General features: G+C 44.6%; 2 protein-coding genes across 3 annotated transcripts in view; both read left to right on the forward strand.

Moving 5' to 3' along the window:
* C5H5orf34 (chromosome 5 C5orf34 homolog) overlaps nt 1–10758 on the forward strand; it is a 31293-nt gene extending 20535 nt beyond the window's left edge. For both annotated transcript variants that reach the window (XM_066602746.1, XM_066602747.1), the window contains 6 exons: nt 810–879; nt 1708–1878; nt 3856–3986; nt 5334–5438; nt 7728–7768; nt 10421–10758. In XM_066602746.1, the coding sequence (XP_066458843.1) occupies nt 810–879; nt 1708–1878; nt 3856–3986; nt 5334–5438; nt 7728–7768; nt 10421–10596 (694 nt within the window). In that variant the 3' untranslated portion in view covers nt 10597–10758. The remainder of the gene's footprint in view (nt 1–809; nt 880–1707; nt 1879–3855; nt 3987–5333; nt 5439–7727; nt 7769–10420) is intronic.
* A 15046-nt stretch (nt 10759–25804) lies between these two features.
* Nucleotides 25805–55489, forward strand: TMEM267 (transmembrane protein 267). Its single transcript, XM_066602748.1, has 3 exons — nt 25805–25942; nt 32293–32665; nt 51835–55489. The coding sequence occupies exons 2-3, from the start codon at nt 32354–32356 to the stop codon at nt 52168–52170; spliced, it is 648 nt and encodes a 215-aa protein (XP_066458845.1). The 5' UTR covers nt 25805–25942; nt 32293–32353; the 3' UTR covers nt 52171–55489.
* Nucleotides 55490–72089: the final 16600 nt, after the last annotated feature.

Here is a 72089-nt window from a genome sequence, read left to right on the forward strand (position 1 = left end):
ACCCTAAACTTGTGCGTATGCTCCAATATACACTTTTCCTATGTAGAGTGAGGGTGTATAGTGCATGTAGAGAGGATTGTCACTGTCAGTCTGATAATAAAGGTGTCTAGTGTCCCTGTAAAGATAGATCAGCCTACTAAATAGATCCTTCCTAATCAGCATTCTATCTTGATCTGACAGCCATGCACCACGGCTGTTCGGTTAAGGCCCTTTTACACACAACGTTTATCGCTCAAAATTCGTTCAAATGATGTCTTTTGAGTGATAATTGTTGTGTGTAAATGCTACCATCGATAGCTTTTCGGCCGAACGATGATTTTTAGTTCAGCATTAAAACCATCCTTCGGCCAGCCAGCTGATGATGGGTATCGCACACTGTGATTCTCCATGGGAGCGCTGATAACATTGTTTTCAGCTGCTGTCCCACTGGAGAACAATAGAGCTGTATGAAGATAACAGACCATTTGCTGCAATCTGCATACAGCAAAGGGAGGCTCATTTGCATGTAAATGAAGCTACTAATAAGCATTAGTGCCCATTAGTAGCTATGCAAAATGATCCCTTAAAACTGTCACTCAATTATCTTTGCATGTAAATGGGGCTTACCTGCAAGGCAAATTAGACTCTCAGATAGTTCAATGGGCATTTTGCTGTTCCTATCAGTTTAGACAGCCAGCATTTAGGTTATGGCCATTGTTATTAGATGGCTACTGGCCTTTTCCTACTTTTACCTTGGGGGTTGTTGTTGGTGTTTACGGTCATAGACCGGGCTTGTGTGCCAATGTCTTCTTACTTTTTTTTTCTTGCAGGTTTTTGGAGTTTTGCTGTAAGCACAAGCTCTCCATAAATCCTCTCTCTCATACCTGTTGCTGGAAGACGGTACGGACCGCAGTGCATCATTTATTTATATATTTGAATAAGCAAATTTCCTGCTGCCATGCAAAACACTGGATCGAAAAGGCTAAATTTATTCTCAGCCTGAAGGTTATGGAAATATCCGAGGCGCTTGTATTTCAGCCTTGCAAACCTTCTAGGAGATGAATTGTATGAATGTGTGTATAAAGGATTGTGGCCAAACATGGCTCTCGGGCAGTGTTGTTTTTAATGCCACTTTTTCTAAAGCTCAAGTTTATGAACTGAGAATAATGTACTAAAGGGGTCTCCATAAAGGGTATATGCTTACAGTGGGCCAGCGGACCTCCTTAGGCTACGTATAATTTAATACAGTTGTTCTGCAATTAAAGGGGTTTCCCCATCAAAATAGGTTATCCCTCACTTACGGGAAAGGAACAACTTGCTGATCGGTGGCAGTCCAACCTCTAAAACCCACACCATCTCAAGAATGGCCTCCAGAGCGGCGGTCACACACGTGCACTGCCGCTTCATTTATTTCAGTTTTTTATAAACCAAATTAGCAGTGTTTGGCCGTGTGAGGTTTCTTCTGGTAATAGATCTTCTTTCAGAGGGCGAGGCAGTACATTGGAGGATTTCTCGATGATGACACTGGAGGTATTGGTGTACATCATATAGTGGAGGTGTAAAGGGATGCCCGTGTATCTCCTCACGTTTAGGGATATGCTCAGCACTCCATGTCCTCGAAGTTTCTACTTCAGTTCTCCACATCTATCATACTATACATAGCACTCTATGATTAATGGATGGAAATGCCGGCTGCCATGACACCTTCTGTGCCTTTTCTTCTTCTAGGGATCTGGGCCTGACTCCAGAGCTGTCGTTCCAGTGCTGCTTGAGCAATCTTTCATCCCAAGCCAGGGCAGATTTGCAGTCTATTCTAATAACACGGTGCTCGCGAGCTATCTGGATGGTGTCATTTTATACATGATTTGGAATTTCTCCAACTTTAATAGAAATGAAGAGGTAATGTGCGCGGTCCGGGCGTTCTTACATTGTAGATGGAGAGAAGCAATTTCTATTATCAGAATGCCTTTATGACTGGCGCAGTTTGGTAACGGGACAGGACAGCCTGCGGTAATTCAGGAGGAGGGTTCTGAAATGAAGGGCATGTTCACATGTAGTAGAATCAATGTGGATTTTCTGCCGTGGAAAATTTGTGTCGAATTACGCATCAATATTTGCACCTCTGGTGTGGTGTTTGATGTGGATCCACAGCAGACTTCACCCCTTCAGTTGAAAAAGTGAAATAAACTGCAAATCCATGGCAAAATCCACAATGTGTGAATGTAGCCTAAAACAAAAACTCTTTGCCCTTGGCAACCAATCGCAGCACAGCTTTCATTTCATATGTTCTTGAAGAATGAAAGCTGCTCAGTGTGTGGTTGTTCTGCTCCTATATCATCCATTGGGTCTCTTACTATGCTAGAACCAAGTGTTGGACTGTCGGGTTAAAGTAATTTTCCTGTACCATCATAGTTGACAAGGCGTCCTACAGTTTGTGCATCGGTCTAGCGGAGACCTCTTCCACATATGACCTCCTGTTTTATAGATCTTTCCAATCTAGGATTATAATCCTGGTAAATAAAGTCGGGTCGTTTTAACATACGGGGAAGTCATGAAGAACTTCTTCTTAGGCTAGATTCACATTGATGTATTGCAAGTTGTGCTCAAGAAACTGGCGCAACTCACATTGGACAGCATAGTGACACCTGTCTGTGTGCCATCCGATTGGTATGGACGCCGCACGTTGAATGTCCTAGTCTTGTCTGACAGCGAATGAGAACAGGACTTGCGCCAGTTGTTCCTATGAAAAATTGCTCATGGGTATAGACCCGCTGTTATAGGGGCCAGGGGATGATGATGGAATAAATGGATAGAACACCGCCCCAAAACACAGCTGTGTCAATTGGCACTTGGGCTATGTTCACACGGGGCAGAATAGCTGAGGGTCCGCATAGTAGCAGCAAAGTGGATGAGGTCTTCAAAATCTTGTCCTCGTGCTGTAGAAATTGACCTGCGGATTGTACTGTGGAGCCATCTCTTCAAATGAGGGGATGATTTCCACCCCAAATTCTGGTTGTGGTTTGTTGTGGATTTAGGGCTTCGCCTTTACTGCGGCATGTGTGCTGCAGACACCCTGCGACATATTCCAGCCCGTGTGAAGATGGCCTTTGATTGCTATTACTTATCTGTATCAATCATAAGTTATCTTAACTACTTCCTGACTGGAGGACGTATTACCTCACCTCCCCTTTCTTATCATGGGATACCTTGATGCTTATAGTCTATGGACAACTAGTTAAAATTTTATAATGGTGGTATTTATCTGTATTGTAAATTGTATCCTTCTATTAACTACTTCCTGACCAAAGGAAATACACCCCATTCCTTATCAAGCATGGAACGCTTCGATGTTTAGTCTATGGGCAGTCATGAACTGGCTAAAGTGACTCAAAAGGGTGCGTTTTATGTGTGGTACGTTTTCTGCAACAAATCTGCAACGTCACGGATTTCACCCCTTCAATTGACTGTTTTAGTGCAGATTTTGAAGTTGATTTTGGTGCAGGTTTGCTGTTGAAAATCTGCAGCAAATCTGCCATGTGTGCATGCATCCTAAGGCCTTATGCAGATGGCTGTGCTTTCTCTATATAGTCTATGAGGCTGTAAGTGAGTGTTTTTTCATACAGATGGTTCGTGTAAGCAAACAACTGCTGCATGTCCTATTCTCATCCGTTTCCTAGGTAAGGATAATGCTTGCAGTGTTCACTGTCGCTTCAGATCAGGCGGGTGTTGATGCGCTGTCTGATGTAAGTTGCGCCTGAGATCCTCACGTACAACCTGCATACGGCAGTCTGCCCTAATGTTAGATATATGTATAACTGTTCCATGTATTCTACAGCTGTCTCTTAGAATAGCAGCCATTGTTGTTTCTTCCTTCAGTGCCCAGACGGCACCAGTTTACAGAAGTCGTCCCGTACTGCAGAACATGAACAGTTTGGTTGGTGCTGTTTGCGCTTTCCAGATGGATCCTCAAAACTGCTAGAAATGGAGGATCCTGGAGACTATGCGAGGTGTGACTATTTAATGATATGTTTGTTAGTCCTTTTCTTGCATAGGTTCATTGAAAACCGTGATGGGAATAAGCTTGTGTATTTTGGCACACTGTGAAACGTTTGAACCTCTGAAGGACCAGGCTGTCTTGTACCTTAAGGACCAGAGCCTTTTTAGGGATTTTACCCATGTGGTGGTTTAACTGCCCTAAATTATTTTCCTTCAGCCACCAAAATTACTTTTGCTGCGTTTTTTTTTCTTTCGTGACACAGGGCTATTTTTTGTTTTGTTTTGTTTTGTTTTTACTGACTTTTTTTCCCGTGTTTTTTAGTTTTATTGGTGGCAAAAAGCTAAGAAAATGTATTTTTTAAATTAGTATATATATGCTGAAATAAAGTATGGGAATGGGTTCCTCGTTTTGATATATCAGGGGATCCCGGCAGTCATGTGACTTCTGCGTAGCATAGTGGAAGTTATGCTTCCACTTTCACTTCTTAGTACATAGCACTCATTGAGTGTTGTGTACTCGGTAAAGAAGGCAGAAGGGGTTAAACACTCCTGTCTTCACCTTCGGGTTCTAAGCTGTGACTAACAGCTGACAACCCGACCTGCTTCTGATTGATTGCAGAAGCAGGGGCTTTAATCCCCCCCCCCCCCCCGCCGTATTTTTACGATCGGCTGGGATTATAGCCCAGGACTAAGCACCATAAAGTTACTGTGCTTGGTCCTTTAATGGGTTAAAGAGCTTCTAGGTGCTTATAATGCATAGGTCTTGTTCATCCAGAACAACTCCTCCCTGTTTGTAGATTGTAGTATTAGAGAAGGGGACCTGACAAGGCACATGGATGTGGATAATCCTGAGTGGCTGACCCCTTTTAACCCTTTCCAATCCAATTTCTATCCTGGTTTTCCTAGGGGGCTTACTCTTTTTCCGCCATTATACAACAGAGCTATTTGCTGGCTAAAGCCAGTACTGCATGAGGTGACACGTTGGATAGGCTCCGACAAGAGAGGCTGGCAATATACAGTAAGAGAACCCTGACGGACATCTTCCAACATCAGAGCTGTACAGTCTTAAATCATAATGTCTTCAGAGGTCAGACAGTGGATTGGAAAGGGTTAAACAATAACTGCAAGTCCTTTTACGATTTGATCAACAGGAAAAAAGTGAACTTCTGCTTGGACCACTTTATAAATACCTTCTTATAGGGTTACATTATCTACCTTCCCCATCATAGTGGTATGTAAACTCCTGCTCTCATTTCTGATCATACTAATAACAGGTCAACTTTGACTGTTTGTTTTACTTTTATTGTATGCTTATCACTACTGTAATCACTGTGTCCTCTCTCTCTCTCTCTCTGTAGCTATATCAGAACTGCAGTGGCCTGGTGTAGATGGCTGGATGAGAAGTCTTTGGGAAAAATGCTGACCCCCATTACTACCGAAACTGACATCCTGAAGGGATTTGGGTGGGTGGCTTTTTTTTTCCTTCCTCCCCTACTCCTCTCTCCATGTGTCAGACTTCCTCTTCCATGACTCAACAAGTTTTCTCAAACCTAACAGGTTCTCCTTACTAACTTGCTGCTGTTTGCACCCTGTTACATGTTTTTAAGTTCTAATTTTTCAGGTGGTTTTCCCCATTTTTCTGCTGCCCTGTTTTCATTTCAATTTCAGGCACAGGGCATGCAGCAAGCCTAGAATTCTGCCTGTAGTTCACTTCCCTGTATTCCCTTTCCCTCACTTCCCATGCTGCATTGCGCTCTCTGTGGTCCAATCAGCAGGGAGGCAGTATCGTAAAGTCCACCCCTATTCTTTCAAAGGATGATTCAGAGACATTCTGGCCAAATGGTGAGTAAGCCCAATATAATGTGCAGGAGAGGCAAAGACTGTGGAGATTGCAGGCACTGTGTCTGCAGATATGTCAGCCTGTGAAGTTAGCCCCTCCCCCACACCCTAGCCTCTCAGTACGTATAGAAGCTCGGTACCTAACAGACTGGATAGCAGAGATGCTGGCAGGGAAACTCCTAGTGACAGCCACTTAAAACTTGATTTACAGTGGCAAAGCAACAAAATTTTAATGCAAGTTTATTACAAGATTGATGAGACATACAGACTGTTAGATAATTTGTCTGAAAAGTTAGTGCCCCTTTAAGAGATAACTGATAAGTGTCAGTTCACGGGGGTCCCACAGTTGGCCGCTGTTGAGTAGAGCAGTGGTCAAATATGTGCTGTGCGACTCGCGAAGAAACGTCTGTGGATAGGTGTTTAAGTCGGGATTTTGGGACAACCCTTTTAATTCATATATTTCTCTAGAAACAAGGAACCATCCATTTTTTATTATACTTTGGTTCTAAACTCTTACACTTTCCTTATACCAGTACATAGACTCCTGTCTGCGTAGTAGAATGGTATAGCCTAAATATTGGTAATGCATCCCTGAGTTAACCCAGTAGCTCTTTAACATGGTGACCCACATGGTGTATGGGGAAAAAAATCACAGAAAGAGAAACATAAAAAGCAGACAAAAAATCACTGTAAGTGGCCATATACTTACGGATACAAGAGGGCAGGCATATACACCACATCCCCAAAGATGCAGACAGTCATACTGCTAAATGGAGGAGCAAATTACACATGTGAGGACACTGATGAGCAGCCACTCACAAACCCTCCTTATACTGAGGGGGCGGCTGCAGGCTGTCAGACCACATGATACGTGTAGTGCACCACGCAGGCTTACAACCTCTTAATGACGTCATATTTGAATCCAGCGGGTTGCACTTGCACCCTGGGCTCCCCCAACATTCAAAACCGCACTGCATGTTTCTTGTAAATCCTGATAGATACGAGGTATTACTTAATATTTTGGCCAAAATAGGTGAGCTCAGAAGCCATCGACAAGGGTCCTTGTTTTATTGTAGTTCCCTAAACTAACATAAGTTAAACTATAGGTGTAAAGAATTAGATTTTTTTTTCTGTTCTTCTATTTTATGATCTTCCTTGTGTGTACCAGTTTCCACTGTATTCTATATGTATGGTAGAAATGATCACTTCAACTGGCTGAGCAGAATGTTTAACAAGTTGGCAGAAGAGACCGACTGCAGGACTTGTAGTTAGTGGTGTTTTTTTAATTGCCTCTTAAAATTCTGGAAAGAGGATTGATGAGTGTTAATGTGAGTTTTAGGGCATGTTCACACGGGGTAGTGGATTTTCTGTGCGAATTAGAGTAGCAGCAAAGTGGAGGAGGTCTTTAAAATCTCTACCACATGCTGCGGAAAAGTCAGCATAAAAACCCTGTGGAAATTGACATGCGGTGCAGAATTTAAATCCGTAGCATGTCCCTTTTTAGCACCAGCTTCTCAATGAGGGGGTGAATTCCACACCAAAATCTTGTGATGTGGACTGTGATTGCTTTTTTGTTCTTGTGTGGTTAGCAATATATGAGTTGGTTTGTTGCTCTGTGGAGATAGATTTTTTTATTTTATACATTTATATAGCGCATACATATTCTGCGGCGCTGTACATCACTTGATTTCCCCATTGGGGCTTACAGTCTAAGTTCACCTATTAGTATTTTTCTTTTGGAGTGTAGGAAAAAACCCACACAAACACATGGGGAGGGGGGGCGACATATACCTCCATGCAGATGTTGTCCCTGGTGGGATTTGAACTCAGGAGGCAACAGTGCTAACCGCTTAGTCACCGTGCTGTCCTGTATATGAATCATGTACATCCAGTTCTTCTTTTCCCTTCTGTAGGACGGTGGCACGCGAACTTGAAAAGATTCAGAGGTTTAACTGTATCCTTTAAAGCGGCTTTTTTACCTATCGGTGTGGAAATGCATGGTGTCCTTGTTCAGGGGCAATACCTTGTGAATATGGGACAAACCTGGAGTTCTGTGACCAGATAAGTTACCGGCAGGTAGTAGAACTGTGAGATGACTACTGATAATGTAGTACATTATTCCTGGTGCAGAACACATCTATGAAGTGGAAGGGGAAGTTCTAGGTTAACCATTGATTCACAAATGGAGTTCCCTGCTCTTCTTTGTATAAAGGGCATCTGCTGCAGCTACTATGCACATAAGAAGATATTGAACAATATAATGTATCACACACTGCCACTGCTGCAGAACCTCAAAAAAAGGAAAGTGTCAAGCCAATCAGTGATTCACGTGAAGCTCTCTTTCCCCTTGTAGGAAGATCCTGCCACAACTAGGATCTGGAATGCAGAACGGCTCTATAATAATTCACCACTCTGACCTTGCCAATAATACCAGCAGCCACCAAGCACCTGCTCATAACATAGCAGCAGTCACACTATGGGAACTGCAGTAACATAAAGAATGAGTTGCTGTACATGTGGAATTTACTGCAGAGTTCACCCTTTGCATTGCTATAGGTGAGGTCCACTGCGAAATCCCGTGGTATATTAGTAGGGCTCCAGCCTAAAGCTAAAGGGCCACAATACAGAAGAGCACTGAGGGTTCTCCGAGACCAATGAATAGTGAGCCTGACTGTTGAAAATGTTAGTCACTTTGGGTAAACTTTTTATTTTCCCAGCGTGCATTTGCCATACAGAGCCCGCTCCACCGCACCAGTAGCCCCCCATGCTGTGATCACATGGTGCCAATGATTACCAGGGCTTAATTTGGGAATATGAAGTACCGTATATACTCGAGTATTAGCCGACCCGAGTATAAGCCGAGACAATAAGTTTCACCACTAAAAACTGGGAAAACTTATTGACTCGAGTATAAGCTGAGCTATACTCGAGTATATACTAGGCTAAAAAAAACCCCTCCATACTCCCCTCCCAGACGGCGTCCGTGTGACAAGCTGCTTTAATTCTCCCCGCTGTCATCCCCCGACGTTCTCTCTGCTTGGCTCTGTCAATGCTGTGAAAGTAAGCGCTGTGATTGGATTGAGCGCCAGCCAATCACAGCTGGCGCTCAATCTAATCACGGCGCTTATTTACACAGCACTGACGGCAGGGGATATTAAAGCCGAGCAGGGAGATGACAGCGGGGAGAATTCTAAAGTAGCTTGATTGGCTGTGAATGATCGAGCACCGGCTGTGATTGGCTGATGCTCGATCCAATCACAGCTCTTACTTACACAGCGCTAACGGTGGGGGATGACAGAGTGCTGAGCAAAGAAGACGGCGGGGAATGACAGTGGAGAGAATTCAAGCAGCCTACCGCACTGCCGCCGGAGACACAGACGCCGGCTGGGAGGTGAGTATGGAGTTGTTTTGGTTTTTTTTTGCTTTTTTTTTAAAGCCTTCCCTGACTCGCGTATAAGCCGAGCGGGGGCTTTTTCAGCATAAAAAAGTGTGCTGAAAAACTAGGCTCATACTCGAGTATATACAGTATAGCATATACTGCAATGTTGAAATATTGGAAAAGCTGTGAAATGATTGCAAGTTCAAGTTTTCCATGGAGACTGAAAAAAAAATTGTAAAATTGAAATAAAAAAACCCCCATAAATTTATCAAAAAGTCACGTGTACTCAAAAATGTTAGCAATAAAAACTAGAGCTCGCCCCACAAAAAAAGCCCTTACACCCCCATTATCGTAAGAATACAAAGTTATGAAGATCTAAATATGACAAAAAGCATTTTTCTTTTTAATAAATGATTTTTATTTATTTTTCAGTAGTAAAACATTTTAAAAATGTGCCGTATTGGTGCAGACTCATAGAACAAAGTTAACATGTTCTATTTACCACATGATGCCTGCTGCATTTTTTTTCCCATTTCAAGCCACTTAAAAATGTACCATTTTATAATGCATCACATGGTTCATTAGATGGCACCATTGGGAAAAAAAAAATACAACTTGTCCCTCAAAAAAAAACCTCATGGCTATGTCATAGGAAAAATGAATGTTATAGCTCTTGAAACCTGGGAATGAAAAACCAAAAAACAGCTGCCAATTTAAGGGTTAATATACTTATTTGTTGATGAGAGACTTGTTTCTGTTCACCCCCTACATTATTTCCACTGAGTCTAGCTGAATTGTACAGGGTCTTCTGTTTGGACTGTAAGTCCCTTTCTCTATTCATTCTTTTGAGAGCCGCCATGTGAGTCACATAGAAATGACTAGAGACTGTGACTTCCCAGGGTGGAAGGATTCCGCTCGGTACGGCAGAGGTTGCATGAAGCATTTGGGGACTCGACCACAATGGGTCTCGTCAATGAAGCAGTGGATAAGTACATCATCTGCCCTAGTAGGCACTATATGGTAATTGTACCCTTGGGAAATGTAAATGTTTCCCCCACCCCACTAATGGCTTCAGAAACTGCCATAGCTGATACATGTGGACAAATTATGTCCAGGCTCCACACGTAGGCTGTGCCCAACAGCCATGGAGTTGTCCTTTTTTGTTTGTTTTTTCACTTACTAGATCATTACGGCATCTTCAGTTTTATCCTTAATGCAAACCTTCAGTTCTTACGGCGAACGTCAGCCAACAAAGTCCCAGAAAAGATATTAAACTTCCCAGCGGGCTGGATAGCGCTGATGATGTGACAGACGGAATCGGGGACATGGATATACAGTCTGTTCTGGAGAAGACATCAAAAGCCATACAAGATATTGACTTACTGCTTTCCTCCAGAAAGTAATAACTGCAGAAGAGGAGTCCTGTGGAGAAGCAGATTTATATACATGTAGCAGAGGCAGTGGTATAAATCACATCCGCCGCGTCTCAGCCCCTCTGACAGCGTATTTCATTCCTGCGTCTAATCATGACATGAGCTAATTAAATGCAGATTTTCAGAGTACAAGGTGAAGCTTTGCCGTATTCTTATTCCACAAGATGAGTATTTGTAGTACACTGCCTAACAAGATAGCTGCATACACCACATCATCCTTGTACATCCGCTGGATGCATGGCTAGAATGGAGACTTGTTCACACTTGGCAAGTTTCATAGTTTCTGAATGTGGTTAATATCAGAAATCTATGATCTATTCTGGAAATCCTATTAGAGAATGCAACCCTACCCCAATCATCTCTAAAGACCTGCACCATCAACAACTGTTGGATGAACATTTGTTTGCCCAGCTCCCTTATACCCATGAATATTCAGCTCTTTTCCCTGACGTCCTCCATCGGGGGGGGGGGGGGGGGGGGATTTGAGTTGCCTCCATACACATTAGCTCTGCTGTTAAAGGGGTTGTCAATAGTAGGAAAACATGGCTGCTCTTGTCCACAGAGTGCCACCCTTGTCCATAGGGTTGTGCACTACCAGATACAACCCACAGACAAAGGTACAACAGTGTTTCGAAGAAAGCAGCCATGCTTTAACAACCCTGGAAAACCAATTTAAAGACTAGTTTGGGAAAACTAAACTCTGGGGGGTCTTAAAATGACCCTCCAGTTTTAGGACAAAGTTCTGTTCCAGAATAGGAGGGTATTACCTCGCCCATCCCCCCTCTCCACCAGTTTTTGGTTTGGGGCAGCCAAGATGGCTGCTGCCATGCTTAGCCCACCTATAATGTTAGGATTAGCAATGCATTTTAACTGTTCAGTGATTTGGCTTGCCCTGGTCATGTGATCAACGCTGGCCAATCACAGAGCAGTGCACAGTGTAGTTGGAAAATGGTAGTAGGCCATCTTTGCCACCCGGGAACCAGAGCAACAGCCAAGAATGTCAAGAGAACAGGTAATTAACCCCCTTCACCCTCCGATCCTGGTACAAAAATTTGTCCTGAAACAGGAGGGTCGCTTTAAGTTTTTTCTACTGTGGTTTAAAGGAGTCCTGACACAAGCGCATCCTACTTCATGTTTTTGACATTTTAGAGACTCCTAGCAGCTTCCGAAAGTGCCCACCAAAGGATTAAAAAGTGCCTGCTTTAGGCTTCCTTCAGTTTTTTGTGTTTTGTTTTTTTTTTTCCTGGCAATTTTATGATAGGAAAAACAAGATGTCATTTTGGGTTTGTGACAGTGTTTGTGTTTTTCAGTTGTTTTTTTAAAATTTCCTACAGTGAGGATAACACCTGAAAAAAAAAAGTTACAGCATGCTGTAATTTTGAAAAATCATAATGGACCCCCAAGAAAACACACCAAAAGTGAGAAACGCCACAAAAAAAAAAATGTTTGTATGGCTGTTCAGATTTTACTGTGGACCCAATACGAACCCACCCCGATCCCCAGAGAATACCTGCACGAAAAGGGTTATGTTCTTGCAAGACATTGGTCTTGGGTCCCCTTCACATGTGTGTTTGCGAATGTAAAATTTGCACACATGATATGTAGTGAATAGCACCTATAGATTTCAATGGGTTTGCTCATGTGCGTATCTTGCCTATGCATTTCAGGAACACACAAAAGACTGCAGCACGCTCTATTTTCCTACGCTTTTGCATGCCCCAAGTCCTTGCCTGACCTGTCTTTTTCCCTCCTGCTCTTCATTGATTAACCTAATTGATGTTAGTTCAGACCCGTTTTGTATGACTGTTATTTACTAGAACACTCGTGACAGTTTTCAGGGACAATGAGCCGCCTGCATGAAGCTTGAGAACGGCGCATTGTATTGAATATGCCACGGCTGCTGTGTTCTGGGCATGATTAGTCATTATTCCAAAGTTTCCCTTTCTAGGCCTGTCAAATTGTTTTAAAAGGAAAAAAAAGATGTTTTAGAAATCTTGGAGGCACCAGGGAATTAGAAGGCTTCCTCTGAGTCTGCCTGGTTCTGGATGATTAAACACATTCACCTATAGCAGAATGCTGTACAAGACACTGTGTAACAAGGTCATGGTACAGAATGCAAAGCACTAGCTCTGTGCAGACAGTGAGCCAGCAAGGAATGCAAAGAGGTGTAGTGGAAGTGAGCACCAAGTATGGTACAAGTTTTCAATATATGGTACATAATCAAAGATCTTATCTTGGATTTTGAGCCACATGCAAGTGAAGGGAGGGGGCGGGGGGTGATAGCAATCACCACTAGGTAGTAAGTACTCTGGCTGGTGAGTGGACATCCTGTGTGTACATACATTTATCACTGATAGAGAACATCTGGATAGCCTTTCGAAGGAGAATGCATCATATGCACTTTTTTCCTAAGGTTGTCTTCACGTGGGCTGGAAATCCTAGAATGGTAGCGTTGGAAGGGACCTCCAGGGTCATCGGGTCCGACCCCGAGCTCAGTGCAGGATTTACTAAATCATCCCAGACAGATATTTGTCCAGCCTTTGTTTGAACACTTCCAGTGAAGGAGAACTCGCCACCTCCCATGGTAACCTGTTCCACTCATTGATCACCCCCACTGTCAGAAAGCTTTTTCTTAATCTGTCTCCTCTCCTCCTCAGTTTCATCCCATTGCTTCTAGTCTTTCCTTGTACAAATGAGAATAGGGCTGATCCCTCTGCACTGTGACAGCCCTTCAGATATTTGTAGATGGCTATTAAGTCTCCTCTCAGCCTTCTGTTCTTCAAGCTAAACACTCACAGATCCGTCCCTTATAGAAAAAGGTTTGCTCAATATCTTGGTAACTCTTCACTGAACTTGTTCCAGTTTGTCAGGTTTTTTTTTTTTTAATTGGGGTGTCCAGAACTGGATACAGTATTCGAGATAAGGTCTGACCAAGGAAGACTAGAGGGGAATAATTACCTCACGTGAGCTAGACTCTATGCTTCTCTTAATACATCCCAGAATTGGGTTTGCCTTTTTGCTGCTGCGTCACATTGTTATCTCATGTTCAGTCTGATCTTTTAGTGTACCCAAGTCTTTTTCACATGTGCTGCTGCTTGACTCAATTCCTCTCATTATGTATGTGCTTTTTTAATTATTTTTCTTGATCAGATGTAGGACTCTTCATTTCTCCTTGTTAAATACCACTCTGTTAGTCACCGCCCACTGTTCAAGTTTGTCCATATTTTTTTGAATCCCCTCTCTCTTCTCTGGTGTTGGCTATTCCTTCTAGCTTTGTGTCGTTGCAAAATGTAATCAGTTTCCCCTCAATTCCCTCCTAGATAATATATAAAAATGTTGAACACTGGGCCCAGGACAGAGCCTTGTGGTACCCCACTTGATACATTCTTCCACTTGGATGTGCAGCCATTTATGACCACTCTTTGAATATGATCACTCAGCCAGTTGTGAATCCACCCAACTGTTGCCTTGTCAATCCCATATTTGGTCTTTTTTTTTTTTTTTCAAGAAGGATGGTATGAGGTACTTTGTCAAATGCTTTACTAAAGTCAAGATCTAGTTTATTTACCGCATTTCCATGATCAACCTGGTTGGTCAAACAAGAAAATTAGATTAGTCTGGCATGACTTGTTTGTTGCAAACCCACGCTGGCTCTGGTTAATTCTCATCCAGGTACTTTTCATAGATGCTGTAATTTGTTCAAAGCTCTTTCCTGTTATGAAAGTCAGGCTCACAGGTCTGCAATTTCCTGGAACCACCTTCTTCCCTCTTTTGAAGGTGGGCACATCATATGCAGATTTGACAGAATATCTGAAAATTCTGCAGCATTTAGAATTCAAGCCATGTGGAGGGAATTTAAAAGCCGCAGCGGAGGATCTCTAATTTCCTGAAGTAATGCGAGGCGGTTTTAACACAAACTCCTCGCATCTGTGGGGACAACGCACTTTAGCGAGTATGATATCGCACTCGCCTTGTGAAATTAGCCTTATGCTGTGGAAATCAACGCTTGCAATACCAGGGTGAAACCCTACAGCAGAGCTGCAGAAAAAACCTTTAGGTGCAGATTTGATCGCTGTGGGTTTGGTGAGTATTGGCAGTGAATATGCCACATGTAAAGTGATTCATTTAACCGTTTCCAATACACTGTCTGACGTCTAAAGACATTCTGATTGAAGGCTGTACAGCTCTGATGTCGGAAGACGTCAGGCAGGGTATTCTTACTGTAGATTACTGGCCGCTCTGTTGTTGGGGGGGCCTCTCCAGCATGTTCCATTCTCATTTTACCAACCTTGTAAGGATGGAAGGCTGAGTCAACCTTGAGCCAGCTACCTGAATCATGTGGGGATTGAACTGGTAACCTTCAGGTCATAGGCAAGAGCTTACACTCGCCACCACACGAGGCTCTACCAAATGGCCTAATTTGCACTGTATGACAAATCAAAATTGCCCATTAATGTCTTTGCGATTGCGTAAAAATACAGCAAATAAACAGTTGTATGCGTATTCTCTGCGCTTTTTATGAAAGTTCACAAGAGACCGTGGGAAAGAATTAATATCAATTGTGAATATGGATGTGAAAAAAAAGTGCTAAAAATATACCGAATAACAGTGAAAACTGTCTCCTTGCGGACCAAAATTGTGTAGGCCGTGTGCATGAAGCCTTATATAGGCATTTCCTACCCGAATGAGTCGAATGGTGGAAGTATAAAGGGCCTTTAACACAGGCCACTATGTGAACCGGGGAGCGTTTAGGCGCAGCGAGAAGTGAGCGAACCAGCGATGATTTTATTATGCTGGCTGAAAGTGAGCAACAAGTGAAAAGTAAACGATGGCTTTGCATTTGCATGTAACGATTATTTTGCACTTGTGTACGTTTTAACAAATTTTGCACGATAATCGCCCCCTGTAAATGGCCCTTAGCAATAACCTGACTCGTACGTTCAAACATGAATCGCCTCGTCTAAAGGGCACCCCTAGCTGACTTGAGCATGCATTGTTCCTCGCTGTATGAATCTACTCCTCTTACCTCTTCAGAAGCTGCTTTGTGTCACTATTATAATAATTATCCTTTTAATTAAACTAGTATTTTTCGGAGATAACCTTCAGTTTGCTCTTCTCCTCTTCCCTCTTCTCAGACTCGTGCGGGTCTGCTGTAATTTATGGCTCCGAGAGTGCTGCATTAATCTTTTATCTCCCGTTCTGAGAGCCTCTGATCTCTTCATCACAATGAGATAACAATTTGTTACACATTTTCCATATAAATAGAACACATCTCTTATAAAAGCTGCTTTCTGCCTTGTTGTGCTCTCATGTCAGATCTGCAGCTTGTATCTTCATACATTAAAGATGTTATTGAGCGATCAGACTTAAAATTCACTATAAATTAGAAGACAAATACATTCACTAGTGCGTCTAATATTAATGAGGCAGGCAGACTCGCATGTTGGGGGAGTCTTAAAGGGGCGTACCAGAATCACAACTTATTCCCTATCGGTGGCGATCTCACCACTGAAACCCCCACCGATCTCGAAAACGGAGCGTCAGTGTTTCCATCTAGATCAGCCTGTTTTAACCCCCACACTTGTTGGTCCAGAGGAAGGCAAAAAAAACCCCAAGCAGCCGTTTTGCTCATTTGGAGGAAAAATTCATTCCTGAGTCCATAATGGCAGCCAGAGTAATTCCTGGATCAACATTTGAGATCAACAGCCCCGCTGGTCACCTAATGTCTATATCCTGTAATATTATAACGCTCTAGAAAGACATCTAGTCCCCTCTTGAATTCCTCTCTCAATTTTGCCATCACCACGTCCTCAGGCAGAGAGTTCCACAGTCTCACTGCTCTTACAGTAAAGAACCCCCTTCTGTGTTGGTGATGAAACCTGCTTTTTTCTAACATAGAAGTGGGTTCTTTACTGTGAGAACAGTGAGACTGTGGAACTCTCTGCCTGAGGACGTGGTGATGGAAAATTCGATAGAGGAATTTAAGAGGGGACTAGACGTCTTTCTAGAACGCTATGATATTACAGGATATAGACAATAGTGACCACTGTGGTTGTTGATCTCAAATGTTGATCCAGGGCTTACTCTGGCATTATACATAAAAACAAAAGCTGTGTTCACACCTGCCAGTTTTATGTTGTGTTTTTGAACCACAGCAAACAAAGTATGTATTCTTTATTAAAAAAAAAAAAAGTTTTAACAATGGATGCATTTTTTAAATAACTGCATGTGGTATCTAAGGAACACGGGAGGTTTTAGGAGAAACGCATGTATTTGTTATCCTTTCTGCTGCAGTTCGAAAACGCCAAGTGGGAGCGCAGCCTTGGCCATTACTCAGCCTCTCATGTTGCCTGTGATCCAGTACTGCTGCCCTCAAGCCCCTCCGCTCTATTCCCTACTGTAACACAAAGCAATGATGTCATGCTTCTCACACACGACTGTTACAGCCTATCTCTGGTCTCAGCGGTCATGCTATTGACCACTGAGGCTAGTGATTGGCCTCAGCTGTTATGTCAGCAATGAACATGACATCATCACTTCCTTTATTGGTAGAGGCTGGATTGGAAGCAACATAAGAGGGTAAGTAATGGCTAATTTTTTTTTCTACCATTCCCTACTTAGGCTTCCAGCCATACAATAAAAGTTCCCTGTTTAACAGTATTTAGGAAACCTTGATCCACGGGAACAAGCGAATGACGAAAAACGTAAACTATTATCTGCAAATGTTAAGGCCCATTTACACTGAGTGATCGCTCAAAAATCGCTAAAAAGCGATTGTTTCAGCGATCATCGTTGCGGGTGGGAGGGGGGGATGGAAGAGCCAGGAGCAGGCACTGAGCTCCCGCCCCCTCTCTGCCTCCTCTCCGCCCCTCTGCACTATTTGCAATGGGGAAAGGTGGAACGGGGGCGAGGCTAATTCTCAGAACTTAGCCCCACCCCCATCCTGCCTCCTTTCATTGCAAATAGTGCAGAGGGGCGGAGAGGAGGCAGAGAAGGGGCGAGAGCTCAGTTCCTGCTCCTGGCTCTTCCATCCCCCCCCCCCCTGCACATGAGGACGACGTATATTGGCTCGGCGTGAAAACCGAGCCGATATACGTTCGTGGGAATGCACCCTTAAACTGATGGCATTTTAAAGCTAGCGACTCTGCCATTGTTTGCTTGTTACACATTTTCTTGAACAGTGTACAACAACCCTAAAGCAGAATGCCTCAGTGTGACTGGAAGGTCCTTGCAGGGCACTAGTAGAGAAGCAAAACTTATTTTGAGATCCATACATTATCCGCTCACTAAAAGGTAGGATTTTGCAGAAGTCATGCCAACAAGCCCTTAGTGTGTGAGATCTGACCCTTCTTATCCATGCTGCCACTGTTGGGTGAGCCCTCCCAGATGAAGCTCCTGAGATGAATTGACTCTGCCAGGACAAAACTGTCTGTCCTGCTAAATGTGGGTTGCTTGGGAGCAATGACGCACCATAGTGGAAGAAGAACAGGCATAAATAATGAAGCAAGCCTCCATTCTTTAATCTCCATCTACAGCCGCTTGATTACTGCAAGTGTTCCAAAGTACAAATGAATCAATAAACGGATGAGTCATTCTCTGTACACAAAAGGAACATAATGATTCATGTTCAATAAAGTGTAATTGACAACCTGGTTTTAACATTGAAGTAAAATTTTTTAAAAAGCCCCCTCCACTTCCATAGTAATCCTATTCTGCTCTCCTGAGCACAGCTGTGAACGCTGGAAAACACTGGAAAGTAGGTCATGTACAAGATGGTGAGCTCATGGATGAAACTCTACACTCTTAACCCCTCAAGGACGTGGCCTACTTTGGTTTTAAGGACGCAGTGATTTGGAGGGGGGTGGTGTCATCTCCCCTTTTCGAAAGCCAGAACCTTTTTCTTCCTACTTTCAACATGGCCATATGAAGACTTTTTTTGCATGATGAATCATATAATGGTAGAGTTAGAAGGGACCTCCAGGGTCGATGGGTCCAACCCCCTGCTCCATCCCATCCCATGAGATCAACTGCTTATTGGTTCCATTTTCTGGGTACATATGATGCATTGTATAACTTTTTTGAAGGGAGAAAAAAAGCCTCAATTCTGCCATTGTTTTCTACTTTTTCTACCAGCTCTGTGAGGGCTTGTATTTCAAGTGATGACCTGTAGTTTTTATTGGTACCATATTAGGTAACATACAGACTTCTTCATCAGTTTGAGAGCTCTTTCACACGGTCGTAGGCATTTTTACGCGCACCTGCCGGCGCCATAAAATCGCGTGTACTGGCGCAAAAATCTAACGTCTGTGTGCCTGTTAAGATGGCACAGGCGCTAGGGCGTACACGCCGAGCCTGCAATGCTGTTGGGCATCCCCTCCCCGACTCACCTCCTCTCTCTTCCTATCCGACTGTTTGCAATAGGAGGGGGCAGAGTTAAGCTCCCTCCCTGCCCCTTGTCTCCAGCTGGCAATGGGAGGGGACAGGGTGGAGCTTAGCTCTGCCCCTGTCCCGCCCCCTCCCATTGCAAACAACTGAAGAGGAGAGAAGAGGGAGGGAGTTTAGCAGTCACACTGCTAAACTTCCTCCCTTCACCGGCCGCTGTCATTGGCTCCCATAGGAGCCCATGCAGCGGACAACGCATAGTTCCAGGACTATCTTTGCGGGCTGATGTGAAGGAGCTTGGCACTATATTGGCCGGCCAGGCGCTTTCATGCCGTGGGTATATGGCCCTGAGATCTGATATATTGGAATTCAATGCATTAGATCGTAGCATATATCAGCCAGACGTTTATTGAGGAAGCAAAATGAACAAAGTAAGCATTTTGTTTTCATTTTTAAGTTTTTTTTTCTTTTTCTTTTTTTTACATTTTTTGATGTACGGGACAAAGTGTGTTTAATTTATTGTATGGGACCTTACAGATGAGGTGACACAAAACATGTTTTGTTTTGTTTTTTAAAGAGGCGAGAGTGGGCAAAAAGGTTTTTTTTTGTTTTTTTTTACATATATGTATATATATTTATACATTTTTATTTTTTTTAACACTTTTTATGTCCTTTTAGGGGACTTGAACCTGTGATTGTTTGATTGATTTGATAATACATTGCAATGCGTTTGTAATGCAATGCATTTTCTGCTATTGATAGCGATTAGAGATGAGCGAACACGTTCGGCCCCGCCCCTTTTTCGCCCGAACACCGAACTTTGCGAACACTTCAGTGTTCGGGCGAAAAAGTTCGGGGGCCACCGTGGCAGCGCGGGGGGGTGCGGCGGGGAGTGGGGGGGAGAGGGAGAGAGAGAGGGCTCCCCCCTGTTCCCCGCTACTGCCGCCCGCGCCGCCGCGCATCTCCCCGCCCCCCGGCGGCACCCGGACACTTACGCGCGAACACTGCAGTGTTCGGCAAAGCGGGTGTCCGGGTGCGGATGTGTCCGTAACGGACACGTTCGCTCATCTCTAATAGCGATCATACACCATGGCAGACCTGGACACTAGGAAATGGCAGCTGGTTGCCGACCTATCGCGTTGACATAGCGGCAGACCAATGCTGTCACAGAGGGAGTGCACTACAGCATTGATTATGGCATGGAAGCAGTCAACAGCTGGGATCAGTGTTCTCATCGATATTTGCTGTGGCAGATGGCATGGGCTCAGCTTCTGGGCCTGTGCCATGCAGAGGACATACATTTACTTCTTGTGCAGCAAGTACCAGACGCTCAGGACATAAACTTACATCCTGTAGCACTAAGAGGTTAAAGGGTGATTTTTTTTTTTTAATTATTCATTATGTAACTATCCCCCAATATATAAAAGTGGGCTAGTGTTGTCTTGGTCAGTCATTTCTGTCTAGCTGAAACCCACAGTCTCTTTTCCTCAGATGTTCATGTGATCTCAATTCTGACCAGCTTTGATTTTCTTAGACTGAGAAACTGACAATTCGATAACACAAATGCCTGCGTGATGCTGATATACATAAACTGCCTGCATGGGGACACAGACTCTCCTGATGATGATCACACAGCTCCTACCACACAGTTGTAATAGAGGAGATCACAGTTCATCCTTATGACTATATACTTATGGTTTGTAGCTTATTTAGGTGAATATAGAAGGTAATGATAATTAAACTCCTCCCCTAACCCCCTCGCAGGAAAAAATGGTATAGCTACTGGTATAGCAGTGCGGATGCATCATGGGCTTTAGGTGAAAGCAACATTAAGATGGTGCCTGATAAGAGGGTGCACTTCAGGGAAGTGGCTGGAATACATAAGAGACCTCCAGAGTGTGACTGGCAATACGGTGAGTGGAGGCAGGAATGGAAAAATGCGTTTTCGCTGGAAGGGCCCTTTAAACGGGTTGTCGAACACAAAATACATTTCTAATATAATAAAATAGTAATTTCATTTGGCCATGTAGCATCCTTTGTGCCTCCCTTCTATATTGTTTCTTCCATTGCTGAAGCTTTCTTCACTGAGCAAACAGGGTTAATTACAGCAGTTTAACCATTTGTATAGTCCTTGAGCTTAGAAAGAGCAGAAGGCAATATTTACAATGTGAGGAAGAGAGGGGAAGCAGTGCTTACTGAATGCAGGGAAGAGAGAGCAGAGACACATCCTGCTCTGCACATGCTCACCCTGTGTGCTGAAGGCAGGTACAGAGCAATTTCATAGAAGCGAAGGCAGGATGAACTGAGTATGCTTAGGGGTTTTCCAGGAAAATACTATTGATGCCTCTATCATCAGGATAGGTCATCATCAATAGTTGCTTGGCTGGGTCTGTTGCTTTGGACCACAACTGATCAGCTGCGGCCGCATGCTGTCAGTGCCACAATAACACAGAGGTCGGAATGGAAGCTGGCGCTTGTAACTGTAGGCACAGCTCTCATTGAAATCAATGGGAGCCATGCCTGCAGTTAAAAGCGCCAGCCACTATAAGGAGGTCGGCGCGGAGGCTACCGCTCCAAACTCTGTGTATTTGGAGCGGAAGTCTCCGTGCCAAACTCCCATGAAGTGGCCGGCGCTTGTAACTGCAGGCACGGCTCTTATTGAAATCAATGGGAGCTGTGCCTGCAGTTACAAGCGCCGGCCACTAGAAGGTCAGCACAGAGGCTTCCACTCCGACCTCTGTGTATTTGGAGCGGAAGTCTCTGCGCTGACCTCCCATGTATGTTTAGTGGGCTGAGAAATTAGGCCTGGGACTTTCAGCAAGCAGGTATATTTGCAAAGATGAATGATTTCCAATATAGAACACACTGAGCCACAAGTGTGGTCTTGGAAAAAGCCCTTTTGAGGCTAATTTCACATGCTGTTAACTTTTTAAATGACGCTGTCACTCCGATTGAAGTTGGGTGGTTCCCAATGGTACCACCTCCTGCAATGAGATGGCAAGGTGTCGCTCGCTTGGCATTGCAGCCCAGGAACTTTTGAAGGCCCCCAGGGCTACCATGTATTTCAGCCTATTAGTTCAGACTGTGTCCTATCCTAATAGAATGCGGGCAAAAATACAGGTTATTGCGATACTTCAGTGGTAAAAGCGATCAAACAATCGCAAGTTCAAATGCCCTATGGGAACTATTAAAGAAAAAAAGTGAAAAATAAAGCTTTATTATTAGAAAAAAAAATAAAGGATACCAAAAAAAAGCCTCTCCTCCTATCTATATATATAAAATTGAATGTATGTCTGTCTGCGTGCGTGCGTGCGTGTCTGCGTGCGTGTTTGTCCTTTATGCGCTACTACACCATTCATCCGATCGCCATGAAACTTTGGGAAGTTGTTGAGTACACTCCTGGGAAGATTATAGGCATAGTACAAATATCCTACGATAAATGGCGCGCGAGCGTCGTCGAAAGTTACGCCCCCCCCCCCCACGTAGATCGAATAAGTAAGCCACCTGCTATTGTGATGTCATCACTGATGTCATCAACATCGGACGCCCTTGAACATGCCCCAACATGTTCTATAAAGCTGCATTGTGATGTCATTAAGGCTCTATTATGACACGTACAGCTTGGAACCACTAGAGCACGCCAGCCAATTACCATTGGAGTTGGAAGTGGGTAAACAAGTACTAGGATATCTTCCTAAGAAGCCACAGCAGCCGGATAAATTGTATGTTCCACCCAACGGCTATTTTATTCAGCCCGCAAGGGGGAAGCAGCGGCCTACAAAATCTAATTCTCTCATTTCCTGATGTCATAGATAGATAGATAGATAGATAGATAGATAGATAGATAGATAGATAGATAGATAGATAGATAGATAGATAGATAGGAGATAGATAGATAGACTGTATGCAATAACCCTGATAGATAGATAGATAGATAGATAGATAGATAGATAGATAGATAGATAGATAGATAGATAGACTGTATGCAATGACACGTACAGCTTGAAACCATAAATACTAGAGCACGCCAGCCATTTACAGTCAGTCTCCATTGAAGTTGGAAGTGGGCAAACATGTACTAGGCCAGTGATGGCGAACCTTTTAGGGACCGAGTGCCCAAACTACAACCCAAAACCCACTTATGTATCGCAAAGTGCCAACACGTCAGGGGGCGGGGCTTATCACAACGTATGATTTTACCCCCGTCGTTCTAAAAAGGACAAGGCTGTTTCAGAATAGACCGGGTGCAGATTCTGACTGCTTTTTGGACGCGGAAATACTGCAGAATGTGCTCAGCGGAGATTTCTGTGGAAAATTCTGCAGCATTTCCGCATCTAAAAAGCAGTCAAAATCTGCACCCGGTCTATTCTGAAAGAGCCCTGCCCATTTCTGCCACATGTACACATACCCCAGCGGTAATAGTGACACCTTCACCCCAGCGATAATAGTGACATCCCACAGCAGTAATAATAGTGACACTCCCCCCATTAGTAATAAGAGTGACATACCCCAGCGGTAAACCTCAGTGGTCGCTGCTGCCGTCATCTAGATATATAAAAACGTAGTATGTATGTATGTCTGTCTTCGCAGCAACGCGCGAACATGCCCCAACATGTTCTCATAAGCTGCATTGTGATGTCATTAAGGCTCTATTATGACACGTACAGCTTGGAACCACTAGAGCACGCCAGCCAATTACCATTGGAGTTGGAAGTGGGTAAACAAGTACTAGGATATCTTCCTAAGAAGCCACAGCAGCCGGATAAATTGTATGTTCCACCCAACGGCTATTTTATTCAGCCCGCAAGGGGGAAGCAGCGGCCTACAAAATCTCATTCAGGTAGGTAGGTTCAGTTCTTGGAGGTTGGGGAATGCTTATGGGCAAGGCCTTATGTCTCATCCCAACTCGATTATTCAATTCTAAGCGCAAAAGAATTAGCGTCCAAATTTTATGTACGGAATTTAATTCTCTCATTTCCCAATGTCATAGAAACTTGAAATTTGGCTCGAGCATTGATTATGTCATAAATAGGAAACGTTAATGGGTCCCAACTCGATTATTCAATTCAAAGCGCCAAAGAATTAGCGTTCAAATTTTACGTACGAAATCTAATTCTCTCATTTCCTGATGTCATAGATAGATAGATAGATAGATAGATAGATAGATAGATAGATAGATAGATAGATAGATAGACTGTATGCAATGACACGTACAGCTTGGAACCATAAATACTAGAGCACGCCAGCCATTTACAGTCAGTCTCCATTGGAGTTGGAAGTGGGCAAACATGTACTAGGCTATCTTCCCAAGAAGCCACAGCAGCCGGATAAATTGGATGTTCCACACAACGGCTATTTTATTCAGCCTGCAAGGGGGAAGCAGCGGCCTACAAAACCTCAGTGGTCGCTGCTGCCGTCATCTAGATATATAAAAACGAATGTATGTATGTCTGTCTGTCTTCGCAGCAACGCGCGACGGGTACGCTAGTTCATAATAAAAAATTCAAATCAAAAATATATTTGGCACCACCACATCCATACAAGTCCAATCTATCAAAATAACAGATATTTATCCCACATGGTAAACATTGGCAGAAAAAAAATATATGAAGCCAAAAATAGATCAAAAAATTGTATGTACGCCAAAAGAGTACCCATGGAAACCACAAGTTGTCCCTCAAAATGCAAGCGCTCAAGTAGTCCTATCGACAGAAAGATTAAAAAAATAAGTCAGAACAAATCGGCAGAAAAAATATATATTATTTTTATTTTTTTTAAGTAGTAAAGCAATGGGAGAACTCTGCAATCCTGTGTGACAGCAGCTGAAGGGATTCCCCGCGGGGATGAGTAATCCCCTGCCACTGCGCTCTCAGAGGATCGCAGAGTTCTTCCATTGCTTTCAATAGGGCTGATGCCGCACCATTGGAGGCAATGGGATGTAGGGATTCCCCACTGTGATGCGAGGCTGGTTTCACATGAAAATGCCTGGCATGCACAGGGCTTTTACATGGTGGAAAGTGCGATATCGGGCTGTGATTCACAGCCCGATCTCGCCCTCGCCTGTGTGAAACTAGCCTAATGCTGACCTGTATTTCCGCTGCCCATGTACATAACCTTACATTTATCAGTGTTAAGCCTCATTTGCCACTTTTCTGCCTTCAACTTATCTAGATCCTCTTGCCACCATATACTGTCCTCTCCTGTGTTAATTACTTTACATTACTTAGTATCAACTGCAAATATTAATATTATATTGTGTAATCTGTCTACCCGGTCATTAATAAATATATTAAAAAGAACAGAGCCTATGCATAAATGAGTGCGCAATACACTAGTAGATGTGTGAAACACTGCGTAATTGCGCAGGAATATAACACATCTTGAACTCATTAGACTAATTAGCGATTTCAATGGCAGGGAGCATCGGTGTTTCTTTTGGGGGATGTTTGGCGCGCCCATATAAGCTTTTGCTTGTCGTCCTTAGTATTAACTATTATGCCTTTGCCTAAACTACATCAACTTTTCAGCAAATAGATTGATACATAGTGAAGAATAGCAGACTGCTAGCTTGTGGGATGATGAGATCAGTCATTGCTCACCGTACAGTATCAGTCATTCACTACACTATGAGCATCACGAGAGATGACAGCTGCGCTCTGCAGTGACGCTCCGGACATAGGCGGGGCGCTGGGACCTGGCGCGTCTTAGCCAATCACACGCCCGAACGCAGCAGCTTCAGCCAATCACAGCCTAGCTTTGCCGGCCAGCCCCCTCACCGATGACAGCTGCGAGTTCAGGAAGAGCCGGGCAGGTGCAGAGTGAGCGGACATTCCCTGCAGTGCACTGTTCGCCGTCATCAGGGCTGCTACTATCCAGGCGGCACAGCAATCTCGCATCCAGACTGTGGGGGGCGCTGTCCTATGGAGGGGTGGAGGTAAGTAAGCAGCTGCGCCATTGTAGCCATTAAGATAATTCCTGCTGTGGTACTGCAAATCCCAGCATACCGCTTTTCGAGCCTTCTCCGGGGACTTAGAAAACCTCTAGGGAGCCACAGGTTGCTTGAGTCATCTTCATAATGATCACGATCCCCGGGGCCCTCTAATTCAATCTCAGGTGTTAAGAGATGCAAGAAGAAATAGGAAATAATAATCTTGGGCTGCACAGAGGAGACGCAGGAGGACTCTTGTAGGAATCGGGGGTCGGGCAACTTTTTGTTCCTCAATGTCATGTGACTGTGGGGGTCCTCGTGTGTGATTTGTATTGGATGAAGTTATGTAGGTATAGAAGATATAATTCCTCCCCATTACATGTAGGCATCTGTGCAGCGCCCCCCTCCAGAGGATGCTCATAAGGGGGATGGGTGACATTGACATCTTGGTCCTTATAGTGCTCCAGAGAAAATGTAATGTCAATGGGGTGAATGATAGCACTAGGTGTTGCCAGCTTTGTCACCAAAAATACCTACCAAAGTAAAAGTGGTCTTGATTTAGGGGGCGTAGCTTATCAAGGCGTATGATTTTACCTCTGCTATTCCAGTGCCCCCCCCCCCTCCCTACGCAATATAGTAGATTGTCTCCTCTCAGTGGTCCCAGTACGGTAGTAATAATGCACTCTCTCAGTGGCCCCCATGGTGATAGTTCCCCCTCTCAGTGGCCCCCATGGCAATACTGCCCCCAGTATTAACCCTTTCCAATCCACTGTCTGATGTCTTCAGACATTCTGATTGAAAGTTGCAGAGCTCCGATGTCCGAAGACGTCCGGCAAGGTGTTCTTACTGTATATTACTGGCCGCTCTGCTGTCGAAGGGGGGGGGCTCTCAAGCATGTCCCATACCGCAGTTCTGGCTCTAGCCAGCAGATAGCGCCATGGTATAATGGCAGTAAGAGAAAACCCCCTAGGAAACCCTGAATCCAAATTTGGATTGCAAAGTCAGAATGCCCCTAATTTGTACCCTCTGAACCTCCAATCGGGCAGCAACCACACAATGAAGTATTTTAACTTGCTCTCTAGCTCCGGTCTGGCTGCTGCTGATATAATCAGAGTCTCTTTTTAAGGGCTTATTCAGACGACCGTATATCAGCCGCGTATTCACGCCAGCCGATATACGCCGTCCCTCTCTGCAGGGGGAGGAGGCTGGAAGAGCCAGGAGCAGTGCTCTGAGCTCCCGCCCCCTCTCCGCCAACTCTCCATTCCCTCTCCGCCCCTCTGCCCCTAATTCCTAGAACTTAGCCCCGCCCCATCCCGCCTCCTCTCATTGCAAAAAGTGCAGAGGGGCGGAGAGGAGGCAGAGAGGGGGTGGGAACTCAGAGCACTGCTCCCGGCTCTTCCAGCCTCCTACCCCTGCAGAGAGAGACGCCGTATATCGGCTGGCGTGAATACCCGGCCGATATACGGTCGTCTGAAGCCGCCCTAAATCAGTGGCATAGTTACAAAAAAATGACAGAAATTTTTTATATATAAGATCAAAACCCACCACCAAGCTAAACCATAGCCATAGCTGCCCTGTAATCCCAGACTATATAAATTATATCAACCCATTTCTGTTCTTTATTTTAGCATAAAAGTACTAATTTAAAAAATAAAGAACTATAGATTTGAAAAAAACCTAAACTGTTGGCTTTTGTACACATTACCCCTAAGAAAACAAGAAAAGTGCCAAAACACTGTTGAAACACACGCTGCACTGCAATTATCAATTCAGTCTTGTTTAATTGTAGAACGCAAATTGCCTTGTATTGTGGGGCCCCATCTTGCAAATGACTGAGGTTTGGGTCTGTTTCTGCACCGACAGAGGCATCAAGAGGTAATTATTTGAAACGTTATGCCATGCCCTTTCAGGTGGTAAGAGTCTCGCTCATGGGCAGAGGCGTAACTTGAAGCCTCTTGGCCCCAATGCAAAACCTGTAACAGGGCCCCCAACTGTAATGCTTTATTCATAGTACTGGGCTCCCTCTATGGAGAAGAGAGGCCTTATAGGCCCCCTAAGGCTTCTGGGCCCGGGTGCAACCGCATCCTCTGCATCCCCTATAGTTACGCCAGTGCTCATGGGCAATTCATGGCTGCAGAGATGTAGTGACTTCAAGTTGACTCAATCTTCTTGAAGCACCCCATAAAGTACAATTTATTACTAACAAGCGAGGACTCATTCTGCCTCCTACTTCCAGTGTCATACAATGACTGAGATCATTGTGAGGATTTGGTACCATCTTTCTTCTATTTTCCTAATGTTCCTATAAGGACCCTTTCCTTTGTCTTGTCTTTTACTTGTTCTTCCCATTAATTACTCATTCATTATAAATAGCGGCTAATTATGTGAGGCCGTTAATCCATTCATCAATCCTGCATCGTTGATGTAAATCCTCCCTGGTTTGGGAGAAATAGTATTGTATGCCTAGTTGAATAATCTGCTGTTGGTTTATATTACCGTAGTTTACTTAGTAGCAATATTTCAGGTCTTGCATATAGAAGTGTAGTTTACGATATCTGGATTGATTCTACTAAAGCCGTCCGTAGAAATCACATATATCTATACAGAATTATAAAGTCTTGCTGACAATTTTTCAAAGACACAAATGGAGTTATTCATATTGTCAAACAGACAGACGTGGAAAACCCATCTACAATGTGTGACTTCTCTGATGTGTCGTAGGCTGGCCAACAGTTTGCATACTATTAAGATGGAAATTTGACCGACAAGGAAACCATGCCAAAAAAAACCCTGACAGCTGCTTTATAAGTATGGCACACATGTTGGCCCATTATCACATGCACTCGGCAGCGGTGTATACTCTCACCCTACCTGTTCAACTTGTATGCAGAACACATCATGTGACGAGCGAGGCTTGATGAATCCCAGGCTGGAGGTAAAATCAGTGGAAGAATCATTAACAATCTTAGATATGCAAATGATACAACTTTGATGGCTGAAAGCGAGGAGGAGCTGAGGAGCCTTATTACCAAGGTGAAAGAAGAAAGTGCAAAAGCTGGGCTGCAGTTAAACATAAAAAAAAAACAAGATTATGGCAACCAGATTGACTGACAACTGGCAAGTAGAGGGAGAAAACGTGGAGGCAGTGACAGACTTCATATATCTAGGCGCAAAGATTACTGCAGATGTGGACTGCAGCCAGGAAATCAGAAGACGTTCACTTCTTGGGAGGAGAGCAATGACCAATCTCAATAAAATAGTTAAGAGCAGAGACATCACACTGACAATGAAGGTCCGCATAGTGAAGCAATGGTATTCCCCATAGTAACCTATGGATGGGAGAGCTGGACCATAAGGAAGGATGAGCGAAAGAAAATAGATGCTTTTGAACTGTGGTGTTGGAGGAAAATGCTGAGAGTGCCTTGGACTGCAAGAAGATCAAACCAGTCCATACTCCAGGAAATAAAGCGAGACTGCTCACTGGAGGGAAGGATATTAAAGGCAAAACTGAAGTACTTTGGCTACATAATGTGAAGACAGGAGACCTTGGAGAAGATGCTGATGTTGGGGAAAGTGGAAGGCAAAAAGAAAAGGGGCCGACCAAGGGCAAGATGGATGGATGATATCCTTCAGGTGACGGACTGGACCTTGGTGGAGTTGGGGGTGGCGACAGCCGACAGGAAGCTCTGGCATGGGCTGGTCCACGAGGTCACGAAGAGTCGGAAGTGACTGAACGAATAAACAACAACTCTTCCTTAGTCAGACCTTATCTGGAATACTGTGTCCAGTTCTGGGCACCCCACTTTAAAAAAGACTTAGACAAACTGGAGCAAGTTCAGAGAAGAGTTACCAGGATGGTGAGCAGTCTGCAAATCATGTCCTATGAGGAACGGTTAAAGGATCTGGGAATGTTTAGCTCACAAAACAGAAGGCTGAGAGGAGACTTAATAGCTGTCTACAAATATCCGAAGGGCCGTCACAGTGCAGAGGGGTCAGCCCTATTCTCATTTGTACAAGGAAAGACTAGAAGCAATGGGATGAAACTGAAAGGGAGGAGACACAAATTAGATATTAGAAAAAACTTTATGACAGTGAGGCTTCATTCACACGAGCGCATAAAGGGTGACATTTTTATGGCCGACTGATATACACGCCTATCCGAGGCATTGGTTTACCATGCATTAATTCTCACAGACGAATACATGGCGCGTAAAAACAAAGCACCGTGAAAAATGGAACATACGCGACCGAAATACACACCAACACATATACGGCAGGCAAAAAGATAGTTCTGGAACTATCTTTTGCCCGATATACGGTGCCAGCTCCCATAAAGGGAGGGTGAGGCATTTCAGCAGCGTCCAATACAGCAAAAAGTTTACAGGTGCTTCTATATAGGCATTGGAAGACATCCCAAGGATTTTGGCAGAGCAAGGGTTTTCCAGGGTGCGATGTATTTTTTTGCTAAAAACATCGCTCGCGATCGTGTGAATGGGGAAAAAAACGCTGGCTGTGTGAGCGGGAAAAACGTCCGTTCATGCTACTTTACAGCGTGGCCGGGAAAACTTAAAACACATGCGACCGTGTGAAAGAGCTCTAAAAGATGATCAATGAGTGAAACAGGTTGCCATGGGAGGTGGTGAGTTCTTCAAACAGAGACTGGACAGACATCTGTCTAGGATGATTTAGTGATCCTGCATTAAGCAGGGGGTTGGACCCAATGACCCTGGAGGTCCCTTCCAACTCTACCATTCTCATTGTATGAGCAAGTTTTCCATAGATCAGTTTCAGTGTGAATCCACATTAGAATTGGAAAATATAGCAATCTGAGTGACTTCCAGCAAGGTCTGCTCAACAATGATGGACTAGCCAGTGCCAAAATTTCAAAAATTGCAAAACCTTTGAAAGCTTTCCTATTCAGCGGTGTGGCGAGTGTACAGAGAATGGTGTGATCAAGGAAAAACATTCAGCGAAAGGGGATTCAGTGGAAATATACAGTTCATAAGGTGTTTAAAATCGGGGGTTACAATTCATAAGGGGTCTGACATTTCTGAAAACAGGGAGGATGCCAAGAATCATTCTGATGAGCAAGCAGTGCACAGTTAAGCAAATTGTAGCTGAATACAATGCTGCTGCCCAGAGGTGTAACTTAAAGCTCCTGGGCCCCAATGCAAAATGTGTAGCAGGGCCCCTAATTATAATGTTTATTAATAGTATTGGGCTCCCTATATGGAGAAGAGAGGCCTCATGGGCCCCCTAATGCTCCTGGGACGGGGTGTGACCGCATCCCCTGCACCCACTATAGTTACGCCCCTGCTGGTGCCCCAACTAATGTGTCCGAATCCACAACTTGTTGTTCCTTAGAGCGGATGAGATATAACAGCAGCTGAACAGTTCCAGCACCATTGCTGTCAAAGGCAAGACTTCAGTGGGCACAAGTGAGCAACAATTGGATCATTGGGCAGTGGAAAACATCACCCGCTCAGATGAATCCAGATGGCTGTGTTGCACCATGCGATGGCAGGGTCAGGATTTGGTGAAGCAGCAAGATTAGATGAACCCTTCCTGGCAAGTGTCCAGAGCATGTCAGTACTTTCATCTAATTTGTGGCGACTGCAGAAGCTCTCCTGTCTGCATGGGACAATATTCCTGCAGAACGACGTTAACACCTAGTGGAGTCTATGCAACAGTGAATTGCTGAGGTTCTGAAGGCCGGAGGAGCTCCAACGTGCTAATAGATAGGTGTCTCCAGTGAGGTGAGCATTCAGTGTTCTGTAAATAGCTTAATTGTCATTATCTTTTCCTATGATGTTTGGAAGTTTACCTTGATGAATGACAAAATACGTCGGAACAACAGGTAATATATTTAGGGAAAAGTTGCTGTGTCAATTCTCCGGCTGCCCTAGATAGGGAGACTATTCAAATTAGTAAAGGGCCAGTGCATACCCTGTTTCCCTGAAAATAAGACATAGCATGATTTTCCAGAATTTTTGAGGATGCAAAATGATTTTTCAGGCTTTTTGAGTATGCTTGAAATATAAGCCCTACTCCAAAATTAAGCCCTGCTAACAGTTAATTAAAGTCAATTTAAATAGTGTCCAGGCAGCTATACATGTAAAAAAGTTAAACCTTTTTGAACAAAAATTAATATAAGACTTTGTCTTATTTTTGGGGAAACACGGTAGGAGTTTGAATAAAAGTTTTTAGAAAGACATAGTCCCTAGGCTTTTTAGTAGATATAAGCTGTCATTAGCAATTTTGCATTAATTTAGATATTCGTCAGGATGTGCAAGACTTTACTGTATAAAGAATGTCTGTTTAATTGCATTGCTTCTCCAATCTCCCATGTTTTGCAGAATGAATCAGTGTTGAGATGGGCTGGTCGCATCCTGGAGTTTTAGTGCCTTGTAAGTCGCAATGGCTTCAGAGATGGAGAAGGCTGACGCGCTACTCCAAACATTCAGCACTGCATCCGTGGCCTCCAGTCTAGGATTGGGCATCTTCTGCTTTTTAGCAGACAAAGTTCAGCAAGCACCTTTCATCCAACAAAACGATTGGCTTCGAGCCCTGTCCGACAATGCCACCCACGGTGTGATTGGCATGTGGTCATGGGCCATCGTCATCGGCCTACGGAAGAGAAGTGACTTCTGTGAAGTTATTCTTGCTGGATTCTTTGCTTGCGTCATAGACTTGGACCATTTCTTCCTGGCCGGTTCCTTTTCATTAAAGGTTAGTGATTTCTAGGCTACAAATAGAGAAGACTATTCAAAGTTACCCCACTGAAAACAAAGTAAAGGCCTACTTAGACGGGTGGACACTCGTCCCCGCACATACTCGCTCTCGTGCTGCTGCTAGTACCGCTGGCTCACAGCGGGGAGGCTACAGGAGATTTCTCTCCTCGCATTCCCCCGCCCCTCTTCATTGACTTAACATAATGGCCGTTCAGTGTAAATAGCAGCCGTTCAGTACTGAAACGGCCTCTATGTGAAGTCAAAGGAAAGGGGCGGGTGAGCGCGGAGAGAAATCTTTTGCAGCCACTCCGCCCCCCTGCTGGCCGCTCTCTGAGAGAGCCAGCGAAGCTTGCTCCTGTGCAACAGCAAGGGAGTGAGTACATGCGGGGTCGAGTGTCAGGGATCATTTGCCCGACATTCGTCCAGTCTAAATAGGCCTTAATGCAGAAATTCAATGTAGCCACCTACTGACAGATTACTTGTTGCTAATAGATGAGGTGCAGGTAGGGTAGGACTGACTTGGTATGTATCCAACAGGGATTTAGATACAGGACTAGGGTAGTGAATTGACTCTTTTGTCCTAGGTGAAGGAAAGCCTAGTTACAAATGTTTGTAAGCATCCCCTTAGGTCATAGTTAGAGATTAAGAATGCCAAACGCTCTATAGAGACTCCGAAATGGTCAGATATTTGTAACTGAAAATCTCCTACGCAATTAATTTCAGATCACAGAAATCTCTGTATCCGAAGGAGTTTGGTGTGCCTTAGCTTAGGGGGTGAGCTCATTGACTCCCACTCATTAGAGCTTCACTTTTCCATATCAGAAGATTATTTAAAGATAGATTTTCCTGTTAAAGAGTTTCTGTCACAAGAAGAGGCACCTACAAGACTAAATGTGTCTAAGGATGGCCAAAGGACTTGTACAGAATTAGAAAAATGTGGATGCTTTCTTCCAAAAAAACAGCACCACACCAGGTTGTGTCTTGCTCAGCTCCACTGAAGTGACTGAAGCAATACCACACAAAACCTATGGACATGTGTGGCGCTGTTTCAGAAGAAAGTGGCCATCTTTTTGTAATTCTGGGGAACTCCTTTAAGATCGCTGATGGTCAAACACTCTTCAGTTTATCATTCTCAATCTTTTTTTCCCGCCAACGTCTACTGTTTTGAGAGTTAAGCTCCCTTTTACACAGGTTGACTGTCGTACGCCGATGCTTATGCATCCCAGGGACTGCTGCCCGACTATCACTCTTGTCCTTACACAGGAGCGATAGTCATTCCAGTGAATGGAGGTGGAGCGATTGAGGATCCTTCCGGCCCACCCGCCTCCATTCACAGTTAACAGGAGTTGCTCAAACATTGAGTGGCTCCAATTTACACAGCCAAACAGTTGCTTGTTTTTTTGGTTATGGTACTTCTACAGGTGAGCGATTTCTTGTTCAGTGCCCTGTCAGTGGCTGTGTACACATGAGACTACTTTTGCCCAAATTTGCTGTTTCCAGGAGATAATTTCCCCTTGTAAAGTACCCTATAGTTAAGTGACCCGCATACAGATAAGAGTATCGTAGTATATTAGTTGTAATTCATATTTTATCAAATATGTATGGCTCCTTAAGCAGTTGGAAGGAACCTTCGCATGAACTTCCCCGGCCAGTAAGAAAGCTCATGTGCCTCCCTTGGCAACCAGCACAGGTCATCTTCTGACTCTATCCAAAATATCTTCTGACTCTATCCAAAGTATCCATACAGCAGATCATCTTAAAGAGGTTGTACCAGGATCACAAGTTATTCCCTATCCACAGGTTAGGGTATAACTTGCAGATTGGTGAAGGCTCTGAGAATGGGGGGTCCTATTTTCTTTTCTCCTCCTCACTCCGCAGTGAGAAGGAGGCTTAATGGAGTACTGGTTATGTAAGTGCGCTACCACTCTACTCACTTTCAATGGAACTGCAGGAGATAGCCAAGCGGCAAGTGCTCGTGTATTTCAGTCAGCCCCATTGAAATGCTCAGCCAGGCCTCCATCCGGTCTGATGTCATTGTGGAGGGAGAAGCGACCCCTCAATCACAGGCAGAGGGGACATGGGACCTCTGTTCTCAAGATTGGTGAAAAGCTCAGCGGTGAGACCCCCACCCATCTGCACATTGACTTACCATCCTGGTACAACCGCTCTAAGATTTCATACATAGCGTTTTATGGGAAATGCATCTTTTAGTGTTCCTGGGTTTTTCATCCAACATTGCATGCAGTGTTTTGTTTTTTTTAAGCGCGGCGGTTAGATGTTAGCTTAAAGCCCACATTGGTATCCAGAATGTGCTTCCTTTTTTATGGCATTTTTTTTTTTTTTTCACTTTTGATGTTTTTTTTTTTTTTTAATAGATCAGTGGCATTTTTCAAAATCCAGCATGCATTAGGTTTGATGTATGAATTTTTATTTATTTTTTTTGTTTTATTTTCGTGTTTTCTCGTAGGCTTCTTAATAGGGATGGAAAATGTATGAAATAAAAAAATATTTTAAAATGTATTTAGAAAAAAAAACTGTTTCTTACAAAAAAAGCCACAAAGACTATGCATGAAGGAAGCCTTAAAATAAAGAGGTCTGTCTGGTGATGGGTGACTGACCTCTTTACTATTCACCGTTCTCTGCAGCTGGAAGGATGGGGAGGGGATGTCCATTCTTGAATAAGTGCTGTAGTTATAATGTACTTGCAGCAATGAGACAGCTTTTTAGCAATCTGAATGTTCAGTCTCCAAAAATAGGTCATCTCTCCCCATCGCTGCTGAATATTTGATAGAAAACGCTTCTGAAATTACACTTATGAGCGTCGCTTCCAGTTGCCCTTGAGATGCCAACATTCAGATCTATCTAACGCCTCGCCGAAAGGGGAATAACTCACAATACAATGGTGTAAAATGTGTTGTTTAATCTAAAATATACTGCAGTAAGGGAGCTGCCCCGTTCCTTCAAGGGGGTTTCAGAGTAATAAACACATTGGTAGCATTGGGGAGGCAAAATGCATATTAAAAAACAACAATAATACACAGAAGGTCACCAGTCATTAGAAGCCCACTTAACGGTTTATAGGCCATTACCAGGCCAGAAGACCTGGTGATGTCACGGCGGTCTAACGATGAAGAGAGATTAAGCAGCGATCTCTCTTCATACATCCTGGGTCCTGGCTGTTTCTTACAGCAAACATCCGGTGGCAACAGCACCGATGAGCCATGCGGCTCATCGGAGCAGTTAACCTTTTAAATTCCGCTATCAATTTTGTCAGCAGCATTTCAATCGTTCGGGGGTCTCAAACGGACCCCCACAATGAGATCGCAGGGAGCCGTGTGCGTGTCGTGGCAGCCGGGGGCATTCTGAAAGGCCCCAGGGCTGTCATGGCAGAATGCCTATCAAGCCATTCTCGTGGGGTGGCTTGATGGACTGCCTGCCCAATAGCAGTATAATGTAATGCTATTGCATCACATCATACTGCAGGAGCGATCAAAGACTCACAAGTTGTTGTCCTCTGTGGCAACCTAAAAAAATCTAAATAATAATAAAAAATACATATTTGATATCGTCAGTAAAAGTCCGTTCTATCAAAATAATGCATTATTTACCCCGAAAGAACGCTACAAATGTGCTTTTTTTTTTTTGGTCACTCTGTCTCCAAGAAAAAAATGCAATAAAAAGCGATAAAAAAGTTGTATATTTTCCAAAATGGTACTAACACAAACTACAGGACATCATGCAAAAAATTAGCTCTGGCACAACCATGTCGATGGAAAAATAAAAAAGCTATTGCGCACAGAAGATGGTTGCAGAAAATAATTTAAAAAAAATTAAATCTTTAAAAAAAATACAAGTAGTACATAAAAAAACAAACTGATATTGTAGGAACTGTACCGACCCATAGAATAAAGTTATCATGTCATTTTTGCTGCACTTTTGTGCGCCGCAGAAGCAAGACGCACCAAAAGGTGGCGGAATTTCATTTTTTTTCCATTTCTCTCCTTTTTTTTTTTTTTTTTTTTTTAAGTTTTCAGCACATTATATGGTATATTAACCCCTTGAGTGGCACGCCCGGAAATTTTCTGGGACGAGCTCCACAGCTCATAGCGACATAGCCCGGAAGATTTCCGGGCTATGTATTACTATGGGAGCTGCAGAGCACAATGCCACAAGCTGTGACATTGTGCTCTGCCTGCACAGACCCACAGAGAACAAAGCACGGGCTTTGAAAAAACAGCAGAAGATATTGCCGATATGCCGGCAACCTCCTGCACTGGTTTGTTTACAGGTTGCCATAGAGACCATGGGCTTGTCAGAAGCTAGCCGATGGTCTCTGTGGCAGGGAGAGCTGGTTGTTAGCTGTCAGAGGACAGCTAGGTACTAGCTCTTACAGCAGAAATCAGAGAACACCTCCGATCTCTGTTGTGTTAACCCTTTACATGCTGCAGTCTATGTGACTGCAGCATGTAAAGGGCTGTCACTGCAGCATGTAAAGGGCTGTCACCATCGGACCCCTGGAATGTGATCAGGGGTCCTGATGGGTCCCTGTGGAAGTCCCCTAAAGGGACAAAAGAAAAAAAAGAAAAAGTAAAACAATTATAAAAAAAATAATAAAAACACTTGTCTCCCTTTACTTTGTAAAAAATAAAAAATATAATCACATGTGGTATCCATGCGTGGTAATGACCCAGAGAAGGAAGTTAATACATTATTTAACCCCTTAATGACATGGCCCCTTTTTTTCTTTTTTCCCCATTTCTTTTTTTTCCTCCCCCCTGTTTAAAAAATCACAACTTGTCCCGCAAAAAACAAGCCCTTATATGGTCATGTCAATGGAAAAATGAAAAAGTTATGGCTCTTTAGACGCAACTGCAAAACTAGTTGAAATTCAATGACTAGACCATTTAAAAAAACCTGCCCTGGTGGGCACGACAGGGTGGTAGGAAACCCGCCACTCAAGGGGTTAAATAGCAACACTGAAAAATACAAATTGTCCTGCAAAAAACAAGCCCTCATACAGCGACGTCGATGGATAAATAAAGGAGTTACGATTTTTTTAAAAGGGCGGGGGAGGAAAAAACGAAAATGGAAAAACGGAAAAAATCTTGGTCACTAAGGGGTTAAGATCATAGCGGTGGTCTGGGAGTATTCTTACTTAGGCCATACCCATGCTTTGCGGTTTACCAATTTCTGTGCTGCATTTCAGTGCAGGAAACATCTGATCTACACACGCTTATGCGAATCTGGCATTGTCACATAGAGCCATAGTACTGGACTCGTACATCCTGTGCACTTCTCATCATAGCAATCCAACTATTGGACAGAAAGTTGTTGCTCCCCGTCTGGATTATGGACTGCCTGCAGTTCAGTTTTGAGGTGGAACTAAAAGGAAAACCTTGTATTCCCCTGCTGGAACTTTTCTTTGGAATACCCATAGAAAAGTGGGATTTGCGGATTTTAAAGGGAGCCTATCACGCTGAACAAGCTGTCCAACTGCAGGCATGATGGTATAGAGCAGGATGAGCTGAGCAGATTGATATATAGCTTAATATTCAATATTATTGTATTTCATTGATCTACAATCTTCTCATTTGGGGTTTACGAGTCAAGTGAGCTGTCCCTTTAAGTTTTATCAGTGTGCGTAGTTAACATTTGCTGATGGTCTCCGCCCACTGGACTCCTAGGCCCAAAATGTGCAGTTTTAGATCAATAAAATAAAAGTTATATTGACTTGTTTCCCACAAAATTATGTATAAATCTGCTCATCATCTCCTGCTCTGGAAAATGCTGTCTGCCAATTGGACAGCAAGTTCACTGTGACAGGTTCCCACTTTAAAGATTTTTTGTCATGTCAGCAAATGTGGTTTTGCTGTGCCTGAAAATAGATTTGGCTTAGGGCTAGATCTGCGGGCTGCATGTGAGGATCCCTGTTTTTCAACTTTAAGTCAGAATCTGGTCTTCACTGCAGGAGACCCCCAAACGCTACTCCATAAATAGTCTTGGCTGTATGGCTGCTAATGCAAATGAGACAGAACTACTGTGATGCAGAACCTGAGGATGTAGACTGGAACATGTTAGTAGCATTAGAACAATTCTGGAGTCGGGGCAGGCGGAATACTTTCACAACGTAGACCAGGTCAAATGTCAGGGCAGGCAACAAGGAATGCATAGTTAACCAGCCGAGGTCAGGATTGGAGAGATCAGGAAAGCTGGGTAGTTCAGGCACTGATCAAATATCAGGAGATCATACAGAAACATACTTGCATCTTCACACAAAAGGGAGACTGATTGTTTGAGCACTGGCTAGCAGAGGGGAGGGCGCTTCAAATAGCAAAGACCTGATTAGATTGGTTGGATATAGGAAAGTTGGGTGTGTGCACTGACCCTTTGAGATTGACCGCAACCAAGAAACTGACCACAAGGGGGGCACGGCACTAGCCATGCTGGTGGAGGTAATGGATTCCGCCAGCCATAACAATTTGCACATGTTGATTTCTTAGCAGTGTTATCATTGACATACAAGATTAAGATCCATATTAGATGATAACTTTGCAGTAATCGTGGGCCACAAGTATCAGTCATTCTTCAGATGGATGTAGGAGTTGGCTGTCAGAATGCTGTGCTGGTAAAGGCTGCTTGTTAATACACAGACATGCTATTCTTAATTAGTGATCTGCCCATCTGGCTGCTGCTAATTACCTTCCTGGTTCATCACTGAGTACTTAGTTTTCATCTTGTACAGTGGTGTTAAATTTGTGTCATTAAGAAGGTAATTGATTTTGTGTATCATTTATTAAGTACAGAATACATTACACTAGAGGCTTATTACTGAAAACAGTGGTTTACCATCACACGTCCGGCGGCGGCTGCTGCTAATGCCTGCTTTTTCCTGACAATTTCCGGGCTGCATTGCATTTGCAGTTCTCATTAAGGCCATTTGCATGTGGTGCTTGTATGGTGTTTCTATGCCGTGACTTTGCAATGCGATTTAAAGTTGATCACCTTTTCTAGATGAAGCAAATAACTTAAAGGGGTTGTCCCGCGAAAGCAAGTGGGGGTAAGCACTTCTGTATGGCCATATTAATGCACTTTGTAATATACATCATGCATTAAATATTGGCCATACAGAAGTTATACACTTACCCCCTCCGGTGTTGGCGTCCCCGTCTCCATGGCGCCGACCAAAGCCTTCTTCTGCCTGGATTAGACGCGCTTGCGCAGTCTGCCCTCTTCTGTCCGGCTCCAGCGTGCTCGCGCCGGAGCGGCCCCTTCAGTGCAAGCGCAGCTAATCCAGGCAGAAGAAGGCTTCGGTCGGCGCCATGAAGACGGGGACGCCAACACCGGAGGGGGTAAGTGTATAACTTCTGTATGGCTCATATTTCATGCACGATGTATATTACAAAGTGCATTAATATGGCCATACAGAAGTGTATAGACCCACTTGCTTTCGCGGGACAACCCCTTTTAAATGTAGAAGCCAATCTGCTGAAAACTGCATTGCAAAACTGTAGTATTTCACAGTAAGGCCTCATGCCCACGTCCGGGTTGGATTCCAACTGCGAATATGCGCCCAGTATACTGTCAGACAGGGGGAGAGAGTTTAGCTCTTCTAAACTCCCTCCCCTTCCTGTCCCCTCTCCGCCCCTTGACGGCTGCCGGCAATAAGAGGGGTCGGGAGCTAGTGTGCTAATCTCCTGCCCCGTCTCACCCCCTCTCTTTGCTGGCAAGGGGCAGAGAGGGGGAGGGAGTTTAGCAGAGCTGCTGATAAACCCCCTCCCACCTCCCTTTTTCCAGAAGATCTCATAGGCTCCCATATGAGTCTATGGGACCGGCCGCCGTATTTTGGCCAAAGATGGGTCCAGACGTTTTTACGCACCAGAAAATCAGCCATCTGTGCAAATGCATTGGAATCCAATGTATCAGATGATTGCGATTTTCGACCAGCGTTTTATTGCGGCAAATTTGCTGCCATATAACGCTCGTGTGAATAAAGCCTAGGTCTATGTGTATAGCATCCCACCCTCTCCACCTCGCCTGCACTTCTCCAGCCCCTTTACCCTCTGTATCACCCCATTACTTGTAGTATGTAAGCTCGTTGGAGCAGGACCCGCACCCTTACTGTTCCCATCATCTGATTACTACATGTAACCTTGGTTTTTGTATCTGTTCTCCCTTGTTTTGTAAGCGCTGCAGAATATGTTGGCGCTATATAAATAAAGATTATTACATATGCTGTGGATATCAACCTTTTGAAATAGAAGGGTTAAAATCTGCAGCATTTCTGCAATTAAAAACGTGTCGAAGTCCACAGGTTATTCAATATAGGTTTTGGATGTATGTCTTGTACAGTTGAGATATATTGTATGTAGTGTGCTATTTCTAGGTGTATTGGGACCCTTTTACAGGTGGGCTACCACACTCTTAAGAAAGCTGCCTGTAAGAAAATCTGTCTTTGTGGCCCATAGCAACCAATCACAGCGCAGCTTTTATTTCTTATACTGTTGAGGTTTTAGTGGGCGACAAAAACAGATTTCATCCTAGGGTATATTTACACGTAATGAAAATGCGGAAAATTCTACTGCAAATTCCACATCCAAAACACTCAAAAATCCGCACCGTTGGGGTAGATCTTGACTCAAAATCAGCTGCATATCCACAGACGATTTCAGAAGATACAACTCCCCCCTATCCTCCAAAATCTTTACGCTGTCAGTGGGATACGCAGCTGATTGCAAGTCAAAAACCGCACCAGTGATATTTAATTTGCACTTGCACGCCCCCCCGCATTGACTTCTATGTGGACCTTTGGTGTGCAGAAAAGTAGAGCATGCTGCGTGTTTTTTTTTTTTTTTGCGAGACCAAGATGTAGAAATGTGAACAAACCCATTGAAATCAAGTGTTTCTATTCTCTACGTATTGCACACAAATATTCCTGTGTGAAGGAGCCCCTAGACAGCTCTTATGAGAGTGTGGTGCCAGGCTACTTTTACATGGCCCACCCTTTACATGGCCCACCCTGTACTAGAATCCCCTATAATAGTCCTTTTAGACTAATTCTCCCTTTACAGTAGCGGAGCCACATTCTATGAATGAGGAGAGGACAAGGGATTATGGGTTGCCCTTCAACTCCCCACAACAGTCCAATCCTAAAACACAGGTGGCATACAATGACTGTATTCTGTTGACTGTGCCAGGAAGAACAGTCATGGGGAATTTATATCCTCATGACTCCTCTGCTTATAAGCTCTACATCTCTGGCTTCTTTTTAAGCAGTTCCCTACTATAATCCAAGGAGCTTCACCAAAGAAGAAGCTTTGATGTAATGATGTTGAATACATTTCAGAGTACAGGCTGCTGTATTAGGCTATTACTGTATATTGTGTGGGAGCTGGCCTCACCAGGACATTATATTCAAGAATAGCTTCCTATGTGATTACCAAATAAGAACAATCCCTTATTGTTTTTGTATTGCCAGCTTTTCCTATGGTAATTCTATATTCTCTTTGTTAGCCCCGTCTCGTTCATTACACACATACAGACGCCGCGCTGCAGTTTTATCGCTCTCCCATTACTATGTGAGTGATGCTTTGCGCTATTTCTCACTGCTGCAGATAACGCACCTGTAATGGAGCTTGTTTACCTCCTACTCCACAGGGAGGACATTTCATTGTAATGAAAGTGCCGCCGGCATGGAGATCCGCACCGGAGCGGTGATACATAGATGTTCCCTCCAAACGACCTTTGTGCTGCAAGAGTTTTTCACCTGATTAAAGTCATGGAAAATGGGAGGATGAATCGCTTGCTCTGTCCTTGGATAACTTTCGGATGCAGCAGTCATACAGTTGCAATCAAAATAATTACAAATTGGGTTGATTTGCCAAATTTACTAACTTTCCTAATTCAACAAAAAATGCCACTTACTGCAGTCTCAGGATAATTCAAACCCCTGATCCCCCATACGATCAGGACAATAGGTCCTGTGCCTAGGGCGGCCAGTTGCAGGGGGTGGGCACAGGAGAAATTTTAAAACTTCTTTCAACTTGCTTTACAGAGAGCCCGGGCATCCTTGTGTCCTCCCTCGTCCTGAGGTCACTGCACTGCACTAGAGGTGGAGGGACAGACTTACAGGCAGTCATACAGACAGACCTGTCTCGCTACCCCATCGCCTCTTGTCCTGCTGGTGTCCCTGACACCCCACTGCATGGTGGTTTGGGGGATCAGAGGAGGCAGCCTGGAATCTGATGACTGCTGATCCCATCCAGTTGACCTGGAAGCATGTGAACTCTTTCCTTAGCTTATCCTTAGCACCAGGCATGGTTACTGTGCTTTGATCATACGGGAGCTTCTGAGTATCTTTGGGGGAGGTAATAAGGTGATATTGCAAAGGAGCAGCATGTCTCTAAGGCTAACTTCACACGGGTGAATGCGATATTGGGCTGTGAATCACGTTCCCATATTGCATTTGCAAACATGTGATTTCCTCACAGATGCAAGATGTTTTGATATAAAAACTGTCTTGGATCGTAGAGTGTCTCCCATTCTTTTCAATGGGGAGGCTTAGAAAGCGGTGCGATGCTGCCGCCAGCCACATTGAATCAATGGGCGATGCCATGCGAGGGCACGCCCAAAGATAGTCGTGATGCGATAGAGGAAGAAAATCGCTCATGTGTATGACATCATTCAAAAGATTGGGGTTCATGTTCACGTGAGATTTGTGTGTTGCAAGACCCACAAATCTCGCGTGATGTTCTCAGCCGTGTAAAAACAACCTGAGGCTGCTTCACATCGCGGCCAAAAATCGCATGCATGAGAGAAAGTTCCAACTAAGTCACGACTAAATCTTGCGTTTTCTTGCACATTTACACAGCCGGGTGCAGCGTATATGCACCGTAGCCAGGAATTCCGAGGGCCGGTGAGAAATCCTTCAACTGGCTCAATAGAGCCAGCTGACAGTTTAGCAGAGCTCGTGCTGCTAAACTCCCTCTCCGTCCCTTTGCTGGCAGTTCGTGGCAATGGAAGCTCCCATAGAAGCTCAAGGGAGCTGCCGGCAAAGGGAGGGGGATAGTGGGGGTAGGAATTCAGCAGAGCAAGACCCTGCTAAACTCCCTTCCCCGCCTCTTTTCCCTCCCCTTCCTTTTCCGACAGCAATCATAGTCTCCCATAGGAGTCTATAGGAGCCATTAGCATATTCCGGCCAAAAGATAGGACAAGGCCTATCTTTATGCGGCTAAACATCGTCCATCTGAATGAATGTGTTAAAATCCAATGCTTCAGATGGTCGCAATTTTTGGCCGACGTTTTATCGCAGCAAAATAGCCACAATAAAACTCTTGTGTGAATAAGGCCTGAGTGAGAGGTAGAAGCATTGGGGAGGAGAGCGGTTGTGTGGCCTGGTCTCTGTGCAGCACCAAGTACAGTGCTGCCCATGTCTACTCCACACTGCTGTACGTTACAATGTCATGCCCCTTCCACCATAATTAGTGGGTATACAGTTCCTGCACAGATGGCAAATCATGACACCATTATATTTTAAGGCCCTTTTGAATGGAACGCTTATCATTCAAAAAATCAAAATTTTAATGTACGAAAATGAATAGTAATTGTTCAGTTAATTACGGCCAAGAATCGAGCCATAATTCGTTTGCTTATCTTTTTTTTTCGTGCAAGCATTAAAATCACCGTTGGTGTTTTTGTTTGTGCAGAAATAGAGTAACATGAAAAAAACTGTATAAATTGGATACTGTTGTAATTGGAACAAGCCACGGAATAAAGTTAACCTATTTGTTATACCTCACTGCAAATGCAAGAACGACAAAACCCAACAAACAATGATGGAATTAGGCCACCTGCAGACAGGCAAGAAATTCCGCGGCGGGATTTCCCGCGGAATTTCCGCCCCTGGAAGCTGCCATAGGATTGCGTTAACAAAGCAGACGGCCTATGCAAACAAATCGCAGCATGCTCTATTTCTGTGCAGCGCTCGCAGAGCCTCGCACAGAAACGTCACTCACCGGCCGCCAGCGCCGCTCTGCGCATGTGACAGCTGCCCGGCAGCCGGCACATGAAAGAGCCAGGGCCGCGGGAGCAGGTGAGTGTCACGCTGTTCTCTGCAGACGCTAGGGTCGGGTCCCGCTGCGAGAATTCTTGCAGCCGGATCCGACCCGGCCGTCTGCAGGTGGCCTTATTTTTTTCCTATTCCACACACTCCGTAAATTTTTTAATTTCAATACATTTCATGTACCTCAAAATGGAACCGTTATAAAACACTAAACAAACAAGCCCTCAGACAGCATGTAGTTGTGTGCAGCAATTAAAATGTTCTGGCTCTCAGAACACAGTGATGCAATAAATAAAAATAAAACCTATCCTGAAGGCCCAGAAGGGGTTAATGAGGCGTATTTCGGCACAGCGCCTAGGGCAGTATGAGCTGTGAATACACATCTGCAAGTCAGGCGTTGAGTCTTAAGTTCACCTGATGCAACTAATCAAGTGCTTCATCTTCTTTGTTTGATCATTTGTCATGTTTAGCGCTCTTTCGCATGAGCGTGGTTCAACGCTCAGCCATGCTAAAACAGCGCGGCTATCTGAGTGTTAAATCTGGTGAACGAATAGCCGCCGCGAGCACGCTGCGACTGCTATTAGCGAGTATGCCACTATTCCCCCGTCCTCTTCATTTGCCGGCTGACTCCCATAGGACTCTATGGGAGCCGCTGACTCTGTGCGATCAAAAGATAGGACTTGTTCACTGATGTAACTATAGGGGATGCTGTTGCACCCGGGCTCAGGAGCCTTAGGGGGCCCATTAGGCCTCTCTTCTCCATATAGGGAGCCCAGTACTATGAATAAAGCATTATACTTGGGGGCCCTGTTACAGGTTTTGTATTGGGGCCCAGAGGCTTCAAGTTACGTCTCTGGTTTAAGTGGTTAAGAGCAGTTGGGGGGCCCCAAGATAAACTTTGGCGCCCGGGCCCCTGAGCCTATCGCTACTTCCCGATATTGCGCTCACGAACGTACGTTTTCGCACTGATGCAAGGCGTTTGGGGTGAAAAAAAAAAAACCCTCCCATCGGCTTTCAGGCGCGTTAGAGGATTGACAAGTGTTTCCCATTGTTTTCAAGAGAAACCTCACATCGCAGGCCATGCGCCGTGTTTTACTGTCCCATTAGTAACAATGGGTATGCGATCTGAGGAACGCGAAAAGATAGGCCATGCCACGATGCGGTGAGGGAAAACATCGCTCATGTATATAATTTAATTCAAAAGAATGGCGTTCATATTTGTATGAGTGTTGTGCCTCTCACAACGCACCAAACGAGCACGAGATTCTCAGCTGTGTGAAAGTGGCCTAAAACTCGTGTTTTTACATGCATTTAATATTTGTATGAATGATCACTTGGCGGCTGATTGGCTCACCTGTAAAAGGGCCTTACGAGACCAGGAGTGAGCTGATACACGGTAGGAGCTGATTCCATGCAATGGTTACAAACTCTCCTGATTCCCGCGGTCTATACTATCTGGGTACTCCTGTGTATTTCTGAGAGATGCAGCTCAAAATTTCCAATCTGGATGGAAAATCTGCAGCAATTTTGTCCCATGTGGGCAAAGCCTTGCACAATTTACAACTAAAACCAGGCTTAAAGGGGTTGTCGAGTTGTAAATTATTGATGACCAATATGCAGACCGGAGCGAAGGGATCTGCTGTTTTCCAGGCTAGTAAGCTTGTGCAGTGAGCTGTTGTCTACAGGAAGCAGACAGCTCCGTTCCCACTGCAGTGGCCTTGCTTGGTATTACAAGCAAAGTTACCATTGAAGTAAATGGGAGCTTTGCCTGTAATACCAAGCCTGGACACTGCAGTAGGAATGGAGCTGTATGCTTCCTGCAGAAATCAGCTGGGTGCCTGAGCACATCGACCTGGTGAACAGCAGATCTGCAGGAGCCTAGAGTGGCAGACCCCCGCCGATCTACCTGCAGATAGGTCATCAATAATTTGCAACTGGACAACCCTTTTTAGATTTGAGTACTGTGTTGATATGGGGACATGGAATCTTATGTGTCCCCCAGTTCGTAATGATAAAGCAGGGGGTTGTTGGCTCTTCTGAGACTCGTATTTGATGGAGTAGACCTCCAGCGGCCCCAGGCAGCAGAGCGAGCGGATGAGAGAACAGATAAATGTAGGAATAGTCTGCATGGAAGATTGCCGGTATAGAACATCCGTAATGATGGCAGACTGCGAATGGGGCCCTGATCCTGTCGTGTATCGGGGTCAGGCAGAGACGAGGTGAAATGTTAATTAAGCGTTTGTAGGAATCTGAAAACACGCGGCCTATTGATGCGCCATGTGGGTTGTTTCCATAGAAACAGAGGACAGGTTCACAGGATAAAACCGTATGTGTAGCCTCCCAGAAAGGATGTCGGATTAATTTCGGTCCACTGGCTGCATCAAGGGGAATAAAGTCTTTTTATGTAGGGATAAATATTTAAACTGGAAAGCAGCCGGTTATGTGGAAATGTCAGCGTGGCGGCCAGCGCTGTGATCCGTGATGAGGGATGTGCGATGTGCCTTACCAGCCGGCATAAGAGCAGTGCAGAAGTTACAGCTGTCCTCGTTGCCCATAGCAACCAATCAGAGCCCGGCTTTCATTTCTTAAAGTGCTCTGGAAAAATGGAACCTGAGCTCTGATTGGTTCCTATGGGCAACAAGCACAGTTCAGGTGCGATTTATATGTAGCAGCTTTCTGGAAACTCTTCATCAAAGTCTGTGTCAAATTGCGCATCTGACGGGGATTTTGACGCAAATGTCCAACAGACCGCAGTCTTTAAATTGAAAGGGTGAAATATGCTGTAGATTTTGGTGTGAACACGTTGTTAGAGCCCCTTCACATGAGCGTAAGCGCAATTGCATGCACTTCAGCGCAATGTATTTGCGCTATAGACAAGGATTTTTTTTTTGCACTTGTATCTGCGTTTTTTACTGCACCTTTTCTGCCCGCAAGGCATGTTCCTTCGCACGCAGCAAGCAAACGCACTGATTGAAATGGCTACTTAGTTCCAGAGGTGTTCTTTTTACAACGCAATTGCGCAGTGTCTCACGCATCTCCTTGCATATTGCGCGCAAATGCGCATCCCCACTGACTTCTATGGGGGCCTTGGGTGAGGAATTATAATTGAGGCTCCTACCAACATTAATCCCTTAAACTGGTGTCACACGAACGGAAGCGCAATTACGCTCATACTTGCACAATGGGCGTTGCGCGTATGAGCGCGCAAATGTGCATTTTACTGTACTTCTTGCACATCCAGAAAAAAACACACAACCTGCTCCCATTCATTGCAATAGGCAATTAAGTTAGCTAGTTCAATATGTTATTTTCGTGTACGAATGCGCAGGAAAATAGAGCATCCTGGGTTTTTTTTTTGGGGTGGTGGTTGTGGAAACTAAATGCGCGTGCAAAATACGTGTATATGAACGAACACATTGAAATCAATGGGTTCTATTCACTTCATATTGAGCGCAAATATATTCGTGTGACACTGACATTAAGGAGACGGCCATTTCTGTTTTTGCCTCCCTGCTTTCAAAAAATAATAGCTCTATTTTTACGTCAACATAGCCCTATTGAGGACTTGTTTTATGCGGGATGATTTTTTTTTGTTGATGTACTGAAAAACTTTTAAAAATGGGATACGATGAAAGAAAAACTCAATGCTGTCAGTGAGGCGTGTCTCCTTTTTACAACATACATTAAGCTGCAAAAATGACTTGTTGACCATTCTACTCTGTGCAGAGGCTTAACTTGAAGCTCCTGGGCCCCAATGCAAAACCTGGAACGGGGCCCCCAACTATAATGCTTTATTCATAGTACTGGGCTCCCTATATGGAGAAGAGAGGCCTTATGGGCCCCCCCAAGGCTCCTGGGCCCGGGTTCAACCGCATCCCCTATAGTTACGCCCCTGATTCTGTGTGTCAGTACGATTACAGTGATGCAACACAAAATTATACAAGTTTGGTATTACTTTTAAAAAATAAAATTTTAGCAAAAATTGCTTTTTGCCGACATTCTCTGACCTCCATAAGTTGTTTTTTTTCCATTGATGAGGTTATGTGAAGGCTTGTGTTTTTTGCGGGACAGCCTGTAGTCTTTGTCGACATCACTTTGGGTCCGTACGACTTTGATCACTTTTTATAACATTTATTTCTGGGAGACACAATGACCAAAAAAAGCACACGTTTGGCATTGTTTGTATTTTTTTTTTCCTGACAGTGTTCACCATGAGGATAATTATTTTAATAGAGAGGAGTCTTATGGACTCATTGATACAACAGTTTTTATCTTAAAATTAGGAAGAGGTTTTTTTGGGTTTTTTTTTTACCTTTTTTAATATTTTTAATATTTTGCAGTAATCCAAAAATACTATTCAACTTTTTTTTTCCCAAAGACCCTTGAACTGACAATATTGTATAATCTGATTGCATATACAATATACTGTAGTACTTCAGGCACATCCTAACAAGCAGGATTTACATAGAAGCCCAGGAGGCCTTGCCATGACACCTGAACGGCATCCTGTGATCTTATTTCGGAGGGCCTTTAGAGAGGCAGGGGGAGCTCACTCCTTCTATTGACCCATTTAAATGCCGTTGTCTGATTTGACAGTGACATCTAAATGGTTAAAGGGGTTGTCCCGCGGCGAAATCAAAAAATATTTTTTTCTACCTACCCCCACATTGTGCCCCGTTAAAAACAATCCCTTTGTTATTTAAAGAGGCAGGGGGATGGGTCTTCTCCCATGGTGCACCGTGGATGTCTTGCATTCCACTGCCGATTACAGCCACCTAATTGGCTGATCGGCAGCACGTGACGGAGGCGGAGCTACGATGACGCGGAGAAGACCAGCTCTCCAGCACGAGCAGAAGACCGGACAGCGCAAGCGCGTCTAAAGAAGCCAGAAGACACAGAAATTAGACGGCGCCATGGAGACGTGGACGCCAGCAACGGAGTGGGTAAGTGAATAACTTCTGTATGGCTCATATTTAACGCACGATGTATATTACAAAGTGCATTAATATGGCCATACAGAAGTGTATAAGCCCACTTGATTTCACGGGACAACCCCTTTAACATAACAGCTACGTTTGGTGTTATCTCCAATCGCAACTGTTGCGGGCCGGTGTCGGCTGTCAAAGACAGCCAGCGTCTGTTGTGTATGGAGGTGACTCGGCTCCCAACGAAGGGCATACATGTATGGCTTTTACCGTTAAGGGGTTAAGGTACTAGAAAGGTCTTGTGGCTCCCCGCTATGCCTGTAGTCAGCAGGGAACACTAAAGATGGCAGCTACAGGAGGAGTGGGGGAGCCAGTTGACTTGTCTAAGTAAGTGTAGTGAGCCGGAGTGGCCAGTACAGAAGAAGGGGGAATGAAGGTTTGAGAGGTCGAAACCGAGTTGAAGAAGGGGCACAGACTGCATCCTTATTCAGAAGACGAGAGAGGCAGTACCCATACTCCTGTACCATGGGGTACTTTGAGAGACAATGTATTTTGAGACACATTTATGTACAACACCATATGGGACATTTCATATAGCTTGGAGCCATATATATTTTATGGGCTATTTAGGAGGGAACCATTTATGACATTATTTTATATGGATTATTTGGCTGGCTACTAGCAGATGGCATAATTTTAAACAGAGGCACATCCATGTAGTAATCTTTGCTCTATTACTGTATTCATGTAGTAAGCTTGGTTCTGTTACTGTAACTATGAAGTGAGCTTGTTTCTGGCACTATATGTAGTAAGCTTGGTTCAGGTACTATGTCTATATAGTAGGCTCAGTTCTGGTACAGTATACCATATTTATGTAGTGAGCTTGTTTCTGGTACTGGATCTATGTAGCAATCATTAGATCATTTAAAAACTTTAGACTGGGAGGGTACCCAATCTTCATACAGCCCAGGGCTCATGCTAATTAGTTAATGAGCAGTGCTGTGTAAAAATATTGATTGTAATGGGGGACAGGGCACTTCGTCGCAGTGGTGTTCTGCACCATTTGGAGTGTACATGAGACAGAAGCGTACAGCAGATGCCTTTTTTTTGTACCTATAGTGCAATGCCGCGGACCTCCTAAATTGGTAATGTACTCCGGCACCTACGGTGTGTGAGGCCACAATGTTACCATGCCACGGACCTTTCGAGGATCTAGTACAGAGTACGCCGATGAGTATGGAGTACTACAAGGACAGTGGTTAGTCATAAGAGAGATTCTAAGTGCCTTGTCTCACCGAGGAGTCCCACTTATATGGACATATGTTATATGTAACTTCCAGTTAAAAATACGTAACGTTCAAGTATAAAATATTCTTCTACGGAGTAAAAAGTTAATTGTAGTTCAATAAAGTTTGGTCTGAAAAAAAGTGCTGTGTCCGTCTGTCACTGCCGCGCCATAACACCCTTACTAACCTGCGTCACTGCATGCTAGCAAAACCATGGATAAACTGTCATCCATAGCACAACCACTGGGTGGCAAGTGTAGCACGTCCAGCTTGCATGGTCTATAAGGTACAGAGATGAAAAAAAAAATTATATAGCGTGTTCTTTTTTTCCCCAATCTTTCCTCTTGCTGTTAATATGGAGTGTGTGTGCTATCGATGGAGTGAGGACTTCTCAACTGCTCTAAGAAAATGCCTTCTATTGTTACAATGCAGCATTTCTAGGGAGATCTGCACAAGTATTATCTATTGTGATCCACTAGTTTACCAATAAAATTCATATAATATCTAAACTGTTAGCTGCTGCGTCCATCTGTCTACAAGTGGCAGGTAGCGATGCTAGTTAGTGCAGCATTTGGTGATCCGCGCAAAGGGTAGGATTGAGTGCCTTCTCTTAACATATAGGGCATGCTTAGTGGGATCCCCATTAGTAGGTACGGTATCTTGTTTTACATGTGCATCGGCCACGTACTTTGTATAGCATCTGACCGGGAATTAGTTCTGCTATTATCCTGTATTTCCTGCAATAAAAGATTTTGCTTGAAAATGGATATCTTTCACTCCTCTCAAAATATGTTGAGCCACAAGAGAAGTTAGGGATGGACATATCTGTAATTATGTGGGTGGGGTTTTAGACTCTAGCTTGCAGTTACTGATGCTTTTTCTTTCTTTCTACCCGTAGGCTGCTCTCCACCTGCCCCACCGCCCTCCTCTCCACTGTTCAACATTGATTCCTATTCTCGCCCTTGCCTTGAAGTTCCTTATGCAACTCTTGAGGTTGAAGGACTCTTGGTGTTTCTTGCCTTGGATGTTGTTCATATCTTGGACTTCCCACCACGTCCGCGATGGAATTCGCCATGGGCTCTGGCTGTGCCCATTTGGAAAGACTGGTCCTCTTCCATATTGGCTTTATGTTGCAATCACTGCCTCGCTCCCCAATCTATGCTCACTTGTGATGTACCTAACCGGAACAAGGGAAATTATGACCAAGAAGCACGGGATACACATCGACGTCTAAAGAAATGAAGAAAAATTCTGATGGTTTAAAAATAGTTTACATTCCAAGAATTTACCTTGATTGTTTTACAGTTCTATAGGCGCCTGTTTCATGACACTTCACATACGTATAAGACCCATGTATTGGCTATTACATAGACAGAGACATGGGATAGGGGGGCAATCACCTTGCAGATTCCTTGTAAGCCTATAAGCAGAATGCAAGCTGTTTTACAATAGGATGTAGTCTGTGCCTGCTGATTGAGTTCCCCTGTATGTTGTCCATTTATAACACTACTAAAGCCAGTCACACTGACACGGTATTACTGAATTGCCATTTATACACTTGTCCAGTATCTTTCTGCAGGGACAAAAAAAGGTAAATTTACCGTACTGAAATCTTCTTACGTTAGACTCAGAGAAATCCCTTCCATACTTGGATGTGAATATCAGATGTTGGAATAAAGGAAATTTTATTTTTTTTCTTAAAACTGGAATAGATGTATAATAGAGTAGTATTTAACACTGTGTGAATGATCTGTTCTAAATGTCCTGTAGGCCTGGAGCAAACCCTAAAGGTTGTATATAGCAGTAAGCCCTCGAATTTTCCTATAGCACTTTCAGCACCAGTCGTAAGTTTGGATGAACCTTTTCATTCCATATTTTTTTCTTGTTCTTTTCCTACATTTCCTAGATTTATATTGAAGACATGAAAACTATGAATCCTATGAAGAAACAGATATAAAATTAAGTAGTAAACCAAGAAGGGTTAAACCAGAAAATGTTTTATATTTTAGATTCTTCAAAGGAGCCCCCTTTTGCTTTGATGACATCTTTGCGCATTCCCTTACTCAGCTTCATGAGGTAGTCGCCTGCAATGATTTTTAATTAACAGGTATGCCCTATCAAGAGTTAACTTGTGAAATTTCTTGCCTTCTTAATGTGTTTGAGACCATCAGTTGTGTTGTACAGAGTTAGGGTTGGTACACGGTTCCATGCAGTGTTTAGCCCTATTCAACTACTGTTCTAATCCACATTATGGCAAGACCCACTCAACGAAGTAAAAATAAACCACAGTCCATGATTATTGTAAGACCTGAAACTGAGTGAATCCAGAACATGTGGAAAACTTTGGAGGTATCCTCAAGTGCAGTCATGAAAAGCATCAAACACTATGATGAAACTGGCTCTCGTGAGGACCGCCCCAGGAAAGGAAAAACCAAGAGTTACCTCCGTTGCAGAGGAGAAGTTCATTAGAGTTTCCAGCCTCAGAAACCACAAATTACCAGCTCCTCAGATTAGAGCCCACAGAAATGCTTCACGGAAATCAATTACTAGACACATCACAACTTCAACTGTTCAGAGGGGACTGCGAGAATCGGGCCTTTATGGTCAAATTTCTGTGAAGAAGCCATTACTGAAGAACATCAACAGGAAGAAGAGAATTTCTTCGGCAAGAAATACAAGGAATGGACATTAGACTAGTAGATATCTATACTTTGGTCTGATGAATTAAAATTTTAGATTTTTGGTTTTAACTGCCATGCCTTTGTGAGAATCAGAAAAGGTGAGCGGATGGTTTCTACATGTGTGGTTACTACCGTAAAACATGGTGAAGATGGTGTGGGGGTGTTGTGCAGATGAAGTAGGTGATTTATTCAAGATTCAAGGCACACTTAACCAGCATGTCTTCCACAGCATTCTGCAGCAACATGCCATCCCATCTGGTTTGCACTCAATGGGACAATGTTTTGCAACAGGGCAATGACCCTAAACACACCTCCAGCCTATGTAAGGGCTATTTGAGCAAGAAAAGCAGTGTTGTGTCAGATGACATGACTTCCACCATTACCAGACCTAAACCCAATTGAGATGGTTTGGGATGAGTTGGACCACAGAGTGAAGGAAAAGTAGCCAACAAGTACTCAGCAGCTCTGGGAACTCATTCAAGATGGTTGGAAAACCAATCCATGTGACTACCTCATGAAGCTGAATGAGGGAATGCCAAGAGTGTGCAAAGTTGTCATCAAAGCAAAGCGGGGCTACTTTGAAGAATCTAAAATATAAAACATATTCTGGTTTAACACTTTTTAAAAACTATTTAAAGTTTCTATGCCTTAAATTTCTAGCTACTATGTAGGGAAAAAAACATGGGATGTAAAGGTGTGTCCAAATTTTTGACTTGTATTATATAATGATCCAAAATACTTTGAGCCACAAGAGTATCTGGTTATCACAAGCTGGACTAACTTTTTGCCATGTGCATCAGTAGTGTGGTGAGGGTCATTAATTTACAGGACTGGAATACACGGCACATAATTTTATGTATTTTAATAAGAAGAAAGCAGAAAACTATTTATTTAGATGCCATTTACTTTGACACCTAAAAGGGTTGTCATACAAGAGCCCCACCATTTTTAAATGTAGCCCCCATGGTAATCATGTGTTTATAGAAGGGTCTGACTACCAAACCCTCCCTAGGTGATCAGCTGTTATTGACAGCGAAGCAGACGGCGCCAACACAATATACGATTACACATTGTCTAATCTAGATGAATGGGTGACCATGTAATCCTAGGTACACTGAGTCTTCCAATAGGAGAAGCGTTGTAAATGATGGGAAAGAATTCTGATCAGGTGACATACCTTTTATTACATCCATTTGCCCTAATAATAGGTCATAGACTGTCCTGAACGGACAATTTCTTTAAGGGTCTATTTAGAGATTTTGTTTTTCGCGGTGTAGCAAAAAGGCAGTTGCCATGGTTTTGCAGTATTAATGAGCTTTACCCGTGGAACCAAGGCAATTCACTGTACAACCACAGGTAGTTTCTGCCACGCTATCCTTGCCTGCATAGCAAGAACTGAACCTCAACTACAGCATCTCAAGTCTGAGATGGGAATACCCCTTTAACCTGTACTAATAAATAAGACATACATTTGACTTAATGAGCTATAAGGACAGTCTACGAAAAATAAAGCATTGTGAAACTACAAATATGCAATAGTAAACTTTATTTATATCAAAATAGCTGCAAATTTAGAGTATCTATGAAGAGATACTAGTGACCGATAAAGACCCCACAAATAATTAGGTGGAAACTTACCAAAACAATGAGACCAATGAGTTACATAAATCATTTATATGTGTTACTAATAAAATAACAAGTGTAATACCGTAATAAGTGACACAAAACAAAATAATGTAGCATCCACACCTCCCATGTGCCCCTCTTGAGAAAACGGTTCCTACTTTTGAGTCTGTCCCTCTTTCCTCCTGCCTCTGTTTTAGAACTGATCAATAAAGCTGCATTAATAAAGTCACTATATTGTTCCAAAAAGTGTCCGTTTGGTTTCTAAATACATATTAGCACCTACATGATACATTTTCAACTATCTATTGCGGATTTATTCTTGAGATATAAGTAGTAAATTGTACCTCCCGTAAAAAATGAAAATTTCGCAATACTCGAAGGCCTCATGTCCACGGGGAAAATCAGGCTCGCTACGGATTCTCCATTGAGAATCCGCAGCGGGTCCCTCCTGCCCCGCGGACATGAGCGCTGAAAATAAGAATAAACTTACCCGCAGCGGACCGGGCAGGTCTTCTCTTCTTCACGGCCGGATCTTCTTTCTTTGGCCAGCGGATGTGCTCGGCACGCCGGTAGCGTGCTGCGCGCATGCGCCGGGCACATCCGCCAGGCCGAAGAAAGAAGATCCAGCCGTGAAGAAGAGAAGACCTGCCCGGTCCACTGCGGGTAAGTTATTCTTATTTTAGGTCTCCCGCGGATCCGGACGGCTTCCATAAGCTTCAATAGAAGCCTGCGGCAGCTGTCCCCGCGGGAGGCCCACACGAAAATGGAGCATGTATATATTTTTTTATGCTCCATATTTTTTTTTATTCACTTTTATTGACCATCCACGCGTATTTATCTATCCGCGGGTGGTCAATGCATCCCTATGGGATGCGGATCCGCATGCGGGTGATCCGCTGCGGATTTAAAATCATATTTTGCCCGTGGACATGAGGCCTTAGGCTGCTTTCACATTTGCATTGGGAGTTCCATTTTCTTGCTTTGTTCGGGGGAGAAGGAAAGTGGAATCCCCTGGCCAAACAGATCCGTCTCATAACCGAACCGAACACCGCCAAACCTACCCCATGTATTGCTTTTTCTTCTGGTATTTTGCGCCGGATCTCCGATGGAACCTCTGAATGAACTCAACTTCCCCTTTAGCACTTAGATACACCCAGGGCTTACAGTACAACAGAATAGTGTAACAATTGGATGTTGCAAGAAATATAGATATGAAGCACATAACAATGCAGTAAAACAGAAATGATACTAGAGACCATTAGATAATGGGCAGAGGGTGATGGCAACCAGATGAGGATGGTGAATTTGATGAAATTGGCAATGGAGACAGAAGCAGAAGATATGAAACTGATATAACTAGAGGAACACTGTCCCTAGTGCTAGCCTTCCCTACATCTTTCCCTGGTCTCTTTTTGATACTATACTTCAATATCAGACACCATAGTGATCAGTTGTCCCTACTGGCATCCTTGTCTAAAACACTATTCCTGAGAATAAAAAGGTACCAGGGCCCAGATACAAACAAGAAGTAACAAAACAAACCTCAAACTAGACAAGGAGCAAGACTGGACAAACGAGACTCAACTAGAACAAGGTATACTTGATTAAACACACGTTGTCACAGCTTTCAACTGCACCGCACTGCACAAGCCAAAGATCTTTACAAGGAAGCTGACCAATAGCAGCTCTTCCCTAAATGAGGTAGGCTGGGTAATGCAGTCAGTTGCGGAAGAAGTTGCTTAGTAATTGTCCCAGGCAGACCTCCTGCATTATATACTGTCAGCCATCAATATGGGATGCATCCTGTATATTGTATGGTATGCAGCATATATAAAAAAAATTGCTCCCCAGCCTAAGTGCTTCCTCTAGGGCACAACGCATTAATGTTTAAGATACTTACATGTTTCACACATTGCTGGTCAATAGAGATGACCGAGCATGCTCAGAAAAGGCAGTTACTCGAGCGAGCATCACTCTTCTCGAGTAACTGCATTCTCGTCCGAGCAGGCTCAGGGGGAGCGGGGGGGGGGAGAGATCTCTTTTACTCTCCCAACCCGACCATACATCGTGTAATGGCTTTGTCCGGTATTGTCCGGAATTGAGTTGCTCTTAGACCATGCGATCAATGAACGTGATGTCACATGCCCAAGCACCGCGGCCTACTAAATTAGCTGATCAATGGGGATCCTGAGTGCTGAACCCCCGTCAGTCAACTATTGATGATCTCTCTTGAAGTGAGGTCATCAACAGTTGAGCTCCAGAAAACTCCTTTAACCCATTAAGGACGAAGCACTGTAAATTTAAGGCGTTTGGTCCCGGGCTTAAAGCCCAGCTGTATGTAAAATTACGGCGGGGATTAAAGGCTCCAACTTCTGCAATTGATCAGAAGCAGGACGGGTTGTCAGCTGTTAATCACAGCTGATAACCCAAAGGAGGAGCGAGAAGTGGGTTTTAACTAGAGATGAGCGAGCGTACTCGCTAAGGCAAACTACTCGAGCGAGTAGTGCCTTATGCGAGTACTTGCCTGCTTGTCTCTAAAGATTCGGGTGCCGGTGGGGGGCAGGGAGAGGCTTGGGAGAGCGGGGAGGAACGGGGGGGGGGGGGGAAGATCTCTCTCTCACTCTTTCCCCCCCGCTCCTCCCTGTTCACTCCCGCAACTCACCGCTCTCCCCCGCCGGCACCCGAATCTTTAGAGACGAGCGGGCAGGTACTCGCATAAGGCACTACTCACTCGCTCATCTCTAGTTTTAACCTTTCAGACTCCTCCTTTCTTTAGTACACATCACTCAATGGGCGATATGTACTAAAAAGTGAAAGTGGAAGTGTTTCTTCCACCACAGGTGCTGGCAGTCACGTGACTACTGGGATTCCCTGCTACAGCAGAGCTACAGGGTCCTAGCAGACCCTGATCAGCTCTGGCAGTGACTATTGTCACTACAGGGGATGTTTTCCCCTGTAACTGGGGCTCCTATAGATGCCTCAGCAACAGTGGAAAAATTTCAAATAAAAAAAAACAAAAACATGTGAGTATTCCCCAGGGGTCTTTTATTACGTCATGGGGAACATAAATAATCAAAAGAGTAATTACATACATAAGTAAAAAAAATACAGAAAACAACAATATATACACAAGAAAGAAAATAACCCAAAGCCGACGCCAACCAAAACCGTCGCCGTATGCGCCTTGTAATTCAAAACCATACATATTATATATCAAAATTCGCAAAACAAAATGAGGAATCCATTCCCAAACTTTATTTTAGCATAAATATACTAATTAAAAAATATATATATATATATATATAAATGTTAAAACATTTTTTTTTAGCTTTTTACCCCCAATAAAACTTAAAAACTGAAAAAAGGTCAGTGAAAAAAAACCCCTATATGTCACGGGAAAAAAACCTCTGCAAAAATAATTTTGATAGCTGAAGGAAAAAAATAGGGCAGTATAAAAATCCTGACAGCTCCCTGGCTATTTAAAGGGGTTGTCTCGCGAAATCAAGTGGGGTTATACACTTCTGTATGGCCATATTAATGCACTTTGTAATATACATCGTGCATTAATTATGAGCCATACAGAAGTTATTCACTTACCTGCTCCGTTGCTAGCGTCCTCGTCTCCATGGTTCCGTCTAAATTCGCTGGCGGCTTGCTTTTTTAGACGCGCTTGCGCAGTCCGGTCTCCTGCTCTGAGCACAAGCCGCTTCAGTGTGCTCGCCGCTACAGCTCTTCTGCGCATGCGCAGACGAGCTGTATCTTCTCAGGAGCGCGCTGGAGCGGCCATTCTGCTACCATCCTCTCTTAGAGGAAGGTGCAGAGCCGCCCAGCCGTGCCGAGAAGCCGCCCAGCCAAGCCGCCCAGCCCAGCCGCCCAGGTAAGTGATGGGTGACGGACTGACTGGGGTGACGCGTGACTGACTGCCGCTGTGGCCCCGGAGCCTACCGCTGGGGAGCCAGGGCGTAGCGCTGGGGAGCCGGGGCTAGCGCGGGGAAGCCGGGGCTAGCGCGGGGGAGCCGGGGGCTAGCGCGGGGGAGCTGGGGCCTAGCGCCGGTTACCTGCTGCCTGGCGGTGGGTGACTGGTCAGCCGTGTTCAATCCCGGGGTCCGGTCGGCGGCTGCGGGGCATCTGGTTGTCAGGGAGACACAGCTGGTAGCGTCTCGGGAGCGCGCACGTCGGGCTACAGCAAGCGACGGGAAAAGAGACGGCGGCCATCTTGGGGAAACTTTTTATAAGTTGATGAAACGCTGGAACTGTAAGTACAAACCAGCTAGAAAAGTTATTTACAGGGGGGGCTTAGAAATGTATGCTTAATTAGAGGGACTGGTCAAAAAAAAAAATTTCACTGCTTCCTCGAGACAACCCCTTTAAGGCACCCTGTCCCATTGGTTGGGCCTGAGCGACTGGTTCTGTAGGGTCCTGCAAAGGTGTTTATTATATTCGGACTGACACCTGGTTTGACCCTTGCCTGATTCACCCAGCTTTCCTGTATTCTCCTGTCGTGACCTTAGTATACTATGGCCACAGTATATCTGTTTGCTGCCTGACTTGATCCTCACTATTACGCAAGAGCTCCAGCTGTCTTGACCTCGGCTTTGTATATCAACTAAATCCTTGCCTCTTCCTCCTGGGCTGCGCTATGGTACTTCTGACCTGTCCATGTTACCTACCACTGAACTGACATTGTTCTTGGAGTAACAGCCTAGGGACACCTTCAGCTAAGACCAAATCTTATCTTTAAAGGGCAAAAAACAGAAGACTCCTAGGTGCTGCCCTCAAAAGTAGTCAAAAGGTAAATTGGTCAATGGCATGCTAGGTCTACAGCCGCTCTTTAACACTGTTTCCTAATTTAGAGGTGCTTGCTTAAAACTAAAAAAAAAAAAAAAAAAACATAAGACAATGTTGGCTTTAAAAAGACTTGCCAACATTGTGGCTTGTGCGTAATCTATAAAATCCCTATATGTGAAATAGGTCCAAATAAATCCTTGGTTAGAAATCTTCTTAGGGTTAACAGTAGAGATGAGCGAACGTACTCGTCCGAGCTTGATATTCGTGCGAATATTAGGATGTACGGGATGCTCGTTACTCTTAACGAGTACCACGCGGTGTTCCGGTTACTTTCAGTTTCCTCTGAGACGTTAGCGCGCTTTTCTGGCCAATTGAAAGACAGGGAAGGCATTACAACTTCCCCCTGTGACGTTCAAGCCCTATACCACCCCCCTGCTGTGAGTGGCTGGGGCGATCAGATGTCACCCGAGTATAAAAATCGGCCCCTCCCGCGGCTCGCCACACATGCCTTGTGACTTAGCTGATGGAAAGTACTATCGTGCTGGAGCTGCTGTAGGGAGAGCGTTAGGAGTTAGTGTAGGCTTCAAGAACCCCAACGGCCCTTCTTAGGGCCACATCTACTAGTGTGCAGTACTGTGTTAGCACAGTATTTTATTTTTTCCAAAATTGGATCTGCAGAGCATTGCGCCCTGCAATAGGGACAGAAGTGGTGGTTAGGCAGGGAGAGTGTTAGGAGTTAGTGTAGGCTTCAAGAACCCCAACGGTCCTTTCTAGGGCCACATCTATCCGTGTGCAGTACTGTCCAGGCTGCTGTTAGCAGTGTTGCATATATTTTTTTTTTCTCAAAACCGGCTGTGCAGAGCATTGCACCCGGCATTAATACTACAGGGATAGAATTGTGTAGGCAGGGCCAGAAGACATACATTATTCATTGAATAGACGCAGTGTGGGTGTTCCTTGTAAAAAGCAGGGAAGAAAGTATATTTGCCCTGCCTGTGTCAGTCCTAAGGGCTCTGGGTACGTGTGTGCTGCGTGGAGAACGTAAAAAAATCAGACGCAACCAGCTACGGTTGAGTGCAGCCTTGCGCCAATTTCTTTCCTGCCTGGGAAATATTTGCTCTGCCACAGTTAGTAACTCTGCAACAGTAAAGTTCTGTGACAGTTTTGCAGGGCCGCAACACAGTTATTAAACTTATTATTCAGTGAATAGACGCAGTGGGCCTATCCTTTTAAACAAAAGGGAAGAAAGTATATTTGCCCTGCCTGTGTCAGTCCTAAGGGCTCTGGGTACGTCTGTGCTGCGTGGAGAACGTAAAAAAATCAGACGCAACCAGCTACGGTTGAGTGCAGCCTTGCGCCAATTTCTTTCCTGCCTGGGAAATCAAATCACTGGTAATACAGCATGCTGAGGGGTAGGGGTAGGCCTAGAGGACGTGGACGCGGCCGAGGACGCGGAGGGCCAAGTGAGGGTGTGGGCACAGGCCGAGCCAGTGCGGTGGCCAGGGGTAGAGGCAGGGCCAGACCGAATAATCCACCAACTGTTTCCCAAAGCGCCCCCTCCCGCCATGCCACCCTGCACAGGTCAAGGTGCTCTACGGTGTGGCAGTTTTTCACAGAGACGCCTGACGACCGACAAACAGTGGTGTGCAACCTTTGTCGCGCCAAGATCAGCTGGGGAGGCACCACCAACAGCATGCGCAGGCATATGATGGCCAAGCACCCCACAAGGTGGGACGATGCCCGTTCACCGCCTCCGGTTTGCACCACTGCACCCCCTCTGAGGACACAGGCACTACCGTCTCCTGGCCTGCACCCACACCCTCACCTCCGCTGTCCTAGGCCCCATCCAGCAATGTCTCTCAGCGCAGCGTCCAGACGTCGCTAGTGCCACAGTTTGAGCGCAAGCGCAAGTACGACGCCACGCACCCGCACGCTCAGGCGTTAAACGTGCACATTGCAAAATTGATCAGCCTAGAGATGCTGCCGTATAGGCTTGTGGAAATGGAGGCTTTCAAAAGCATGATGGCGGCGGCGGCCCCGCGCTACTCGGTTCCCAGTCGCCACTACTTTTCCCGATGTGCCGTCCCAGCCCTGCACGACCACGTCTCCCGCAACATTGTACGCGCCCTCACCAACGCGGTTACTCCCAAGGTCCACTTAACAACGGACACGTGGACAAGCACAGGCGGGCATGGCCACTATATCTCCCTGACGGCACATTGGGTGAATTTAGTGGAGGCTGGGACAGAGTCAGAGCCTGGGACCGCTCACGTCCTACCCACCCCCAGAATTGCGGGCCACAGCTCGGTGGTGGTATCTGCGGCGGTGTATGCTTCCTCCACTAAAGCACCTTCCTCCTCCTCCTTCTCCAATGCAACCTCTGTCTCGCAATCAAGATGTGTCAGCAGCACGTCGCCAGCAGTCGGTGTCACGCGGCGTGGAAGCACAGCGGTGGGCAAGCGTCAGCAGGCCGTGCTGAAACTACTCAGCTTAGGAGAGAAGAGGCACACGGCCCACGAACTGCTGCAGGGTCTGACAGAGCAGACCGACCGCTGGCTTGCGCCGCTGAGCCTCCAACCGGGCATGGTCGTGTGTGACAACGGCCCTAAGCTGGTGGCGGCTCTGCAGCTCGGCAGCCTCACGCACGTGCCATGCCTGGCCCATGTGTTTAATTTGGTGGTTCAGCGCTTTCTGAAAAGCTACCCCCACTTGTCATACCTGCTCCGAAAGGTGCGACAGCTCTGCGCACATTTCCGCAAATCCCACACGCACGCTGCCACCCTGCGGACACTGCAACATAGGTTTAATCTGCCAGTGCACCGACTGCTGTGCGACGTGCCCACACAGTGGAACTCTACGCTCCACATGTTGGCCAGACTCTATGAGCAGCGTAGAGCTATAGTGGAATACCAACTCCAACTTGCGCGGCGCAGTGGGAGTCAGCCTCCTCAATTATTTACAGAAGAGTGGCCCTGGTTGGCAGCCATCTGCCAGGTCCTTGGAAAATTTGAGGAGTCTACCCAGGTGGTGAGCGGCGATGCTGCAATCATTAGCGTCACCATTCCTCTGCTATGCATCTTGAGAAGTTCCCTGCAAAGCATAAAGGCAGACGCTTTGCGCTCGGAAACAGAGCCGGGGGAAGACAGTATGTCGCTGGATAGTCAGAGCACCCGCCTGTCTATATCTCAGCGCGTTGAGGAGGGGGAGGAGGAGCATGAGGAGGATGAGGAGGAGGGGGAAGAGACAGCTTGGCCCACTGGTGAGGGTACACATGCCGCTGGGCTGTCATCCTTTCAGAGTGTATGGCCTGAGGTGGAGGAAGAGGAGGAGGAGGAGGATCCTGAAAGTGATCCTCCTAGTGCGGACAGCCATGTGTTGCGTACAGGTACCCTGGCACACATGGCTGACTTCATGTTAGGATGCCTTTCTCGTGACCCTCGCGTTACACGCATTCTGGCCACTACGGATTACTGGGTGTACACACTGCTCGATCCACGGTATAAGGAGAGCCTTTGCACTCTCATTCCCGAAGAGGAAAGGGGTTCGAGAATGATGCTATACCACAGGGCGCTGGTGGACAAACTGATGGTAAACTTCCCATCCGACAGCGCTAGTGGCAGAAGGCGCAGTTCCGAGGGCCAGGTAGCAGGGGAGGCGCAGAGATCAGGCAGCATGTACAGCGCAGGCAGGGGAACATTCTCCAAGGCCTTTGCCAGCTTTATGGCTCCCCAGCAAGACTGTGTCACCGCTCCCCAGTCAAGGGTCGGCGGGAGCACTGTAAAAGGATGGTGAGGGAGTACGTAGCCGATCGCACGACCGTCCTCCGTGACGCCTCTGCCCCCTACAACTACTGGGTGTCGAAGCTGGACACGTGGCCTGAACTCGCGCTGTATGCCCTGGAGGTGCTTGCTTGTCCTGCGGCTAGCGTCTTGTCAGAGAGTGTGTTTAGTGTGGCTGGGGGAATCATCACGGATAAGCGTACCCACCTGTCAACCGACAGTGCCGACAGGCTAACACTCATCAAGATGAACAAAGCCTGGATTTCCCCAGACTTCTCTTCTCCACCAGCGGACAGCAGCGATACGTAAGCAATACGTAGGCTGCACCCGCGGATGGAAGCTACGTTCTCTCTCACCATCCAAAACGGGGACATTTCTGCTTCATCAATCTGTGTCTAATATTCCTCCTCCTCCTCCTCCTCCTGCTCCTCCTCCTGAAACCTCACGTAATCACGCTGAACGGGCAATTTTTCTTAGGGCCACAAGGCTCACTCATATAATTTTTCTAAACAATTTTTATATGTTTCAATGCTCTTAAAAGCGTTGAAACTTTAACTTGAACCAATTTTTCGTTAAACTGGGCTGCCTCCAGGCCTAGTTACCACTTAAGCCACATTAACCAAAGCGATTAATGGGTTTCACCTGCCCTCTTGGTTGGCCATGGCCAATTTTTTGGATGTACATTAGTACTGTTGATACAGCAACTTTTGTGGGCCCTCGCCTACAGTGTAATCAAATGAATTTTTAGCCCACCTGCATTACAGCTGACGTTACATCCGCTGTGTTGGGCAATGCAATGGGATATTTTTGTGTATCGCCGGTGGGTTCCAGGGAGCCACCCATGCTGTAGGTGCACACGGAGTTTAACCTACATCTGTCCACTTGTAAAGAACCCCAGTCTGACTGGGGCATGCAGTGTGGGCCGAAGCCCACCTGTATTAAGCACAACATTACTACCTCAGCTGTGTTGGGCAATGCAATGGGATATTTCTATGTACCGCCGGTGGCTTCCTGGCACCCACCCATGCTGTGGGTCCACAGGGAATTATAAATGCATCTGTTTCCACTTGTAAAGAACCCCAGTCTGACTGGGGCATGCAGTGTGGGCCGAAGCCCACCTGCATTAAACATGACATTACTACCTCAGCTGTGATGGGCACTGCAATGGGATATTTTTATGTACCGCCGGTGGGTTCCAGGGAGCCACCCATGCTGTCGGTCCACAGGGACTTCACAATAGGGAGTTGTACCTGCCTGTGTCTATGAATTAAAAATCGCGGTCTGACTGGGGCATGCAGACACCTTGACAGAATGAATAGTGTGTGGCACATAGGTTCCCCATTGCTATGCCCACGTGTGCAGCTCCTGATGGCGGTGGCACAGGATTATATTTCTCATTGCTTCTGTACAGCATTGTGGGCTATCGCCCCGCCCCTTTTAAAGAGGGTCGCTGCCTAGCCGTGCCAACCCTCTGCAGTGTGTGTCTGCGGTTCCTCCTCATGGCAGACGCACTTCTAAATAGACATGAGTGTGGCGTGGCATGAGGGCAGCTGAAGGCTGCGCAGGGACACTTTGGTGTGCGCTGTGGGGGGGAGGCGGGGGCGGTTGGGCAGCATGTAAGCCAGGAGAAATGGCAGTGGAGTGTCATGCAGGCAGTGATTGTGCTTTGTTGGAGGTAGTGTGGTGCTTAGCTAAGGTATGCATTGCTAATGAGGGCTTTTCAGAAGTAAAAGTTTTTGGGAGGGGGGGGGGGTCCCACTCTTGCCGCTATTGTGGCTTAATAGTGGGACCTGTGAACTTGAGATGCAGCCCAACATGTAGCCCCTCGCCTGCCCTATCCGTTGCTGTGTCGTTCCCATCACTTTCTTGAATTGCCCAGATTTTCACACATGAAAACCTTAGCGAGCATCGGCGAAATACAAAAATGCTCGGGTCGCCCATTGACTTCAATGGGGTTCGTTACTCGAAACGAACCCTCGAGCATCGCGATAATTTCGTCCCGAGTAACGAGCACCCGAGCATTTTGGTGCTCGCTCATCTCTAGTTAACAGTCTAAGGGTGACCCACTAGCGTTTTTTTTCACTGCGAAATTCGCAGCATTATTTTTTCTGCAGGGGGTCTATGGGACTTGTAATGTTAAAATCCCGATCGCGCAAAATCACGATTTACCGCGAAATCGCGATTTTGCACGATCACGATTTTAGCTTTTCAAGTCCCATAGCCCATAGACCCCTGCAGGAAAAAAAAACGCTGCGAATTTCGCTGTAAAAAAAACGCTAGTGGGTAGTCACCCTTATTCACATATTATTATGTTTTTGTTTAAGTGTAAGAGGATACCAGAGTACCTAGAGGAAACCAAAGCAGACATGTGGAGAACATACAAACTCCATGCAGATGTTGTCCTTCGTCAGATTTGAACCTAGTACCCTGGCGGTGGAACAAGGGGTGAGGGCATTCTAAATGCATGGGGCCACAGAGGGGTACTATAAATGAGTGGGGTCACCATGGGGGCACTATAAGTGAGTGGGGCTATGAGAGAAAGAATTGTTAGAGTATACAGACAGCAGTAGTGCATGTATTTATGATTATGCAAAATGAGATGATACATTTGGATGGTTTAGTTTAGGAAAAAGTATAAAACAACATTACTGAGACGTGACCTACGGTAGTTGGATCGTGCTTGTGCACGTCATTACTTAATTAATGTACCATTATCTCTGTACTATTCTACCACATTTATCCAGGCCCAGCTGGTTAGACCTATTTTTAATTCTCATAATTTTCTATTTAGTTTTACATTTACAGGTAATATCTGAGCATTACCCAGATGCACAGTTGTCAATGTGACAACCTAGTGTAGAACTTGTTGCTAAGCAGCAAGGAAACCTCTTGAAAAGTATCATAGAGGGCAGTATGACCTTTTTATATACAGTTTTAATGGTGATTTCTATCATTCAAGAACATCAGAAGAAACATGTAACAGTTGTTAAATAATCTACAATACAAAACTGACATAGAGAACCCTTGTCATATGATAACTTAAAACCTAACCTTTAATAAACACAGTTTAAAAGAGGAAAAATATTTAGAGGGCCCTATATTCGCCCTCGGGATTTTCACTTCCTAATCAGAACGTCCGCCCTGACAAGGGCGACCCTGACTCTGAACGGAGGGAGGGACCACATTGCTTTGTTGCTATAATACACAAAATAGAAGCAGTTTTAGTTTATAGCGCTCAGTCTACAGTAATAGTACAGATATTTATGATTTACAATACCTAATAAAAACCCCAGTTCTTATGAATTCCGGGATTGCAAGTACCAAAAAACCTATTATGGCATCAACTACTGATACAATGAGCTAAGAAATCACAGTAATGATGCAGTGTGTTCTTTATAGCAGAATAAATGCTATAATTCTAAAAACAAAGTTCTACTGCAGCCATCAGCAGGAGAGGATGGGTGATTTATCAGTGCCATGACTGCTATTTATCTCTAACCATCCATGCATGTTTAGTCTCCTCTGATTTATACAGTTGTTGGCTGATGGGATAAGTATTTTATTTAATTTACATCCTAACTGGCTATAATTTTTTGTGATGGATTCTATAATATGTTGATCTTTGTTGCTGTGTTGGTATCTAGAAATATGCTCTGTCATAGAATCCTAGAATGGTAGAGTTGGAAGGGACTTCCAGGGTCATAGGGTACAACCCCATGCTCAGTGCAGAATTCAGTAAATCATCCCAGACAGCTACCGTGTTTCCCTGAAAATAAGACAGTGTCTTATATTAATTTTTGTTCAAAAAGGTTTAATTTTTTTTACATGTATAGCTGCCTGGACACTATTTAAATTGACTTTTTTAATTAACTGTTAGCAGGGCTTAGTTTTGGAGTAGGGCTTATATTTCAAGCATCCTCAAAAAGCCTGAAAAATCATTTTGCATCCTCAAAAATTCTGGAAAATCATGCTATGTCTTATTTTCAGTGTATGTCTTATTTTCAGGGAAACAGGGTATTTGTCCAGCCTTTGTTTGAACACTTCCATTTAAGGAGAACTCACCACCTCCCGTGGTAACCTGTTCCACTCATTGATCACCCTCCCGGGTGCCTTCACACTTACGAGAAAATCGCAGAGTGAGTATAAACACAGAATTATGAGACCAATGATTTTCATTGGTTTCATTCCCATTTGTGATATTTTCTTTCCTGTGATGTTGAGAGATTTGAAAATCCTATCTTTCTGTGTTTTGTGATTTTAAAATTTTTTTTTTCTCACCCATTTTTCCCTATGGAGCCTCTGATTTATTGTATCGCAGCACACAAACTTGCGATGTTCGTGCAATGCAATGCATTTTTAACATTAGAAACTCCTATTGTCTTGCGTGAGAAAATTGCAGCGATGCAATGCGAGATTATCACTGATGCTCAAAAATCGTGTGAACAAAAATGTGATTTTTGCCACAATTTCCCGATCACCAGTGTGAAGAAGCCCTCACTGTCAGAAAGTTTTTCCTAATATTTAATCTGTGTCTAACCTTAATCTAATCGTGGCATGCCCTATTTTAGAACGTTCCCTCAGGAACACATCGCCCATTGTTTTCAATGGGGCTGGAAAACACATTGCATGGCGTGCGAGGAGAGGTTCCCAATGGAAACTTTACTTGAAGAAAAACGTCTTGTATCCGCAGATAAAGTGCACGTTGATGAGTGTGAGATCAGGCTCGATATCACGCTCGCTTGTGTGTAGGAAGCCTAAGGAAGAGTAGAGGGGGATGATGACCTCATGTGATCCAGACTCTATGCTTCTCTTAATACATCCTAGAATTGTGTTTGCCTTTTTGACTGCTGCATCGCACTGTCCTAATACACAATGGCTGATTATCCAAGTGTGAAAAGGATTGAAGATTACTACTTTGCTAAAATGACTTTATTTGAGTATTTCTGAGTATAAGGAGCTTTTTGTGTTTGGTTACAGCGTATCCCATTACAGGCTGAATTGAAAATGACTTTGTTTAAAAGAGTTTTGTCAGTAAAACAAAACCTGTCCCCCAGCTGGGCCCTGCCTAAACTAAAAAATGATGATGTACTCTCCTCACCTGGAGCTCCAAGATGCAGCTGACAGCCACTGACGGTATCAGCCTTGACTTCTGGGTAGACAGCTGTGTGGAAACACATGACTGCTTGGCCAATCAGAGGCAGCAGCATCACCGTTGGTGCTCCTGGCATCAACGCTCATATCCTCGGCGCCATGGTGCCAGGAGTTTGGGGATATGATTCTGTGGCCTCTGATTGGCTGCAGTAGTCATGTGCTTCCACCTGGCCGTTTACCCAGAAGTCACCGCTGATACCAGTGCTGGCTGTCAGCTGTGTCCCAGGGCTCCGGGGAAAGTGAGTATACAGCTCAATTTTTTTATTTTCAGCTGGGGGATGGGGTTTTGTTATAATGGCAAAACCCCTTTAATCATTTCAGATTATAAGGAGTAAACGGTGGTTGTACTATATCGTTGTTTGGTCACAGCATTTCCTAATATCTTCTGTATTGGAAGTCCATAGAATATTGAATTAATATCTTTGATCTGCTTATGTTAATGGTTATCTTTTGTTTGATTTGCTGAAATGTTGCCTTCCAATAGGTGGCGCTCTAGAGGCATTGTTCCCTCTTCATTTACATATTTCCCAGGAGAGTCTGGATGACTTTATAAGTCTCCTCATACCTTCTAGGTGCTCTCCCTAAGGAGATATGATTTCCTTCCCGTCCTCAATGCTGATCCTCATGGACATAATCTTTTTGTCTGCCCACAGAATCCCAGGTGTAATAAGTTAATATTATTAAGTATTAAATACATTATCATACATTAGTTGTCTGCCTTTGAACCCGCTCAAGCTCTGATATGCCCTTCTTGAGTACCGGTGCCCAAAACTGTACACAATATTCCATGTGTGGACTGACCAGTGCCTTGTAAAGAGGAAGAAAAAGTTCTCGTCATGTGCCCCTAGATCTGTTTTGATGCAACCCATAATCCTATTTGTCTTGGCAGCAGCTGCCTGACACTGGTTGCTCCAGTTAAACTTACAATTAACTAAATTCCCCAAGTCCTTTTCCATATCAGTGTTACGCTGTGGTTTCCCATTCAGTGTGTAATAATGACATTAATTTCCTCTGCCCATGTGCATAACTTTACATTAATCTCAGACAACCCCTTTAAAGATTACGACTACAAGAAATTCATTCTCTCGTGTCAGCCACCAATTAGTTGACATAAATTGTTCCCTTTCTGTTTGAAAAAAAGGTCTTCAGAAGTTGCTGTGTGTTGCACAGTTTTGTGCGCCCTTTCCTATAGAACATTATAATATACACCCAGCTGCTGCAGATGTTTTTTTCTATTATTCTGACATATAACATCAATCAGCAGTGGACAGATAGCGCCCCCTTACTCTTACAAAAAGGTTCTGTAACAGCTAAGTGTCTAAAGGCCCATTTAGACGTAACAATGATGGCTCAATATTCGCTCAAACGTTAGTTTGAGTGACAGTTTTAAGCGATCATTTTGCATAAACTCTTAAGTAGTTACTCAGCTACTAAAGAGTTTATTAGCATGCAAATGAAGCCTTTCAGCTGCTTTGTTCTCGAGCGGGATAGCAGCTGAAAGAATGCCATCAGCGCTATCCCGCTGAGAACTTAGCGTGCGGTCCCGATAAGACACATTGATGACTTTAAGCTGGCTTGAAGTCAGCGATGAATGAATAGTGTACGATGGGCACACGTTTAGCGATTATCGCTCAAAAGATGGATTTTGAGCGAATTTTGAGTGATAATCATTGTGTCTAAATAGGCCTTAACTAAGTGTTTAACTATCTATAAATATCCTTATTGCAACATGTATCCATTTCAGGAAACTCAATGTTAGGCTGGATTCACTCGGGCGTATATCGGCTGGGTTTTCACACCTGGCCGATGTACGCTGACCCTCTATAGCATTGGTTAACAATGCATCAGTGCACATGGGCATATTTTGCGATGTCAAAAAAGTACCCTGACAGCCAAGATAATGCATTTCGCCTGGGCGCTTTTACGCCGCTGGCGGCTGCATAGACTCCTATGGGAGCCTATGACAGCTGCCGGAAAAGAGAGGTGGGAGGGAGTTTAGCAGCATGACTGCTAAACTCCCACCCCTTTCCCTGCTGCTTTCCGCCCCTTGTCGGCTGTTTGCAATGGAAGGGTGCGGAGCAAAGCTTCACCCCCGTTCCCTGCAATTGCTGGCTGCGACAAAGGGCGGAGAGGGGGCGGGAGCTTAGCACACTATCTCCTGCCCCATCCCGCCTCCTTCCCTTGCAGAGAGTCGGCGAGAGGGAGGGAAGGGGGAGAACAGTTTAGTAGAGCTAAACTGTCTCCCCCCACCCAATGCCATTGTGGGCTTGGCGTATATGCGCCGGGCTCGGGACGTCTGAACGGACACAGAAACATTAGCTTTGTGTGTCCGTTCACGTGTTTTTACGGCGCCAGAGGGCGTGCGTAAAACCGCCAACGGCCATGTGAATAAACCCTAAGTCTGCATTATACCGTCAGCAGCATTCACCTGAAATCACTGCTGTAGCTATCTAATATATTGTGATCTGGAAGACAATGCATTTAGGTAACAGGCCATAATTTGTAAGTATTAGAAGTCACCGGAGAGTGCAGTCACCTGTACAAATATTCTCAGCCTACAGTGTGCTATTATCTGATGATGCAATTTTTACAGAGGCAGTTTCAGTCCAACTATATATTAGAGAAAATTTACTACGTGGACCCTTAGGCTAAAGATATTAAAATATAACTTTTAATTGACAATAACTAAAAAGACAAAAGGGGAAGAACATACACACATATATCAAATCCGATAAAAACCGGTAAGTTAGAATCTATGCCACTGTCCGTAGACAAAAGGAGGACCAATCAGGCTGAGTGAAATTGTTACTCAACTATTTCGTATTATCGGTCTTTAAAAGAAAATTGACACAATAGTCCAAGTTTATAGCGCACACGTCATTCTAATCAAAAAATGACATGTGCAAGAAAACTGAATGTTACAAGCGCAACCCTACGCGTTTCCCCCACACAGTGGGTTCTTCAGGGGTTTCGATACGCTGGCTCCAGTGATGTACTGGATGGTGGCTTCCAGTGATGTACTGGATGGTGGCTAAGAAAGATGATAAATAATGAAGCCTCAAAGTATCCAAAGTTGGATGGAATGGATAAAACGTTGGATACAGAGGAGTGAATTAGTGTAGATCTGT

The sequence above is a fragment of the Eleutherodactylus coqui genome, chromosome 5 (genome assembly GCF_035609145.1).
Source record: "Eleutherodactylus coqui strain aEleCoq1 chromosome 5, aEleCoq1.hap1, whole genome shotgun sequence".
In the NCBI taxonomy this organism is placed as follows: Eukaryota; Metazoa; Chordata; class Amphibia; order Anura; family Eleutherodactylidae; genus Eleutherodactylus; species Eleutherodactylus coqui.

Coding starts and splice junctions, on each gene's coding strand:
- TMEM267 (XM_066602748.1), top strand. CDS start 32,354: ATGGCTTCAGAGATGGAGAAGGCTGACGCGCTACTCCAAACATTCAGC. Junction 32,666..51,834: donor CCGGTTCCTTTTCATTAAAG/GTTAGTGATTTC, acceptor TTCTACCCGTAG/GCTGCTCTCCACCTGCCCCA.